Source organism: Motacilla alba, chromosome 3 (genome assembly GCF_015832195.1).
Source record: "Motacilla alba alba isolate MOTALB_02 chromosome 3, Motacilla_alba_V1.0_pri, whole genome shotgun sequence".
Taxonomy (NCBI): domain Eukaryota; kingdom Metazoa; phylum Chordata; class Aves; order Passeriformes; family Motacillidae; genus Motacilla; species Motacilla alba.
In genome coordinates, this window is record NC_052018.1 from 43,331,459 (window position 1) to 43,403,547 (window position 72,089).

At 37.6% G+C, this 72,089-nt stretch overlaps 1 protein-coding gene across 4 annotated transcripts; it reads right to left on the reverse strand.

Annotated features, from left to right (window-relative positions):
* Positions 1-3,036: 3,036 nt before the first annotated feature.
* On the reverse strand, positions 3,037-57,737 carry HACE1 (HECT domain and ankyrin repeat containing E3 ubiquitin protein ligase 1). 4 transcript variants are annotated; one of them, XM_038132020.1, is made up of 24 exons: positions 57,546-57,737; positions 53,030-53,084; positions 51,836-51,925; positions 49,901-50,005; positions 48,539-48,614; positions 48,102-48,233; positions 47,178-47,260; positions 44,853-44,949; positions 42,125-42,226; positions 40,427-40,533; positions 36,423-36,669; positions 31,148-31,485; positions 30,013-30,081; positions 29,282-29,369; positions 27,951-28,062; positions 27,772-27,869; positions 27,501-27,588; positions 26,744-26,893; positions 21,604-21,800; positions 16,907-17,038; positions 16,105-16,203; positions 15,733-15,803; positions 10,987-11,100; positions 3,045-10,538 (listed from the first exon to the last, which is right to left on the reverse strand). In XM_038132020.1, exons 1-24 carry the CDS (start codon positions 57,619-57,621, stop codon positions 10,436-10,438), a joined length of 2,829 nt encoding a protein of 942 aa, XP_037987948.1. In that variant the 5' UTR covers positions 57,622-57,737; the 3' UTR covers positions 3,045-10,435. The 4 variants fall into 4 exon arrangements, with proteins under 4 accessions (XP_037987951.1, XP_037987950.1, XP_037987948.1 ...); XM_038132021.1 differs by having other exon boundaries at positions 3,046-10,538; positions 36,519-36,669; XM_038132023.1 differs by lacking the exons at positions 53,030-53,084; positions 57,546-57,737 and adding an exon at positions 51,369-51,476 and having other exon boundaries at positions 3,037-10,538.
* Between the last annotated feature and the right edge of the window lie 14,352 nt (positions 57,738-72,089).

A 72,089-nucleotide genomic window follows, 5' to 3' on the forward strand; every position in this document is an offset into this window, starting at 1 on the left:
CCTTTTAAGGTGTTACCTTTAAGGGCCTTAAAAGTGTTACCTTTTAAGTTCAGCTGGGACACATGGTGTAAGTATTGAATATCATCAAGAGCACAGCAAGATTGGAGCAAGAAGCATTTTAAAGTGACTGCTGCCTCAAGTTAATTTTAGCTGACCTTCATTAACTGTTCAGAGTTGATTTGTATTAAACATTCCTGTTTTCACTCTGATGACAAGGGCCTTAGAGTCTCCTCCAACATCATCATGATCTTCCTCGCTGCATTTTCTAATATGTTCCAACCTTTAAAGCATCTGTCCTAATAATCAGAGCAGCTAATGAAAACTGGAAGTAGCTGTGAAAGCTAAAGGGGAATTCATGGTTAACATTTTTCAAGGCTGGCACAGGCATGTGCTTAGTCTATGTGCAGGGAGAGCAGCCTCATCCACACACAAAACAAGCAATAGGACCCAGCTGCAGGGGAGCTATGGTGGAGCACATCTCAGATTGCTGATTCTTCTGGTGCCAGGAACTAAATAAGATTTGATGCAGAGTGAAAAATATAGCTAAATTGTTTCCATAACACAGCTCTTTCTTTTTGACCTGCTTTCATTGTGACAAATGGAAGGATAACTCTCCCTGTCCACAGTAAAACAGGGAAAGATGAGAGAGGAAGGAGAGAGAGAAAAGAAGAGGCAACCGAAAGAGAAGGGCAGCTGCAGACACCAAGGCTGGAGAGAAAGGTGGAGCACATGTCAGAGCTGGCAAGCATCAGGTGAGCATTGCAGCAGCATTGCAGTTTCTGCAAACAATTAGAAATGAAAGGAGCCTGCTCATGTTGATGCATCCAAAGGGGCCTCAACAGTTTTTTATAGTCCCTTTGTTTGCCCATCAGGCTTCTCCCTCAAGACATTAATTTTATCCTCTTTTAAGTAAAGTTGCTTTGCTGACACATTTGAGTGATGCTTGCAGCCCCAGCTCTGAAACAAAGAGATGATGTATTCAGCAGCCTGTGCATACCACATTTCCGTGGAAACTTCCCCAGTTTGCCCTAGGTACCCTGTGACAAGTAGCAGAAGAAATGCCTTATCAAGACATTGATGTTTTCTCTGGAGACTGCTGATCAGAGTCTTTTCCTGCCACAACTGTGATCCAGCAATAAAGAGGAAATATGGTCTTAGGACAACATAAGCAGAAACACATGCTCCTCCAAAATTCAGAATTTTAAGAACTCCTCAAGACTACAAATGAAAATATGTAGTGCAGGGCAAATGTTAACTTTCATATTTCAAGATGGTATTATACATGGAGAAAGAGAATCTAAAGAGAGTAAAAGACTCCTTAAAGGTAAGTGTCCTCATTTGTATTTCCTGCATTCATTAAAGATTTAGATAAATCACTGCTCAGAATGCAAATTTAGCAGTTTGGGAATAAAAAGAAATCAAAAATGGGAGGAAAATTTGAGGTATATTATTCAAAGGTCAAATTCACACCTCCCATAGACAGCTGTCTATGAAAAAAAGGCTGACATACAAACACTAAATTCAGTAGAGGAAAGAGAAATTGAACTAATTAACTCCGAATTAAATACTATTCATTAGAGGCACATTGTATGAACCTCCCATTCCAGCAACTTATTCCAATTTACAAGCAAAAGACCATCTTCTTAAACAAGTCATTGATAAAAATGATGCTTTTGCTCAAAAGTTAAAAGCCTTTGGAATCTCAGCAAAGGTTTCTAAATAAAGACCTTCCTTTACCCACCAATTTACATGAGTCTGATGAACAGGATATCCTACATGTAGTTTGGCCTTTGGCAGCAGGAAGACCTGATATCATACAAAGATTGAAATCAGATAAAAATGTCAAAATAATTAAGTTCCCTTACTTAAGCAGGTTCAGACATACTGAACTAGCACAGCTTTATGGTCCAGGATCAGAGTAAATAGCTGTCCTAAGGCAGAAAAATCAATGGAAATATTTTAAATACTTGGCACTCCTTTTTTGAGAGATGGTAGGGGTTGTTGCTTGGCATAAATCACACATAACTATGTGTCACCTTCAAAATTAGAGACCTTCAAACCCTGCAGACTCTTTGCTGGTTTACAGCTTTCTATCCTGCCTTCTAGCCTGCTCAGAAGCCTTCCTGACACTGTGAAGTTGGATTTGTCTGAAAGGAAGGGTAATTGCATGAAATTGAAAGATCTAACATTCCACAGTCATAGGAAAAATAAGGTATTTTTATTAAAAGTTGCATCTCTGTAGAGGTGGAGGATAGCACTCTGGATGAAGAGACCAGCACATTTCTAGAAAAATCATCGAACTCCCCACCCTTGTTCCCTAAATTGTTGAGGTTTTTCTTTAAGTGCCACCCCCTTCAAACACAGACCTAAAGTTTTTTCATGTATGTAACTGCTCATCTTAAAAAGATACAAATGCAGTGGACTTTATTTTCTTAAACCAAAAATCATATTCATTGCAAATACATATTGAAGGTCCAGATTAGATTTATATTCTCTACATAACAGAAAAAAAATCAGACTCTAAGCATAGATTGCACTAGTGAGAGCTTGTACATATAGAAAAAAGGTAGGATCAACACAAGATGGACTTTTGGGATGGGTTCAAATTTAGGTGGTTGGTCTTGGGACAGAAGTTGCCAGGTGATGTTGAATGGATACAGAAACAGATGCAAATAAGAGGAGCATGACACTCACATCAAGGCTTCTGAAAATTAAATTCACTTTTGCTTTAAGAAGAAAGTAAGATCTGCCATAGAATAACTCCTACTGCTTAAAAGCAACTTTCCAACTTTGTCACAAACCAGAAAGCAACACTTAGATCCTTATTTATCTGAAAATTAAGGAATCAGCATTAAACCACGGGGATTTCCCACCTTATCAAAAGCACCTCTCCATTCAGACCATCAGTGTCTGGGTGTAAAAACCTCCAGCATCAAGGCTACGAAGGCTCTTGACAGGATGGTGCTTCTAGGGCAAGTTAAAGCACCTGAGTCTCACTTGGATGGAGCATCCCCAGCAGTTCACTGGTTATCAGACATGACTGCTTTCCAGACAGACCACAGGAATGAGCGTATTCCCTCACAATTCACCAAGCATACAGTCATGGTGACAGGGGAGGATGAGACACTGAAGCAGAAGCAAGCCTTGGAGAGAGTTTTCATTTTCCTTACCATTTTCAAAATTTGTGACTGGTGAACACTGAACAGCATTTTCAAGATACCGAGGTTTCCTAAGCACAAGTTTATGACAGCCATGTGCTCCAGTTTGCTCCAGCTGCCAGAAGGGCTCAGCAGGATGGGTGAGACAGAAAAGCAAGAACACTCCTAAGACCCCACTCAAGGACAGTCCCTAAGGAACAGAACTAAACCCTAGGTAAAACCACAGACACTACGTCTGGATAGTTCCACATATCCCTGCCAAACTCATCTGCTCTGCACGGCGTCACACAGACACACAGAGGATGTCCCCATCCCTCAGAAGTTTACAGTCTAACTGCAATAGCACAGCCTACGTGCAGAGGCACGAAGGGGTTCACCGAGGTTACAAAGGGGGTCAGTGCCAGCTGCAGACACCAAACATGAGCCGCAGCGGTCTCCCTGTCATCTGTCTGTCCATTGAACTCTGCTGTCTGTTAACAACAAAGATCCATGACAGAGCAAAAGCCCCTGGTGAACTCACATCAAACCAGTCAAGACTGAGTAACTGAGAAGCTTGGTACTGGAAACAAGACAGAGAGACAAGCAGAAGAAAAACCTACAGGCCAGTAGGGCAAGACACGGTCAAAGGTCTTTTCTTCTTTATTTTTTTTTCTGTAAAAGACAGTAAGAAAAACCTTTTCTTCAGTTATTTACACACACACACAGAGTACACATTGCTATGAGCTGTAATTACACACTGCTGGACTTTCAGACAGTTTAAACTGAAGTATTAATGCACTTTATAGAAAGCATAGCTTTAAAGTTTATCACAGTTGTTCACTCATACATTTCTATCATTTCAGTCCATTCCTCTGGTAGCGTCACCAGTGAAAACACAGGAGATTGTCACAAAATACACAGAAACTCTAATGAATAGGAAAGACTTGTTGTAGTGTGCTTTTATACTTTGTAATAGTTTTGGTTTTATATCCTCTTATTTTTTCCAAGTAGTTTACCCTAAAATGTACCCCCTCCCTCTACCGGTGTAGTCATTCTCCTTTGTTGAGATCATCCCCAAATCCCCACCCTGGCTCTCTGTCAATCACTCAGCATCCCATCCTCTCTATCTAGAACTTTCAGTCCAAGTCGTCAAGTGATCAGTCGGAGGCCAGGGGTCAGCCCGTCAGCCCACCCAAGTATTATCCTATATGTTATCCCAAATGTCCATTCCCTAAGTTCTCATCCCTGAAGGTTCTTTACTGGTCAGCAAATGTATCTACCTTCGGTTTCCTCCCTCCCTCCCTTTAAATGTAACCTTGGCATCTCTCCTGCAGGCTCTGAGCAAGAGGCACCACTGAGGTGTGGGGCCCCCCAGGAGCTCCAAATAAACCTTGGTTTGGCCCCTTGCAGAGAGTCGGCCTTTTTATCCTCCACCAATGTCTCCAGCATCTCTTCTGCTGCAAAGGCAACTAGCCTAGCTGCCATCAGTACCCTCGGGGCACAAGAGAGTGTACCCCCCCTGCTGTCGACGGCTTCGGGGCTCCCCCTCACACTGTGTGCAGGCCCGGGGCTGGCCGGGGTTCCTGAAAGGCTCACAGAGAGATGGAGATGAAGACTGAAAATACATTTGCCTGGTCTAAGACAGTTCTTAAATTGCCAGAATCCAGTCAATACTGAAGATGGAGATTCTAAATACGCTAAAATAAAAACATTTCCACAAAGAACCACAAGCTAAACAAAGATACACAGAGACTATTTCCAAAAAAAACACACAACATAAATAAAGCATTTCAAAATGATGTCAAGGTGCTAATGACCAAAAGCACAGACATGACTATTAACATATCCTGCCCATGGAGTTCACATTTAGAATTTTCCTAAACTGGAGACACATTTCAGCAGTTATTCATACCACTGTGCTTAATGGGGAGCATCTCACCTGCACAGAAGGGAGTCCGTTCTCACATAAACTTTGAAGTGGCACCCTTTCAGCAGAACCTTAACTCGCTTTAGCAAACACTGCCAAAAAAATCTACCTTAAGGCATTGGGGGGCGGGGATATACCAAAATGACAAGTCAGCAGTCAGCTCATTCTCAGCGAGCATCAAACATAAAGAAAATCCACCATGCTTCAGCAACCCTCCTGGCTGAGCCCAACCAGTCTTCCCAATCTCAGTGGCAGCAGACTGCATCCTTCGGACCAGGTAGGGAAGAAAAAAGGATCATATTTCTACAAGGCCCAGGCACTTTTCCCATCTGCCAGCTGAATGACATATCTGTTCTCAAAACACCCCTGTTATTCCACATTTATACTCAGGACACGACTCACCTCTTTCCTGAAGATACTCTCCACTTTCAGAAGTGAAACTCTACCATTAATTTCCTCTTTTTTCTTGCTTATGGTCCTACACCTAAGAGCATCCCTAAAATGTTCCACAAATCAGGGGTAAAGCACAGTAGTTGTCTCCAGGCCACCTCTCCAGACCTAATCTAACACAAAATTTAGATTCCCCATAGTGCAATCCCATTTTTAGCTGACATACACCGAAAAGCCATGCTGTCGTAACATCCACGGGCACCCAAATACCAATCAATAGCTGCATCACTTTGTAGAAATAAAGACAGCAATTAAAATAATTAATCTAAAATAGTGCTTATACATTGAGCTAAATACATCAGAATAAACTTACCAGCACAGAAAAGCTGTCTATTAGATACCTGTGAAATCCTTGCCCTATGCATGTTAACTAGTATCATTCTTCCAGCATTCAGTTTTCTTTCCAATCCATGTAATTTGTAGACTGAAGGTGTTTTTATATACTGGACAGCACTAGGGTTCAGTTTCCTTTTACCAGGGGTTATAAATTTGACTAGACAGCAACAATTGCTTTTTAATCTAAGCAAACTGGTATGTCAGAGGCAATCAGTATGGCGAAGCTATCCCAGGAGTATCCTAATAATCCCAATGAATCACTTGGCGTTGTATGAAACTGAATAGTTGAACTCTTGGCACAGAATGTCACAAACACTTAATGCAGCAAGTATATGCAGCTGCAAACAGTGAGCTCAGGGACACTTCCCTTCATAGTGTTTGTACTCCTGATCAACTTCTGCTTTTTTGGCATTAACCAGTTTCCAATCATATTAGCTTATTTTCTTTTTTTAATACAATTTCCCATGGGAAAAACCTGACACAAATTTAGGGATGTTATTTGCTATTCCTACCAAAGGTTATATGCTATATTCAGAGAAAAAGATCAGGAAAAAATATGGGAGGGCTCTGATATGAGAGAAAATCTATCAATATAAAGTAGTTAATAAAATAAGGAGACCAAAGTGTTTCTGATGAGAGACTTTTTAACACACAAATGATTACCACACAAATGACATTGATTTCAGAGGAAATATTTCAGTGGACTGAAGCCCTTCTTAGTGGTGTTGCAGCCTAATTGTGTTGCATTCCAAACATATTAAATGAGCATTTAAAAACAATGTTCTCCAATTAAATTATATACCATTTATGGAAAGACATGCAATAATGCCAGCAGTCTATCTTAATTCCATTTTTATTAAAGTATTCTATTAGTTTGAATTACATGCAGATTTTTAAAGCTGAAACTAGAAATACTGCTTTACACACATAATCAGAAATGTTTCAATCTACCTAACTGCACAGAACTATTTTCAAATGAAACTAGCCAGTAATTAACCTAAGACTAAGTCAGTAACCTTACACTAGGTTTCTTTATGTGGTGTGATTCCTACTGCTTCTGAACAGCAGCTAGCCCTACAGAAGTACATTAACTCTGTTAGAGTCCTTAGAGTGTAAAATGTTGTTGAATTCACAAGTGTGTCTATAAAACATGTATCACAGTCTCTTGTCTATCGTGTCTCTAGTCTACAGCAAGTCTGGATAAAAACAGATGTTCTGACTTGAAAATTACTTATCTTTACAACTCAAGAATCCCTGAGGAGGTTTAATCTAGTTGATTTAAAGCTTTGGTTCTTAGCATCAGTTTAGTAGTTCGCTGATTTTACTTCTTAACTAGACAAATGCTCTTCTACATACATGCTAAAAATTCTCAGTAATAATAGCTGCACAAACTACTGACTTGCCTGTAATTTCTGAAGCACAGGTGATCCTAAAGTTTTTTCTACTGTGCATGTGAAAGTCTCCAAGTATCTGGAAAATCCAAGCCAATCACCATCTTCTTCTCATTCCATTTTCCATCTTATTTGACTATGGAACATACAGTAGAAGTCATTAAGCTGCATTTCACAGTTTATGGTTTTAATGGTTTTGCCACATTAGATGCACGATACATTTTCAAGCATCAAAAACTAGGCTTTGCTATCTAACATTTCATAAAGATAATAAAAGCTAATGAGCACTCATGATCTATGATCTGACAAGACATCTGCTCTGTTCTTTCCAAGATAAAATACTCACCCTGCCTTGTTCTGGCACAGTGGGAGAGAACAAATATAAACCAATTAACCATTCTAAACTATAAGCTATATTAAGTTATAGTTTCTCAACAGGCTTTTCATACCCTGTTGCTAATAGGGCACAGGTGTCCTAAAAAACAGTCTTTGAATGGAGTAATTAAATCCTGCTAACTTCGCATGGTCAGCTGCAGTCAACAGCACTGTTCAGTTTCAGCAGAAAAAAACCCTGTTCAAAACAAGCAATAACAAGGTTGATGTTATACCAAGAGTCCAGCATCAACAGCTCTCTTCCCATTATCTACATATTTACATCATGCTTTCTTATTACAGGAGGATTTTAGAGGAATTTCATTCTAGTCTCTTAGGGGGGTAAGTAGTGCAAACATTACAAGAAATCCTACAACATACATCATAAGGGACGTGACTAACACAGGGCACAGAAGCAACAAGAATAATTTGCTATACCATTGTGAGGCTGTAACAGGGAGATGTGTCATAGGAAACTGTTGAGAACATTAAAATTCTGCTCTCCCTTACATTTCAAAGCCAGCTGCCAAGCATATTAGGTGAACTGTTTGAGACCAAACTCAGCTTGTTGTCACCTACAGTATAACACAGAAGTGGAAAAAAAAATTTCTTTTTTGTCTTCATTCAGCCTTGCAGTATGACTTATTTTGAACACTGCAGGAGCATGCAATGTTTTAGCTTCCTGGAAACTGTTGTATATTACTGTAAATAAAACATGTGAAAGGGGAAAAAAAAGCACAGATTGCATAGCGGTTAATGAACATTATTTACAGTAAAACCTTAGATAAAGAAAAAAAAATCCCAGTTTACATAAAGAAAACAAATACCCAATGCCTGACAAATATCTCGTACTGCTCAAAACACTGTCCTCTATCAATGTACCTTGCAGAAGCACATAATAAAATAAGCTACAGAACCAGGGAACCAAGCACAGCCCAGCTGTTCAAGAAAGCCAAGTACTTTTCCTAAACTGAAGGATCCAAAGTAACTGGGATTAAATGTTGAAACATCACACATCCTCAAACATCTAACCTATTCAAATAGCCTAAGCTTCCTCAAGCATGCCAGAGAAGAACAGTGCCTCCCCATTTCCTTTCAGGAAAGGGAATGAAATCTTGTGATTTCAATGAGGATTAATTGGGCAAGCTTTGGTCCATTTCCCTGCACTTCTTGTCATCCCATTCACTTTTATTGCTTTCACTTGGTTTTGGATTTTTTTTCCTTTTTTTTCCTTAACATTTCATTTCTTTAGTTTCTTCTACTTTCTGTTTGTTTACCTTTCTTCCCTGATTTCAGGATTTTAATTGGAGTAACTTTGGCAAGTTCTGGTCCTTTTCACTGCCCCTCATTTCATCTCGGTCCATTTGGTTGTAGTCATTCCATTTCCAAATTTTCTGGTTTTCTTTCAATTGCACTTTTTTTGGTCATATCTCCTTTCCAGAGCATTTGTTAAGACTTTGTTGTCTGATTTCAAGATTTCATTCCCTTTCCTGAAAGCAACAGCCAAGCAGCTTTCCCTGGACTGTTCTGCTGAAAGTGTCTGCTCTTTCCAGTACTTAAAACTGGTATTCTCCTCATGTGGCAGCTACAGACTCTGTCTCAGAATTTAAATCAACATTTATACAACATATGCACAAATGGCACCAAAAAGGAAATGAAGCTAGTAAGTTCATGTATAAAGCTTAGTCCAGAGGAAAATTAGTGTGGCAAGATGGTCCATGGATTTCCCTCTCACTCCCCCAGAGAGATGATGTATGCTTTAGATTAAAATAAATAAAATCTGAAAAAAAATAAATAATTCTATATAAATTTTTGACATGAGATTCTAACTATCACAGTTTTGTCAGTTAACCTCATAAGCTCAGTTTACTTCCTTGTGCATTTTTTTATGTCTATCCATACACTTTGACAATGACTTCTCAAATACTGGTTCCATGACAATTTAAATTATAGAAAGATTAATAAAATCCTGGTAGAAAAAAGAACAATCTGCCCACAGAGACACACAAATTTGTCACATTCCGATTCTGGTTAAAATATTAAAATTTAATTAATAGCTTTTGAACATACAATTATATCAAGGAAAGAGTAAAGGCATTCAAACAATGGATATAGATCTTAAACAGTATTTACAAATTCTAAACTGAAAGTTGACTATAAAGTCACAAATACTTTAAATATTTAGTAGAATATAGTGTAAATTCTAATATAAACTAGATAAACTCAATCTGTTGTTTTTTCCAGTCATAACAGTCTAATCTTTACATATTATATACATTAGAATACTAAAAAGTTATAAAATTTTCTTTCTGTTGCTATGCAAAGAAACGGAAAATACATCAGCTCTGTCTTACTGTACAATATTCCAATTGAACTTTCTGTAGTGGTCTGCAAAAATAAATGGCACTTTCACATGCAACAAGGCATAAAGTACAGCTCTTTTCATTTGCAGTATTCCATCTGAGTGCAAAGTAAACTGCAATGCAAATGTCATTTAACCACATAGTTGGAAATCAAATGTAAACTGTGGAAAGAGATTCTGACAAACTTTCTCAGATTGAAGTAATAGTGAAAAGCATGTGAACTGATTTCCATACAGATCTGTAATTTTAAAAAATGAAAATACAGCATACTGAGAAGTTTGTTATGATGGGTCAGAGCTACCTTGACAACACAATAATGGAAAGCTGATGATGCTGTTCTGAAACCCAGCCCTGCCAATGGGCTGCAGCATCTAAGATGCTTTTCTATTGACAGTTTCCAAAATTACTTCTGCCACTCAAAATTGCACATTAACAGTCAGATGGGTTTTCTAGACTTCATTATGCCATTGTGTAACCATAGCTTCCACAGTGCAATGCCACAAGAAGCCTGTCTTTCAGGATTTCTTTACTTGGATATTCAGGTAACTTGAGCATGTTGATACTGAAAAGACAAAAAAAAAAAAAAAAAGGACACCACAGTTCAGAAAAAAACTCAACAGTAAAGATTTCTGATTAAAAACCCTGAAGAGATCACATGTATGGAAGAAAACAAGCCTGCACAGACTTTTAGTACCACTGAGCATTTGAATATATTGAAGGAAATTAAGTTGCTTTCCACTTCAGTAAATTATAATACAGTAATTTAACTTTAATATTCCTTTATTAATTTCACTACCTTTAATTAGACAAATTCAAGTTGCAAACAATGAGCAAACATAATGTAACATCTTTTGGGATAAACCCACCACTTTCATGTTGGAGACTGAATACTGCAAAAAATGTTTAAATTTTTTTTGACCTTTTAATATTCTAAAGAACTGTACTTTTGACTGTGACTGACATGAAAAAGCCCTGGTTTTAAGATATTTTAATGAGAATAGTTATCATACCATGTGCTTGATGTTGGTAAAAGATTTGCAGTATATGGCACAGCAGCAATAGTAAAATTTTGCAATCCACTGCCCCCCATTATATGGGCAAAGCCACCATGAGGCACCCTGGAACTGAGAAAATGTACAGAAATTAGAGCAATGCAATAATGTTATAAGACAAAAAAATGTTATCTTTACACTGAAAAGATCTCTTACTCAGGATAATTTGACAGTTACTAATCCTCATACTAAAGTTCCCTTTTTCTTACTGATTTCAAAATTCTTGTTGTTTAAAAGCTTTTAATTACAAGAGCAAGTAACACATTAGTCCACTGACAATAGGCACCATATTGTTTGGCTGACATTTAAGATAATTCTGCCTGCAAGAAGGACTCATTTCTACAACCAGTTTTTGTTGCACAATGTTCACAGAATCACAATATTCTGAGTTGGAAAGGACCCACAAGGATTGAAATCTGACTCCTAACTCTGCAGGGACCACACCATGTGCCTGAGACTGCTGTCCAAATCCTTCTTGAACTCTGTCAGGCTGGTGCTATGACCATTTCCCTGGGGAACCTGTTCCAGTGCCCAATCAACTTCTGGGGGAAAAGACTTTCCCTGACATCCAACCTAAACCTCCCTGACACAGCTTCACATCATTCCCTTGGGTCCCGTCTCCGGTCACGAGAGAAGAGATCAGTGCCTGCTCCTCCACTGCTCCTCCTGAGGAAGCTGTAGACTGCAATGAGCTCTCCAAGGTCCCCTCTCAGTCTCCTCTTCTCCAGACTGAACAGACCAAGTGTCCTCAGCCACTCCTTATATGGATTCCCCTTCAAGGCCCTTCACCATCTTGATGACCTCTTTGGATGCCTTCTAACAGATTTATATCCTTCTTATATTGTGGCATGATCTCAGTTAAGACAAACATGTCTATTTATGTTTAAAGTTTAAGCTACATCACAAAACAGTTTATTCTCTGATTACTATCTGTGGGACAAATGACCAAAGTGTCCTTGACATGTCTGTTCATTTACTACTTCAGACCAAATACTTCAAGTAACTAATAAAACCATTACATCAGTCACACTATAGCCCAGTGACAAACTACGGCAAAACCAGAACACACTAAAAAATCACTAGCATCTTCAGGAATGCAATCTCACTTAATCATATTACTCTTTTTTTTCCTTTACCAGCATTATTCAAAGATTACTCCAGGTGTAAATGGGCAACAGCCCATTGTTCAGACTCCCTCTCTATCATTTGAAACTAACAAATAGAATTAAATTCAGATATTCAGATATTTTCGTAATATCAACTTAAGCTGACATACACTACAAGATAACATCTTGCTCGCACAGCCCTTGCATCAAAAAAAAAAAAAAAAAAAAAAAGGCCAGCAGCAAGTGCAACAGAAGAAGTAATGTTCCCACTCACAGTAAAACTACCTGGCAAAAATGCACAAGCATAATGGTTGCTGCTGCTGAATGTGAAGGAGCTGGGACACAACTCACAGTAATGCCTTTTAAACCTACCTTTTAGAACTAGTTGTAGTATCTGACACATAAATCTGTATTACCCAGCTTAACAACAGCAATGTTGATCATAGTTCAAACACTGCTACACAAAGTAACCACTATGGAGAGAAGTGCTGATTATTTGCAGCATATAATTGCTGATACAAATGGAATTGTGCTTACAGCAACAATTCAGAACAGCAGTAAAGATGGTACATCAGTACTCTTATACCATGGTTTTGGCTCACATTCCAATACAGTCCTGCCTCCCTTGCAACGACTTTTTTTTCTCCCCTCTGATAAACAGCCCACATTCAAATCAACAATAAAACAGGGAACTAACTGCTGAAAATTTCTTTCAGTCCACTATTATCTAAAGTTTTTTCAATGTAACATTATAATACTTTCCATATAACAGGTCAAAATCATAAAGCATGGTCAAGGCTTCGAACACTTAAAAGAAAGAGATAACTGCCAACTTGTGCCTCCAAGCATGAGTTTTCTCTCCAAGCAAAACACTGCCAATATAGTAAAGAAAACCTTCTAAATAAATGCAAGAAATATCACAATAGCTGTGTGCAAGAGCAATAATAGAATTTCATAGCTTTGGAAATTTCTACGTTTACATCTGAATCATGATGTTTCTACCTATTTTTCCACCGACAAGTTTTGCATAAATTTGCTCAGAATGAAAACACTGTAGAAGAGATTTTAAGGTTGTTCCTTATGTTTTCTTATTCTTATATGACAGTAGACTCATATATCTTTCATATTTAACAACTATACTGAATTTTCCTTAAAAGAGCATAAGCATATTGCTTATTGCTCCACAAAAACTACAGTCCCCAAAGAAGTTCTATACAATCTTTGCAGCTGTGGAATTCAAATAAAGTAGAATTTATCATTTAGAATCTATTAAGCTGTCAACACTTCCTTCCAACTGTTCACTAAAAACCCCATCAGAAGTTGCCAGTAGAAAATTAACAATAAATTAGCCAAATACCATTATAAATATCAAACAGATCAAGAGGAGAAAAATAAGAAGAGCTTGTAGAATTGGCAATATCTCAAGCAGCTGTTAGGTAAGAAAGAATAAATGGCATCATAAGTGAACTTTCAGATCCCCAATATGAGCCACAAAAATATTTAGGCTTTTTCTTGGGTGTGCCAAGACCTCCAAACATGTTCAAACTTTGCTCATGACAATTACTTTACTATTAAAAGATGTCTCAAAATTGGAGTTAACTACAAATGCAATGTTATCTCTACTGAAACTACCAAAGCAGGACTTCATAACAGAAAAAGAGAGAGAGATGTAAAATGGGGGAAGAAGACAAAAGGAAAAGTTTAAGAAATATTTAGAGATGTCAGAGAAACACTGAAGACATAATCATAAATCTATGTTATTAAATTCACTAAATTAATTTCATAGTCTTTGATTGGAAAGAAAGAACAGCTCCACTTCCCACACGCACAAAAAATCAAGTAAGTGAATGTGCAGAAGAGTATAAAGGGAAATGGAGGGGAAAAAAAAGACTTTTGAATGTAGCCTGCCAACCAGTACCCATAGAAACAAATTCTTCACTAAGGCCAGAAAAACATCATAGTTTGAAATCAGGTATACTTTTAATGTAAAATTTTACTTAAGGTATCAGCTGACTACTGTACTAGGCTCACAGAAAAGTCAACATCTAAATCTTCCATTTAAAAGAAAGTGGGACTGTCTGGGGACTTATGTGCAAAAATGCCAACTGCATATCACTATTAGAGGTAACTTTCAAAACGTAAATATTTATGAAAAAATACATCTATTGCATTTCAAACACTGAAGAAAAAACAAAGGGTTCCTCTGAGGTAATACAGGAAAAAAAATCCTAAACAGATTGTTTTTAAATTCTAGACCACAGTTCTTAAAGCCACACCAAAAATTTCTTTCCTACTAACAAGCAAATGGGTAAGAACAAGACAGTAGGTGATTTGTGACCAAAACGAATGATGCTGACGCACGTATTAATCAGACAGTGTAACTGTTTACTTGATAGAAAGCACCTCTTAGAATCCAGTAGATTATCCCAAATGCCATGAAAATACTGAATGCCACTTCAGTATCATTTGGAATGTTTTAAGAAGCATTTGAAACATGACTTTACATTTTAAAGATCCTTATTTCCTGTCTAGATTTAGAAATGGACCAGTCCACTAAAAATGAAAGACCAGCAGCTGGCATGCCATACATGTGCATTTACAACTTCAGGAATCATTTCTTCAGAGGACAGAAAGATCAATGTGCATACAACTAGCTTAAACCATCCATGATCCCTAAAACCAAGAAAATTCATAATAAATCAAGGGAAACTAATAGAATTTAGAGACCAGGCCATTTGATGATACATGCGTGGCTGTGAAATTCCTTAATATAAAAGGTAGTTTTGATGATCTTAATTTGTATCTTATCCTTGCTTAACCACAAAACTTATACACAAAAGGTCAACTACTCTACTACTCCTAGAATATTAAGGAAACATCAAGCCAAGAAGATACTGTGATCTCTGCCTGCTACCAGAAAAAGACTGGATTGCACAACTGAGGTGTCACATTTATGTCTATGAATCCACTTTGTGGAATGTCTGTACCCACAAGCTCAGCAACTCACCCAGCTCATAGGGGCATTTATTGATAAAACATTCCCTTACTGCACCCAAACCATAAGGGAAATACAAGTGGCTTTCCCTAGAGAACAAATCGAATTTAGGACAGAAAACCTTTAAAAAGCAGACAGTCTTCGATAAGGCTACATCTTTACTTATCTTGACACACTGCACTAATGTTAAATTCAACTCAGCTTGAGAAGAAGGATATTCTGTATATACTGACTCAAGTGGTACCTACTTATCTCATATATTACAGCCTCAGCTGATTGCTGAAAAAGTCAAGAGTCACATAAACATGCAACAGGAAAAAGAATATAAAACTCATTTAAATTCACTACGGCCTTGTCAAGAACAGCCTGGACAGCAACAAAGGCCTCTTGCAAACTGGTCAAGTATAATAAATAAGTAATCAATCATTTTGCAAGCAACAGAGACAGCAAAAGTATTAACACACTCTTTGTCTACTTCCATCAACGTATAGAACAACCAGTATGCAAAACAGTTTCTAGATGATCTTTTATGGTCTCTCAAGTCTCTGGTCTTATTTCAGAGTATCTAGACAATGTATCTGTTCTTACAGAAGAGTCTCTCACCTGCCAGTAACAAACTGTAATAGTAACACTCTCTCTTCCTGAGTTAGTTCTTCCACCACGTCCCAGAACCACTAAATGACAAAAAAAGTTAGTTTATATTTTCCATTACATACTTGTAGTACTTGAAAATACACTGATAAAACAATAAATAGAATATATGTAAGTTTACTACTTAAATTATGGATTTTTTTTGTACCAAATTCATAAATAATTGTTACTTAATGTAGAAATACAGTATAAAAAAACCTCCACAAATTTCAGCCAAAATAAGCTTGCACAAACACATACAGATAATGACAACAACCAAACCACATTTTTAAATTAATTTGTCTACATTGTTAAAAAAACAAACAAACAAATAAATAATTTTACCTGAATAACTTGGTCTCCTCTCTCGTAGCCACTGGTGTATTCTGTATTTTTTAACCAGTCATTCACATCAATTTCTGGCATACCAGACAACAAAAGCTCCTTCAGGAGAAGCACATAGATTGTGATCAGTCCTCCTGACTAACCACCTATTTCAAGAGTTTATGCTATTTTAAGAAGTAATGTTTTAAGAAGTAGAAAGCTTGCAGTGCTGTTTCACTTTATCGCAACCTCATGGAACCCACGACTAAATTTTAATACCTGAAAATTCTTGAATTCAGAAAACTTCATATGACCTCTTTAATTTACATATGCACTAGCAAGAGAGAAAAATTATAGCCAAAGAACCTAAAAGAAAAAACCTCTGAGTCTTGCCATGGCTTCAGAGAAAATCTGAGATGTGCTGGTTACAGAAGATCAAACCACCAGCAAGTATTTACTCTGTGACTCAGAAGAAGTAAAGACAATAGACAGCATCTCCTTACTCTTATAGGATTTCTGTTCTCCTCAAGGAAAATACGCAAAGACTTAAAGGCCACAACATGCTGATTCCATACTGAAATTACAATTTAGGGCATTTATTACTGCTATGTGAAGTCTGAGGAAGATGGTAATCCTGAGTAATTAGAAAAAGCAGGAATACACATAATGAGATCTTCACTGATAGACGCCCAGGAAAAAAAGCCAATGTGGAATCTACAAAATCTTTATTTTGTGGTTACTGAGCTTTACTTCTATATAATTTACACTGCTGATGAAATATGCTGAACAAAGCATTTACAAATACATAGGCATTTCAGCTTACCAGTTCATATTCATCAAAAAGTTGGATCAAAGATGGTGGAATGAACATATGGAAGCCTTGTAAAAAGGCATTTATCTGAGGCTGAATGGCTCTTGTCATTCTGAGCTCTGTCACAAGCTGGACATACTCAGCCTGCAAAACAGAAAACAATATTAAGATAAACCCCAGCAAAACCACACAGTGCTCAAGCAAACTCCCACACACAAACGCAGTCCTCAATGCAAATCTCTTCCACTGTAAGGTAGTAAGAGTCCCTTTGTATTTTTCACGTGGAAGCAACTCAAAATAAACCCCTTCTGCTCTTCTGCCTTCCTTCCTAAGACAATTCCAAAACAGAAGTGTTTGAATTGTTACATAAACCAGTCAAAAAACAGGGACTTCGACTAGGATAAAGGAAGTAAACAAAACTTAATTTGTCATGCCCATATCTAATACCACTTCCATTATGCTCAATTGAGGGCATAAACACACCAGTGTTTGTAAGCAAAAATATTCCATTTAAGCAAACTGACATTACTCAGGAAAAGTTTATTAGTCTTAATAAGAATTACATTTTCTTAAAAGAAAGTCTTGAAAAATTTCCTTAGTTTTTAAAAAAGAAAAACACCAGAAAAGAATTTCCATCATTGCCAGGGAATAGACTACAACATGCTTTAGAGATCTGGGGGCTCCTTTCCCTTTAGAAGATGCCAGCCAGAAAAGGAATCCACCAGAACTTTGCTTTTGTTAAGAACACAAAAGCCTAGGAGGCGTTAATGGAAGAAGGCTTTTAGGAGTCAAGAGCCTATTAGAAAGGAAAAGTGCCTACATTAAAATTCTATAAACATCTACCCTGACCAAATTACAGAAGTGTAATAAAGTTTCTTCACTCAAGAAAATAGTTTTCTACTTGAAAACAAAATTTATTCCTAGATTATTTAGGTACTCTGTTTAAAGAAATGTTTTGACTTCGTAATCATGACTTTTAATAAGAAAATCATGAAATGTATCTCCCAATTAAACCATCTAAACTATCAGTTTCCTTCAAGAGAACAATCTCACGAAAATACTACTTTGATTTTTAATTTTAAAATATTTCAACCTAAACTTTTACGTTCTGAACCTGCACAAAAGCAACCCAGCATTTTTTCTTTCCTCCATTTCAGAAAAAGAGAATAAAGTATGCAACATTTCAAAACAGAAGGGTGCTTTTTAAACACAGCTCCTTACATTCAGAAATGTACTGAGGGTTTTTTTAATAGTTGAAAGATACTTTTAAATGCATTATCACCATTTTATTAGACTGAGAGAACAATTAATTTGTGAAGTGCTCTGAAGAAGAACATGACCTAATAATGTCTTCAACTGCAGTACTGGTCCCAAAAATATAGTTTCTCTCTAGTAATCTCCCCAGGTTGCTTCTACTATCAGTGGAGCTGAAGACAGCTCCCTTCTCTAGGGACTGAAGGTCAGCCAAAGGAGACTAACTGCACTAGACAAAAGTCAGTCTGTGAATACAGAAGAAATCAGAAATTTTTGCAATACCAGGATTCAAAACAGCATTAACACTGGTTGTTTTCAATGATCAGAAATGCTTGTTTTACATCTCTTAAGCTGTTCTTATGTAAATTAGGCTACCCAGAAAAACAGGGCAGCAGAAAGAAAAATTCACAACCTCATTTTGAAAAATCCATTTTAAAAAATTACTTTTTTTATGCTTGACAAAAATACTACATTGAACACTTTAGTTATGAAAGAAAGAAGCTGCTATAGTTTAGGTGTAACAAGAAATGTTTAAGAAAGCCTGGAACAGCCAAGCATCCTGGCTATCAGTACGGGCACATGATGAAAGACCTGTAGCACAGAATTTACATAATACACGTCAGTAAACAACCTGGTCAATTTGTTTTGCTTTCTGTGCACTTAATTTACATTTTTTTCCCCTCTGAAGCCTTAGGCACACATTACAAAACAGAAATACCTACATCATTTCAGATCTACATATGCGTTCCTACATAGTACATAAAGTTATGATCCAGGCTTCTTTAAGGAAAGGAGATTTGATTGAAAACACATTAGATGGGCATCACAAATATAATGACAAAGTCTAGTTTGGGTGAGGGGTTGTTCTGTATTTTACTTTGAGGTAAATAAAGCAGAGATCATGCTTCCTCAATTTCACAATCCCATATACTGTGAGATGTGGATCAATGGTTATGATGATTTTCAGATTCAGAGAGCAGCTCCATTTTAAAGCTGCCTGGAAAAAAAAATACCAACTATTTTACTGCCAAACAGAATGGCCAGCTCACAGACAGGTTCTGGAAGGATTGAGAAAGGCATAGGATTGTGGAAATCTGCACCATTCTTTAATATAACACAAAGTCAAACCTTGACTACACCTGATTTTATTTTTTTCCTAAAAAGTAGAAAGCTGCAAAATGATACACAGCAAAGAGCAAAGATAAATTCAGGACAAAGCCTGACTTTTCCCTTTGAAGTCTCTCCATTACCATGACAAAAGGCATTTGAACCAAGCTATAACTGTATTTCAGCTGGGCTACATGGACACAGCAATTGCAAGACATGAATATTTGCATCATCTAATTGTCCCACAGCTATTCACCTATTACACAGTTGATATAAAAAAAGAAAATTACCCCATTGAAAGAAAATAACACTTTACAAATAGCTCTAACTAGTAGTGCATTTACTCTGTTGCAGTTTTCAATGAGAGAAAGGGACGATATGGGTGGTTTCTGTGCAGGGAAGGGCAAGTGTGTGTTTGCTTCTAATTTTGGCACAGGGGATTTTTTTGTGTATGTGTTTGTTCTTTAGGTTTTTTAAGCTATAAAGATTCATTCATAATTTAATTTTAACAGATAATCTGCTAGTGTGCATATACAGCAAATTCTTTTAGAAGTTGAATTTTCTTCTCCCAGAGGTATAATAAATACAATGAGTTTTAAACAGTGATCTATTATTCCTTGGGTAAAAGTAGAAAAAAACCCAAGATATCACTTCCAGGAGAAAAAGAGATTTTTGTTTATAAAGTAGACACATTCCTATTTAACCTGATAGAACAACTAAGCCAAAACATACTGCAAAACTATGTTACATGAAACGAACTGGAAAAAAAATCCCCCAAAACCACTAAAATACATATCTCCAATTTTCAACAACTTGGCCATTATCAACAACTTTGCCAGTTAACAAAACTGTACCATCTTACAGATGTTTTTTGACTTCACATTTTGCAACGTCAAAAAAATGCATTAATAGTTTCAAAGCTACCACCAGAGTACCTCTTTCTTACCACCTTTCATATTAAAGGTACACCAACTCTAGTCCCCTCCTGCCATGCTGACATAAGCTTGATGAGATAGAATGGAAGCATCTCCTCTACACATTTTCAATCACTCTTTTTAGGCTGTGCCCCAGGTCTAAAATTAAGAGAGCAAATAAGGCTGCTAACAGGTAGTACCCTCATGTGGGCAAACTTCTAATTTTATGCTAGTTGAAAACAGGTTTTAAATAGTTGTTTTGAAACTACAATTTATGTTAAATACATCTTTTTTATATACTGAGAAGCTAAGACTGACCAGACACAAGAATCAACATTCTTGCTTTCTCCAAGAGATAATAAAGAAATTAGGCATCCACTATCTTCACAATTAGACTTGTTTTACCATCTATATTCTTTCACAAATTACTGTATTGCAGGAATCAGTGGAGAATCAGGCTAATACCATGTATTCCTGCTATTGGAACGACACTCTGCCTTATTGAAAATGAGGATTAAGGCTACAAGAATCCAGTGCCAATTGCTCCAACACAAACTGCAATGTCCTTGCAACAAAGGCTGACACCAAGTGGCTGCTCCCAGTGCAGCAGCTGCTGCACCATTCCTGAAGCCAAATGCTTACTGAGCACAGAGAACAGGCTCGGCCAGCCCAACACAAATAATTAATAAGAACACAAAGCAGACATCAGGACCTAGAGACAATGTTATAATAAACTACAGGTCTACCCATGACACTCCTGCTGTTACTCAGAACTGTTTAGTCAGTAACTGCAGGATTCAATTAGACTTGTGTTTATCATATTTTCTAGACAATCATGAAAATCTGGCTGAGTTTTTCCGTATTTCTATTTTTGAATTAATGCTGCAGAGGAATTGGGGGCTTTTCAACCTGCTGCCATTAAAGTAAATTTTAAAAGTAGGTTATTTCCATATACATCAAATGACTTGCAAATGGCTGAACAATCTTCCTGCAGACTTTTACTCTGTCCATTATCTGCATTTTATTTAGAGAAATACAGTGGTACAGACCAGCCTAGCAGGCAGCACACTTTGCAACATTAGCAATTGTTAAACACAAAATTCTAGGTACTTTTCTACTTCCTTGGTATATATACCCAAGACTTAACTTTAGGAATATTTTTAACTTTTAAAAGAAATCCTTCATTTAAATTGATCCTATTTTCCTTCCACAGTTCTGTCAGAAAGAAAAACCTCTAATCTGAACTCTTTTAAAGATTTTTAGTACTATTTCTATAACATGCTAACTTAGAAAAAGAGGAAAGCGTACTGACAACTGCAATCTTTTTTGTATTTTCTCCAAAACAGATATACCATTCATGCTTCCAGTTATTCAGAAAGTCAGTCCAATGGCTTGTACTATACTACCATCTTCTGAATAAACCTGTATACTCACCTTGTTTTCCTGTGTAACAAGTATACTTGCACCCCCTGGCTTCAATGGCACTTCTTCCATTGCTCCAAACACATCAGTCTCAACAGAGAATGTCAGCTCTAAACCAAGATCACTGATATCATTATCTAAAATCCACTGCAAGTTCTTTGCATATTCTGGATCAATAGATGCTACATCCTGATAATTTACAGGTATGCCTAGGAAAAAAAAACAAAACAAAGAGACAAAACTGCTCAAATAAATAGGAAAAAGCAAAAAGGATTCTAACTTAATACATGGTAGAAGATTGCCCTCTAGAGAGAAACCAGAATAATGCAGTAATAGGAAAAGACACAAAGGGATGCACTGTTGCTAACTACAGCAGAACTGCACACACTGTATTTTTAAAATACTACAGAATCAAGTTTCCTCCATATGTTTTTCCTCCTAGTGAAGCAAATGACATACCACTCAGGAAAAACCAATTTGCACCATTTTAGTTCACTAATGGATTTCAGTAAAAGCATCTACTCATTCTAAACACAAAACATTAAATGTTTCCTACAAAGTCTTAAAGTTTTCTACCTAAATTTTAGCAACACAAATACCATATTTCTCTATAACAGTATCTTTTCCCTCAGAGCATTACTTAGGGGATGAGGAGGGAGATAACTTTTCTGTACCCAGAAAACTCTATTACTCTTCAGTGTTCTTCTTTTTAATCATATTTGAAATGAGATCTATTATACAGTTAAAAATCATTATTATAGGAATTTTACATTTCAAACTGAACTTGCAAGTCATTTAGAAACATTAAAAGGAGAGTTGCTAGAAGTCTGAATTTTTTTCAGGTACAGAAAGTGCCTATTTACAAACCCCTTCACAGGCATGGCACTCAAGCACATTTGAGCAAATAGGCCCAGAACAAAGTGACCCTAGTTTATGCAAGAGAGCTACCCTCTTCACAAGAAAGCAGACCTTGATTATTTTAACTCTGGCATGATGGATACTTCAACTCTACCAAGACAGGTACAATATCTGGGAAAAGGGGTAGGGGGTGAGGGTAGCAGCAGGTTTAGGGAAAGGCAAGTTATTGGGAAGTACTGTCCTTGCTTCACCATCTTCCATGCACTGTGCAGTGTCATAAGGGTGCCCATTAGTAGAAGCCTTAGCACACTATGGACTGTGGATGCAGTACCCCAGAGAAACACAAAATTCAAAGGTTAGCAGCCACTGCAAAACATCCAAGTATAAAAAATGTTATAGTATTTCCCTGGAAGAGCTGACAAGAACTGCAATGGTGTGTACACAGCTGTAAGGCATTGTTTTTCAAATAAAATCAAGCAACACGCCAGTTTAAGAGAGGGATAACTTACTAATTAAATATCACTGCCACCTCTCTCAAAATAAAAGAAACTAACAGCTGTCTAGTAGTTTCCAGAGGACTTTCACTTTTGCTAACTAGCAAGCATATGTGCATTTGACACATGAGACGTGGAAATAATGATGTCCCTGAGGGATATATGCAAAATGTGGGAAAAGAAGACCGAAAAGGAATCAGAGACTCCTTTAGAGAAGAAACTCAACAAGTGTGATGATGAGAGTACACTCATAGTCAGCATGTTGTAAGACCAAAGCACTAAGCTCAGTCATTTGGTTGACAGATATTTTACCAATGAACAGAGTCAAGCAGGCAGTTATAAAAAATCCATCAGATTTATCATGAAAAATGTGAATCCCACAAAACACTATCTATCTTTCTCTTGTATACCCTTGAGGCCCCTGTAGTTTGAAGAGAAATCTATCTTAGCATAATTGTGAGAAGCAGGTATGTTCTGTGCAACACAGAACTTCAAAGAGATACTACAGGTAAGTTCTGAGACAAGCTTATAATTATTCAAGGATTTAAGGCCTCCCGTTCAAAATTCACTGACCCAGAAATTAATTTTCACTTTTGTTTATGCCATTTCAAGGACTACTTTCTATCACAGAGTAGAATGTAAGAGTAGATAGGACAATTAAGAATGTATACGCCATCTTTGTAAGCTGAAAGTAGAAGTTAACAGAAAAGTAACTGGAAAACAGCACTAGAGAAACCATCTGCTCCTCCCCTGTTGAAGTAGAAAGCTAATAGATAAGAAGTGTGAGAAAAGTAAACCTAAGAGGTCTTACTAATTTCTGACTGTATTTCTCCCTGTGCTACCTCTGGAATAGAGTGCAGCCTTAATAAACATGCAGACCTACGGAACACTGTTTGGTTTCAAAACACACACACAAAAAAAAATCATGCACACTACATATCTAATATCTTATAAAGCACATTAGTTGTGTGTTAGCTGAGTCATTACATAAGTTAATGATCTTTCCTCACCTACCAGATGTTGTTGCAGGAAGATCTCAACTCACCACAGTGGCAAAAGGTAAAGCATCCACCTGAGTCTCAAAGAAATGTACGAACATTTGTTCATACAGGTTTCAGTTTCTAATTAAGTCACTTCCACATCATGTCTATTGACTAAAAAGAAGAGTTCTTCTCTGAAAGAGATTCATAGTGTTCCTCAGGCACAGAAGGGCTTAGCACACAACTGGTGGTTTCAGTGCCATCAACAAGATGGATATACTTTCACTACAGAAAACAAGGATCTCAGGGCAAGGTGAAAAACCAAAGGAAGTAAAACAGTCTCAGACTGCAAGAGATTTCATACTCCTTTATTTAAGACCTGACAAGAAGCTGAAGGGAATTTCTATGTCTATAACCAGATAACTTGTATTTGACATGAACAAGAGCTAGCAAAAGTAAAACAAATCTGCTCAGGAGCACCCACTGCTGCGCAACTCTAATTCCTTAAACAAGAAGATAGGAGATGTGCAAAGTTCATGGAAAAGGCCTTGGAAAGATTTAAATAAATCACAGTGATTGAGGCAGAAAAAGCAACTACTTTGAGAAGTGGAGGTGTAAGTTTTCCAGTTCTTTGTCTCTGATAAGTAATAAGAAGTGATAAAGAATTGTGAGCATTTTGACCTTAAACAAGTTTAATGTGTATAGACCTCTAGAAGGTTCCAGGATGCCTGTAAAACAGAATGTTGGAATGATAAGACCTTACTAAGACTAGTTAGACCTTATTAACAGAGACTAATGACTGCTGCTGGGTTTGCAATAGTTATTCTAGCAAAGTGGAAAAAAAAAGAAAAAGTAAGCAATAAATCATCTTGTCAATTCAGAAACCAACAACCAAGCTTATCATCACAAGCCAAAACCAGTAAGGAACCCAAAATCATTAGCAGTCATTTCCAAAAGAGGTGACAAGAACAACACTTCACTATTCTCAAGGTAACACTGAGCAGAAAAATAAAGATTTACTTTTTTGTGAATACATCACAAGGAAATTAGCCTGCGAGTGTGATTCATAGCAATGAAAGCAGTGTGGCCAGCAGGTCAAAGGCAATGATTCTGCCCCTCTACCTCACACTCATGAGACCCCATACAGAGCAGCCAGCTGTGGGGCCCTAACATAAGGACACAGACCTGTCGGAGCAAGTCCAGATGAGGCTACAATGATGATCAGATGCCTGGAGCACCTCTCCTATGAAGACTGAAGCCTGAGACAGTTGGACTTGTTTCAGTCTGGAGAAGAGAAAGCTCCAGGGAGACCTTCAAGCAGCCTTCCAGTACCAGAAGGCAGCCTACAAAAGAGCTGGAGAGGGACTTTTTACACAGGCAAGCAGTGACAGGACAAGGGGGAATGGTTTAGATCTGAAAGACAGTAAGTTTAAATTAGCTATTAGGAAGAATTTCTTTACTGTGGGGTGTAGAAACACTGGAACAGGTTGCCCAGAGAAGTTGGGGATGCCCCATTCCTGGAAGTGTTTCAAGACCAAGCTGTACAGGGTTTTGAGCAATCTGGTCTAGAGGAAGGTGTCCCTGCCTAAGGTATCAAAGATCCCTTCAAACCCAAATCACTCATGATTCTTCTACTCATTCTTGATGTGAGTGAGGTTTAGGGCCAAGGTTTACGTCAGTACCAAACTGTGCCATGCAATGATACCTCTACTTTAGAACCACTTTCCTGCATGAAGATCAGTGACTAGGGGAGCCTGAGGAACCATTGCCAACATGGTGCTACAGACTGGCTGTACTCCACTGGCTCTTGCCCAGCATAGTCACTCTTCCGCCACAGAAATCAGTACTGAGGAAGAGGAGTAAAATATGCTCCTCTGTGAAGAAGATCTTGATAAAGATGACTGAGCTTGCACCTTCAATGAACTGCAAATGTTCTCTGAACACTTGCAGAGAAGATAAACAGAAAACTTGAAGATAAGAGTCAATCTGTCCTGGACTCAGCAAACATCACAGGAAGACTGTAGGTAGACAAAACCATGATAGAAAACCATCAAGCTATCTTATACTTCCAAAGATTAGTGACTGAACACCAAGGAAATTCTGCATGCAACAGCAAATAAATTGATGCACTTGAAGGAGTAACAAGAATGCACAGGGAATTACATCTTCTTTCAAGAGAAATTTTTCACGACAATGCAGAAGAGGAGCATCTTGTTCAGCAATCAAGAGGCACAAAGGTTCTTAAAAAAGAGCAGAGAAGAGCCCTAGACCATAGATACTGCCAGCTAACAGAGGTTTTCCTACTAAAAAGTTACATCTCTATAAAAATGTCTGTCCAAACCTCTTGAATACTACAGCAAAAGCATATGAATTAACTTCTCTCATTAAGGAGACAGGATGAACCTGCCTTAGTTCTGAAACCCTGTTTTGGGAAGTAAGTAGTATTAGTTGGAGTAGGTAGACAGGTTTTCAACAGCAGGGCTTCACCTTTTTAAAAACCATTGCACAAGTGAAGAACTTCAGACATGATCAAGAATACCTAATAGATTTTTGCCAGAGTTCACAAACATTCTCAACTTTATCTGAAGTTAACTAGGGAACAATTATTTTCATTTCTCAAGAATGACACTATCCAGAAGAGTAAATGCATTTCACAACTGTGATGCAAAGAATTGCTGTGACTCTGATGTACATAAAAGACTACCAAGACACTAATTTCCAAGGCTTTTCCATTTTTAACACACACAAAAGTAAAAAAGGAAAACATTTACTACCAGCCAACTGTTATGACTAATAAGCAGGATTTTAATAAAACCATACCAAGAATATGTTTGTAGAATGACCTTGTGAAGTAGATGTTCACCAGCTGCCTGTGATTCAGAGCCAGCCCCAGGATCTGGCCTGCAAAACGGAAGTAGTTCAAATGATCTGGATTTACAGAAGAATTGCTGTTTGGCTGGAATGTTGTTCCTACAAAACAAAAATATTATCATGTTCCATTACTTTTTTTTTTTTTTAATTAGCTTTTATTTATCAAATACTCTAAACATCTGAAAACACTGCAAGAGTTTTATCTTGGGGTTTTGAAAGTCTGTTTAGGGTTTTTCATTTACACAAAAAAGATGTCAGAAAGAAATGTCTTAGAATGTAACGACATCTTATTACAATGGTACTGCTTATCCACTCTCCTAAGCACTGTTCTAAAATAATTATCATCAACAAAAATATAATTACCAACTGTTAAATTTGGTCCTCCATCTTACTATATTGCTATATACATGTTTTACTCACTCTAATGGGCTTTGCTTCTGTCAACTTGTGAACATGCTCAAAGGAAGGATGAGAATATATCTACTTCTTCTCATATGTCTCCAGCTAGATGCAGGCAAGAGACAGTCCAGTCCTAGCCTCCTTGGAGAAGACTACTTCAAAAAGGCAGACCTGAACCTCTCCTTTTAGGTTTCATGAAATAATCTATGCCTCTATATAGATTTTTTGGATTATAAAAATGCTTTGATAAAAAATGGTGCCCTAAACTTAGGGAAAAAAAGAAAAAAAAAAAAGGGCAGAGACATACCATCAGCTGACTGGGTAAATAAGGCATAATCTGGGTTAACTATTTCACTGGATAAGATATCAAACCATTCACGCACCACACCCTGTCCCTGCATGTCAAGAGAATAAAACATATTAGTACACAAAACTTTCACTCAACAGTTATGCTGAGCAACCACATATTTCTTTTCAAGTAATTTTAAAGTAGGATTTAGCTCAAAACCACACTTGTGAATGAGATTAATATTTCCATATGAAAATGCCATAAAAGAAAACCATGCACTTTTACTCACCATGCCTTCTTCTCCATGAAATCTCACAGCAATCCCCTGCTTTAATTTTGCACAGTTTGCTTTAGACACAACTTCACAGCTACTCCTAAAAATAGAATCTAAATACAAAATACCAATTAATTTTTAATTTTCATTCATTATCTTTCAAAGACACACTAATTCCATTTAGAATACAATACCTCTGTGAACCAAAAGTATGTCATTTTCATTGACAGGCCTGTGCACCATGTCTGAATCCGGCTGCCCAGCGTGCAGATGTTCATAGAACCATTCACAGCGATCTTTAAATGGCTACAAAACAAGGTGCAAACCATATTATATACGTGCATTCCCCTAAATAATTTCTCTCCCATAAGCAAACGGTTATGTATAGTTCTCAATTAATTTTCGAGATGTGCAGAGTCACCCCAGTATGCTATACAGTATTTTGGGAAGAAGAAAGGACTGGACGTGCGCTTGAGTGCTTGCAGAAAGACTGGACCACCAGCTATCCAGAAATAGCTATTTAAGTTTTTCACAGAAGAGAAAAACAGCACACAACTCCATACAGGTTAGAGGAGAGGATGAAGGAACTTAGATAAGAAATAAGTCACTGGCTTCTGTAAAACTACTGATAATCAACCACAGCTGAGCACAGAAGCACAAGTGATATGAACCAGCCCTATTTCAGTATCATTCATTGCCAACACAAAACAGCCCAAAGGAACCAGAAACCTTACAACGCAATTCCTAGGTGAGAAGGTTCCAATTTGTTTGACTCAGTGTTTGTATTGACATTTTGCAGCTCTTTTGAGACAGATATGGCACAAGTATGGCCTTTCTCATCCCCTGCAATACACAGCATGGACATGAGTTGATCTAACAAACAGGGTATCAGTTCTCGGGGTCTCCTCATTACTCATAGGTAGTGAGTTTCAAAAACACATATTTCAATGAAAGATTGAATAAACAATACACCTACACATGTCCCAAAAACAAAACTGCACTAATAAAAGCAACCTATCTTTAAAAATAAAAGCACAGTATGGTTCACATCTTAGGAAATAAAGCTGTTGGAATAGACAACAAGACAACATGATGTTTCATTAAAGGAGCTGCCACTAACTATGACCAAATCAAGTAATAGTGATGTATTTATCCTCTGGTTTGTCTCAAAATATAAGCCATTTAGAGGAAAGTAAAGCATTTTAAAGTTCAATCTATTAGATATGCACAAGTAGATTTACAAACAGAAATTTCACTCTTTAACTGAAAGCAGGACTTGTAAGACACATGCAACATTGGTTATCTCAAATGGACTCACCCATGTATTTTAGAGAATTATGAATACAGAAATCTAGCTGCCATGTGTGTTTAATATGATCTTTCCACATTACAGATTCAGAAGCACTAGAGGCCATGTTTAGTTCTTTCATCATCCCCAAATGGAAATTCTTTAAATATTATTTTTTTTAATAAACACCCTTTGCATATTCACAGAAGTTGTAACTAAGCACCTCCTAATATTTACCTGAGCTTTTATGATGTGCATAAATCTGGACATTAGTTCAGGACACTCCAGAAGAAAATGAAAGTGATCAAAAATTATTTTGGGATTTCTGAAAGAAAAATAGGTTAGAAGCCTGTTAGAGACTTAATAATAATGCTTCACCATGAAAAAAGTCTGCATAAAGAAACAATGCAATTAATCATATAGACAAGTTTCAAGAGATTCTTCTATTTTATCACTTTTTCCTAACTCTTGTTCCCAAACAACTTATACTACCTCATCTGTTAAACACGGAAGGATTAGAAGCAGCTCCCCACACAGAAGAAAGGTTATAAACCCAGCAGTCCAAGAGAAACTCTGGAAACAGCCAACTGTACAAAGATGGTTCAGACTCCTTTAAGTCATCACACATTTGAGGAGGAATGAAAGTTTTCATCTACCTTAAAAGGGAAGGCCTTATTTGGAACAAATATAAGGAAAGAATCCATTCACCAAATTATTCTGCTGCTCTGTGAAATAGAGTTTGTTCACGAATCTTACAAATAGGTCACTTAAATATGCAGAAGAATTCATTTAAGTCTGAGCTCTGAATCATTAATCTACACTGTTGAGTTCAGCAAGACCACTAAATTGCACATTGCTCATATATCACAGCAATGATCTAAAAATACAACTTAGCAAGAAGAAAAAATGAATTATTGCTGGGAAGAACAGAGGGGTGGATTACAAGGTCCATATTTGTTGAAGCTTACCGGTTAACAAAACACTTAAGGACATCATCATGTTTACAAACAAATTCTATAAAACGAGGTGATGTCATCCTGTTCAAAAATCATAAGATGTTTTTGGTTAGTGCAATCGAAACTAATTTGAATTACATAGCTTGTTGGGTTTGGTTTTTTTTAATAAATTCTACACAAATAGACACTGATGCTATTTAACTAGTCACCATGAAACTAAATATTCAACAGCATTAAGATCTCATAACAAATTAAGAGAAAAGGCAAAAATGTCAATAACGAATCATCTTCCAAAACATCCACAGAGAACTATGCCCCAAACAAATATTACTGGCAAATTTGAAAGCTTTTATTCAACTCAGTTTGGCAAAAAAAGAAAAACCCTTATGGTGATTAGGAATAACCAAGAGTTGACATGTAGTAGGACCCTTGCTTCTAGATTCCTCAGGGAGCTTGTAATACCATTATACTTGCCTAATCTTCTAGTCATGAGGGCCAAAGTCATAAATATAATCCGTAACAATCTTGGACAGACTAGAACCTCAGTTACCAGTGGTCACACTTGTTTCCTTTTTAAACCAGACCTCAATGATTTTAGGCTTACCTAAGCTGAACTGCATGTTCCACACAAATCTACATGTTTGTCAACCTGGGACAGGATTCCAAGTGAGCATTACTTTGAGACTGAACTCTCCTTGTTATATATCAAGTAGCCAAGTAAGTTTTGCCCCAGCCATCATTTTCATACACAAAGATAACTCTTTTTTTTTCTTCTGAGCTTATAGCTCTTCTTGTTGGATAATCACACTAAATTCAGGGTTAATTTCACATTAAGAACCAACAGCAAATACAGCTAAGCTTCAAAATATCAGAATCCTACTACCTACAAGTATACTCCATGATTACAAAGAGTTATTAGACATTCAATACAAAATGTGCCTCAGTGCAGCTACATTCATAGGCAGCAGCACTATGGAAAACTTGCAAAAAAATAAAGCATTCAAATAACTGAACTAGTGAAAACATTAAACAGTATAGCTTTGACTAGCACAAATACAATGTGGTCAGTGTCAACATTCTTCCAAGAACATAAGTACGATTTTAAAATGGTAATAGTTTGGGTAAAAAAAATGAATCACCTCCTTACCCCTGCGGCATCTGACAGGAGCAGCACATATAGAAGGCTTGAATGACAGCACTTAGCCTGTTTGCTGTCATGGAGATAACATCCTGACAATCAGCACAAGCTTCCTGCTTCCCAGCAACATCATATGTTTTTAACTCGACAGCATCAGTGGACAGCTCTTTTCTTCCCTCAGCTCCTGCAGTGGCAAAAGAAGGCGCAGAAGTAGCATCTTGGTGATCTGGGCCTTTTTGCTTCAATAAAATAGAAGTAATGTTGGCAGAGTCCCTTTTGTTTTTCATCAGCTCTGTGGCTATCAGAACAAGCCATTCATCCAGAGAATGCCAGAGCAGTTCCAGTGGCTGCAATAAACACATGAAAAAATAGACAAAAAGAAACATGCTGACATTAGATAATATTAATAATGTGATAATCCTCTTAAGGAAAATAAATATCATGCACATTTTAAAGCTTCAAATGATCCTTTAGAAGTCATGTTAGAGATGAGAGGCAAATACTCATTAAAAAATTCTGCACTTGTAGCCAAACAGCACAAAGAGAAAATTTCATATAGAAGGATAATCAAGCAGCAGATGGAAGAAAGAAAAACTCATTTAGAAAGAACTACAGAAGAGCTATAGAACTGAACTGTATGACAAAGTTTGCCTTCACACAGCACACTACTGCCTAACCACTGCAGCCAAGCAGGGAAACAGGAATACACAGGTTGAGTTTCTAGAGTAAGAGTGTGCCAGTTCTTTAGTAAGAACCTGGTCAAAAGAGCTTCTTCTACCAAGAAGATAGAGGAAATCCCAGACAACACCACACAGATTCAGGTTCATGTCTAGTAAGAATGTGCTCTCTGCACAATGTGAGCTCATACAGCTCATTTGAATAGTACCTCAGATGTTTCAGAGTAAGGGTCACTAACATCTAGCTTTATGAAATAGAAATAAGTATCAGCAGAATCCCATATCAAATTATAAGGCTATACATTTAATTTTACTTCAACAATACCACCTGCTAAAACCCAATATAATTGAAATCCAGTACAATTCCCTCATTACACATTTACTCTAAGCTGCAGGCCTACTATGGAGGAGAAAAAGGGATAAGACCTGATGCTTTCTCATGAACATAAAAAAAATTCACAAGGGCTAACTGTGTTGTCCCTTAATGGTGTTTAATGGCTTGTTTCACAACCCACAGTCTAGCGAGCATAGGGATATGAATCCTACAGGGAAGTTAATCAACTCAAGTACTTCATAGCATTCCAAAAGCAAGAGTGAACTTCTACATGGATTCCTTTTTCCATATGTTACTGTTGCATCAATGTTTTTCATCAGTGAAAACATTCAAATACTTAGCAAACACTGAGAGTTATGTTCTCATATTCTCAGGTTGCTTTTGAAAATAAAGAGCTGCTCACAGTATTTGTACACTGTCTGGAGCACTGTCAGTTGCACCTCATAGGTGACATGCTCTCAACATACAATAAATTACTGCTCATAAGAACTCTGTATTAAAAGATTCTGCTGAAATTCATGATTTTAAAACTTACCCCTATGCTTCCATTTTTTCTCAACAGAAGTGTAGGGGGAATAGGCGGAAGCCAGCCTGATCTCTAACACTGGTAGGCTTTGCTCAATACTTTGTATGTGACTCACTTAATGCTTGTGCTCCTAGTGACCACACATTTCTCTAGACGGTGATCTGAATACCTCCAGCACAGGTAGCATTTTCTACATAAATGTGTGCCATAAAGGATCAAGTTATCATCCTCCCAAGACACATCTGACAGACTTTTACCACAAAACATAATGTAAAGAAACTTTCTAATGGAAAATAGGATTAATTGAATACACAGAAGAATTAAAATGCAGATGTACTCTCAACCTATCACTCAGGAGAAACTAGGTAGTTATTTACTAGAATACTAAAATCTAGTTTTTTTCCCTCAAACTTGTCAATATTTAGCTTGCCAGACACCATATTCCCCCAATATCTTGTGTTTTATCTTTTATTTCCAGCAGATTTAGCACACCTTTCAGAACTTTTCCACACAATTTGTTTTTCCAAAGGTAGTTCTTCACAGCTTCTGATCACAAACTCATTTAAAAGTCCAGTCAAGCACAGCAGCTTTAACATTTAATTTTCTTTCTTTCTAGTCCAACTTCAGGATATAAAACACTTCTAAATATTGTTCATCACCTCTAGATCCATGACTGCCAGCATTTTATGTTGTCATCCATGACCAGACCTTTTCAAGTGGCATACGGACATATTCAATCAAACAGCTAGCAATGTTTTTTTTAAAACTACTAGTCAGCATTCTTCAGTTAATTCTTACCATGAACCTCATATTAAACAAAGACCTCCACTTAACCTTCAGTTGTCATATTTCACAGTGCAGAAAAGTTTCTCTAGGATTATACAGCTGAGTCTGATGGAGTATCAAGCTTTTACAGCTGCACACCTTACCTCCCAAATGCAAGAATTTACCTATGCATTGCCTTCCTCTTTACTCATCTAGAAAGCAAGACCAGTAACCAAATCCATATTCAACTGCAACACTGAAGCAAAATCTTTTGGCAGATGTCAGATAGCTTTTTAAGACACAGGGTGCAGATCACTAATCCATGAAGTGACTTTGTCACAGCAGAGAAGTAACCTCAATTCTAGAAAAGAACAGTATCTGAAACAAGGAAAAAACATTAAGCACTTCCCAACCTTGTTCAATCACAGAGAAATTTTGCAGCAAATTTCCCTAATATGCGATCACAGTGAACAGCAATTGGAAGAGCAATACATGGAAAAGTAACAAGTGTAAACCTGGTAAAAATTACTACTCAAAGTTTCTCATGGGTAAGAGCTCATTTGAGTTGGCAGCTTGTTTCAAGCTTGGGAGACAAAATTCAATGATTCTCTTGCATCTTTCAGGATCAGTACGAGAATGTGTTATTAGCTAGTGCTTCCACTTTAAAACATCTGGATATGCTGAATCCCATAGAGGGAATTCCACGAAAGCAAAGATAGCCCTGTGATTTGCTTGACCTCATCAAGCAATAACATTCCTCTGTAGGCTCAGATCAAGAATATTCAGATTTTTAATCCCTTCCCAGCTACATTACAGTGACAACTCTTAAAAATATGTTCAATCAGTACATTGATACAGAAAAATTTAATGAGGCATTACAAAAAGTCAGGTCTTTTTTATCTCCTCCGAAAAGGTGAAAAAGACCATCAAAGTCACATTTTCAAAGGAAGGCCAAAAAAACAAAAGGAAAGGTAGGACTAAGAGAAAACTGGAAGTCATCCAATTCACTCAGCACTGTATCTAATCTCCCATTATCTGTCTACTGTAAATTCTGGGAAGAACAGACTAAACCAACCACAACTGTAGATAAACCTAGAACTGCCAGACCTGTGTGCCCATTCCCAAACAACAATAAGTTCTCATCAGCACTTTTATATTTCTGAGTTTGAAATTTAAATCAATCTTTAAAATACTACAGACATAACAGTGGCCCGACAATAGGGTTGCCCCACTCATAAAACTTTCAAATAAATTACAATAATTGCAATAATAATTTTTAAAACATCCTGAAATTTTTGTTTTGTTAGGTAATGCAACAGTAGTATACATTTTGCTTATTTATTTAAAACATACACGTTGTTTTTACACAAGTGTCAAAGAGTTACTGATATTTTCTGGGACAACTGTGGCAGTTGTTAAATGTAAGTCCACTGCACAAGACTTAATTGCACAGTAATTTAAGAAAATTCTTTCATCATACAAAGTCATTTGGGCATGCAGATAAGTGATTTTACTGATATACCACTTCCTCTGCAAATTGCAGCTTAATGGTTTTTTTTTTATTTCATACTGACTTCTGAAATTACGTAGAGTTGAAAAGCAGAAAACCTTCCTTTTTTCCTTTTTGGGCTTGGTAGCAGAATACCTCACTGGAGACAGTTCTTGCATGAAGTCTGTTTAACATCTGCTTGTTATTTAATCTGGTATACTTGGAGCAATTGTCATTAAAACTGTTAGAAAGTGCTGCCTTTAATAAAATAATTCTTGTGATTTGGGTAGTTTGTTTTTTAAAAACAGAATTCTGGTTAAACCCACATTATTGCCCTATTTTGATCAGTTCTAAAGGACAATTATTACACTGCACACTGTACAATGCATTACATTTTGTACAGACTCAAAATGTACAGACTCATTACATTTTGTTCAGACTCCAGCACTAGTTTTATATTCATTACATAAATCAATTTATTCTTAAAACTATTGTGCTACCAGAAGAACATTTGTGCTTGCATGTTTTTTTAACAGTCTAATGCTTTTCTTCTTTCCAAGAGAAGAAATTTAAACAAAAACTCAGATACTTCACTAAATAAACCAGAATTAAGAGTATCATTTTCCACAATCTTATCAATATAGGTCTGTCTTAAAACCCCTTAGAAGTAACCTGATGAACATATATCATCAAATAATTGCAGTAATTTCAAAATACTGATTTGACAACACAGCGGAAGAAATGTAAAAGAAAGAAAAATCCTCAATTACTGGCACCTAAATTTCTTGGTATGAGCTGTGATGTGTAAGAGTATGGAGCAAGATGGGAGAAGAAAAATTACCCTGCAGTTCTTTTTTATTAGGTGCTCAGAAAAATATGGCTGTTGTATATCCAATGAAGACTGAGTGGCACACAGGAAACTGGGGCATCTTTACAAAAAGGCAATCTTTGACTTTCTACAGAGAGATTTCTTAACAAACAAACATAAAAATAACACCTAAAGCATGTGTTTGAAAGCAGCTATAAATCAGCAACTTTGCAAGGGTAGTAGTGAGCTGATATGTTTCAAAGCACGTAATAATAAAATCCAAGAACAACTTGGGAAAAGATTTCATGATCACAGTGAGAACAAACAGATCAAGAATTCAATTGTTTCCATTTGTCTTGTGAAGCTGGATAAAGCTTAATGATCAGCAGTCCATCAGTGTATCTCCAACCACCATTTTGAAATTACATTAATATAATCTATTATGTTAATATCACCATATTTTGATATCACTATACTCTTAACAGAAATAAAAACAAAATTTATCAAGGTTACCTGGGTAGCTAAAACTTCAACACCTAATAAACAATCTATTAAATAAGAAATAAACAGAAATCATAACAAGAGATGTGCATCAGTGGCTAAATGAATTAATTCAGTAGGAAAAAAATACAGGAGAAGCAGAGAGGTAGGTTTAACTTAAAAAGGGAACATCAACCAAACTTACTTCCTGTTCATGAGATGTCTGATTAATGAATGCATGCTTTGTGAAATTCATCTCTTTAACGTCTATCTTCCTAACAACATCATATACTTTTCTGACCTTGAACACCTGACTTCTTGGAGTTTTATTTCCATTGTAGCCCATGTCATTTCCATTACTGGGAGAGGATGGGCCAATGCGAAAGACATGGCAAAATATCCTCACGATCCTTAAGAGACTCTTCATTTGAGCTTCATAATTACTTGACAAGCTGGGGGAAAAAAATGGAATGTTTAAGTTTCTTTTCCTAGATTAAACAATTTAGATAATAAGGAGTAAGCAATGTAGGGTCTGATACATATGTTGAAAAAAACCCCTAAGCTTCAAATCCTAGAAAATTTTAACTTTCATTTCCTGCACCAGCCCCAGAAGTCAAATATAAGCATTATGATTTTACTAACATGTAGAGGTAACTTTAACTAGAAGTAAGAACAGCAAATTCCAGATCTTTCAAAACACTTCATTTTTTTTTAATACACTTCTTATGAACCCCTGGGAGGAAATCCAACTTCCTAAGGATGTCAGTGCAAGAAGCAAATTGGGATATCCAGATGAAAATGTTTCTCAACCCAGAAAAGAGAGCATCCAACAGTAAAAGCCTACTGACTGATCAGATAGGCTGCCACAGCCCATCCTCACCAGCTATTATTCTAGATGCCCATTAACTACCTCAAGCAGACAAGGGATCAGGATAGTAAGGATGCCACTTTTCTACTCAAGAAAAATGTAATCTAAAAGATACTAAACAAAACCACCACCATGTTATTTATTCATCCAACAAATATACTAAAAGTTTTATGTCTCCTTAATTGAACTGACAAACACTGAACTCTGTACCAAAATATGAGATATTCATTACTTTATGCACAAGCAGAACATTCTCCATCAAACTCAACTAGGTTTTCTTTCTTAAACCCCAAGCAGTAATTCTTCTGTGTTGAATGCGTAACAAACTACAAGAAATCAATTATTTTTCTATCAAAACCTACTAACTTATAAATATTATAGAAGTGAGCACATACTCAATTCTATCCTTCAAGTACTTGCAACTTAAAAGAATGCTTCCCAGCCAGATCAGTAAACACCAGAAAATTGACATCTTATAGGGTGCTGTAAACATCTCTTGCAATTAATAATCTGTTAAAACTCAAACCTGAAATACACTTAGTTGTAACAGCTAGCATAGCTTTATGATGGTCTCATTCACTCAATGTCATCAGCAAAACACCTATTTGTTTTCAGCACTACATTTTAATGACTGTGAGTTAACTTTTAAAAGCAATGTACTAAGAATTTTACCAAACTACCATAAAAAGTACTACTTTCTTGTGACAATTTATACTTTAACCAGGTAAGTAAGTTTTCAGTAAATCAATATAAGAAAGGAACAGAGAGAACAATGTTACAGTAGGAATGTTAGGTTTTTAACTAAGTAAAGAAAATCCCCTGACTGGCAGTCTACAATTGTGTTACCAGAAACTCTCGTCACAGCTAAAAACTAGCATTTGTAAAATCTTTTGCTTATATACCAAAAGAATCTGTAAATACAAGAAGCTAACTCAAGAAGTTAACTTAACTATTGAAAAGAGAAAAAAAAAAAAAAAACTTGTAACATTTCAACTGAGGTTTATCATGTCTTAGCAGCAGTGTTTTCCTGGTGACCTTTCCTGGTCCCCAGGATAAGGATCCACACATATAGAAAAAACCTTAGAGGGCCTTTAATAGGTTACTGAAACTTCTACTGGCATGTTTGTAAACATTCATCTAGGCCTAGCCTGCACCAATAAGACCAAATCATGTCACATGTCAATTATTTTCTTGGAAAAGGGGAAACCTGGTGAAGATAATGCTAAGTGAAACAGGGTCCTTGCTTATACTCAAGGCACAAGTCTTCAGGCAGAAGCTTAGAGGCACTCCTGGATACTTACTAGAAGCATTACAAGAAACAATTTTAGACACTTTTGAACTAAACAATAGACAAACCCAAAAGCAACAGGTTGTGGGTTAGTGCCCAGGAAATGAACAGAGATTTTATTAGTTCAGCCATGCAAGAATATCATTACTGGAGGTTTTCATGTACAAAGTACATTTTACACACTTTTGCTGGAAAAAGGAGAGGAAAGAGGCTCAAGCTCAAAGTATTTACCAAGTACTATCTTAATCCTCATGGTGTTTATAAGAAAGCACCTGAGAAGTATTTCTTGAAGTAGAAATTCACTGCTTCTGCCAGGAAACTAGGCTGGAGAGAAGAGAGACACAGTTTTTGCAAAACTGCATCTGTGAAACTGTCTTGGAATTGTTTTCTTTTGCTATCACATTTCTGTATTACAAAGTAACAAAGAGAAGCTGGCCAGTAAGAGTCTACAGCACACTCCAAGTAGTGGCATCTCTAGAAATGAGTCCTCATCCAATGCAATGCAACCCTTTGATCTTGTCTTCAGCCTCCACCAGCCCACCCATACACAGCAATACAGGAGCACACAGAGGCTCAAACTCAGAGACAGTACAGGCACAGAGCTACTGTTTCTACAGCCACATTGAGGGATATTGCTCAAATCAGAAGAGCAGTAACAGTAACAAATCAAATCTAAACAACAATCAGTTTAATTTACCTCCGAAGACACTGAAACAGAAGCAAATACTACCTCACATGATGTAATCCAGCTACCACAATTTCCAATAACATCCCTTCACAGAGCAAGTTTGAAACCCTTTCCTGCACTATGGTTTTATACCTTACCACAATTTACTTGTGGGAGATCTATCACCTCCAAGGAAGCCTGGAGTTACAAGTCGTTACAAGTTAAGTTGATATACACCGCAGCAGCAGAAATTCTTCAGAAAGTTCTTTTTGCAGCAACAAAATTTCATTAATGTCTACACACTTTAACCCCAAAGTTTAAAGGGATTCAGACCTTTACATTAATTCATCAAAGTGAACAGCCACCAGCATAAGATTTATTAATGGTGTAATGAATTTCCTACCATCATCCAGGAGTTCTCACCTGCTATCTACAAGCTCCATTTAAATGTAACATGACTAATGGGGAAGAAAAATAAAGTATATAGGAGTAAGAATATGCTATTTATTTTACATCTCACTGATGGGCTCCTCGGACCCCAGCCCAAGTTAAAAAAAGCTTCCCAAGTCATAATCCTCTACAACCTGTGCTGACAGGTTTCTCTGATTACAGCACACTTTCAAAGCTCTCTCTGACACAATGCCATCTAAAACATGTTAATAAGGAACTTCACTCATGCTTTCAGACCCTTGACTCTTTCAGTAAAGATCTTCTAGTAAAGCATAAAGGTTACACCAAAATCTGACAGCTGTAGAAAACTGTAAGATGTTCAAACAAACTGCAGACAAAGTGTTTCGCGCAAACTCAAAATAGATGCCACAAAAACTAAGAAAGAATACCAGGTAAATATGCTTGCCTATATCATGCATCTCCCCAGGTTACTGCTGCTTGTGCTGCTGAGACAGTACACTGGTAGATGAAATTTTTTATCTCGTATACATTACTAGCCACATAAGGCAACCAGAGCCAGCAAAAATGAGACAGGTGTCTGAAGTAACAAAACTCTCCTCAAGCATACAAAGAAGCATGTAGAAAAGTAAAAATGTGGAAGGGAAGAAAAAGTGAGAAGGGTGAAGACAAAATAAAAAAGAATTATTTGACAGTTCTCTGAAAAGCTTCCCTTCCTAGGGCTGACATAGCCAAACTAACCAAACAAAAAATACACTTCCCTGCAACTCAAGCTTCTAGATACCAGCAGCTATACAAGGACACCAACTTTTTCTCTTGAAGTCTTTGTGAAGACAGTGCTCTAAACAGACATCATATAAATCAGATTTGAGATCCATCTACTCCAGCATGTGCTGAGCCACAGATAGTTTGAACTATAAACACTATTAAGTGGCACTAACTGCGGGGTAGTTTATCAACCTGTGACCTCACACTTACCTGAGCAATTTGTGACCATTTGTTGTAGCAACTTCAGCAAGACTTGTCAAGATTTTAAGATACTGGCTTTCACTCTGCTGAGACAAGTGTTCCAGAACTTGCCGTAACTGAAGGATTCAAACAAAGCAATTGCATTGTGTCAAGCAGCATCATATCAACAATAATTTACCAATTATGTAGAACAACACCACCCAAACATTAATATCTAGCAATAAAAATGCACATCTATACTATACAACCTCTAATCTAACCTCAGTTAACATTTCATTATCGTTTACAAAGATTGCAAAGGTACACATTCTAGTGTCAATGCATATACTACAGGGTATTTATATTAAAGAAAGTTATAAACACTGAATGCCTAACCCTGTATCATTAACTCATAAGAACAAGTTATGACATTTAAAATACAAGTCCTGACTTGTGACACATACCCAGTTTCCTTTTGTCATCACTTCCAGATAGTATGAACTGGTCATTACCCAAGACTAAGCAGAACAGCTCAGACTTGGCCACAGAAAATAATTTTCAATATATGATTACATGTTGGCAATGAAGCAGAACTATAACACGTATTAGTTAATACATTTTGTATACACTGTCAATAAGATCTTGGTTTTGTACACAGCTCCACTAGTACTCCGACAGATGAAAAATTTTTCTCACTTTTTTCTTCACTTCTACAATAAACAAAAGGTCTTTTTGTTACATTGTTTTCGTTCTTTCACTTTTAATACAGATCATCTATAGCATCTCCCCTTACATCTAACATACACTTTGAGAATTCTCACCTGCATCGTTTCACTCTGTAAAACTCACCCCTGTCTCAGAAATTTAAACACTGACTGGGAAATCCTCAAGTGTTATAGTGGAAGTAATGGAGTTACAGAGAAAATGAAAACATCAAAAATCTAGCAAGCTAAAATAAGTAAATTGGCAGCCAACACCTTACTAAATTTTTTTATACAGTCTGTAAGGTTGTTTGCAGTCATTTTACAAGAGCTAATGTATTAAAATCCACAGTGAGCTAGACTTACCAGGGGGAAAAGGCATCCCATGCTTCATTTCCCTTACACAATTAAGAAACAAAACTTTTTTCCTTGATTTTTCTTTGCTTTAGATTGTACTACCCCACAATAACCAAAGAAATAAGGTGTAAGAGAACCATTAAAAAAGAAACAGAGTAATTTCACCTACAGAAATAATAATCAAATGAAATTGTGTCTGCAATCTTTTACACTCTAATTGTACAAGACAGCTTCATACAGATGAGTGCTCATACCACAAACTTTTAAGTTAATTCCAGATGATTCAGCCTCAAGAATCATGCTAGAATGGATGTCTGCAGATAATGACTACATGAAGGAAAATAGGCCCTGTTAGACAAAGCAACTATATATAGGATGCTCCAGGCAGGCTCTACCAGTACCTTTGTATTGAAGCTTGCAATGCTGCTCTTTAAACTGCCTAGATCACTTTGCCAAATGTACAAAGTTAGAACACTAAATGAAAACAGATCCTACATTTAATTCCAAATTCTTGTATTTAAAATTATGTGAAAACTGCACATTTTCCACAAGGGAAGAAAGATACCTAGTGGTCAACTACCGTGATACTGATTGCTACTCATATTAAGCACTAAGCTCTCCACTACACACAGACAGATCCCTGGCTATAACACACAGAATCCTGTATTACCATGTTTTCCCGCAGATCTTCATTCTGTGTCATTTGAATGATTGTCTGGAAAAGCCGAGGATGGTACTGTATTAAGACTTCACAAGTCTCTCCATAACCACCCTAAGAAAACATTTTAATTAAAAGAAATATTAGAATTGAGAGTTACACTATTACAGGCAATAACATCTATTAAGGATAACATTTTTTTTAATGCCAAAGAAAGTCTATTCTAAAATAATTTGAAATTCAAAAATGTAGCAAAGTTAGGTATCCCAAAATGTTCAGGAGAAGACAGAATCAATTTTTTTCAGTATACTGGCTCACATATATCCACTCCCTTTTTTCTTTTTTTTTGAAACATTTTCCTACTTACCAAAATAAAGGTACAGTTGAACAGCACTTAGCCAACAATCACCAGAGATTAAAAACAGTGCAATATTTCACTTCTCTTCCTCCTGCTGATATCTACTTAATTACACCCAGCATCTAAACCTTCAAACATTTTCTAAAGGTTCATAGGACACATATCTGACTTGTTACAGGAAGAAATAGGATAAACTCATGAAAAGGTTATTTAACTTGAAAATCAATACACAAGTATGATTCCTCAGAATGTGTCTTAGACTAACTTCACACCCTTCTGAGAAAAAATGTTTTCCGGAAAGAAAATAACTTGATTTTGTGGCTTATTTGTATCAAATCTTATTTAACACAGCTGCATTTTTAAGCAGACACCTAACACCCAAACATGCATGAACTTCTACTCTGGGAAGATGACAATATAATGTATTAACTGCTGCAACTGCAGGGACTCCTCCGTGAATGACAGTTGACATTACCTCAGTGAAAACCACACATTAAAAATATTAATTTAATTGTTTCTGGTACCAAGAAATTAAGTATTAAAAATAAACCCACCCAGAATCTGTAAAAATTAATGAAAGTCAAATCTTCAAGATCATGGTAATGTTTGCAAGAAGAGTATGAATCTATAATTTCAGTCTTCTGAAAACATGTATTGACTTTGAAAAACAAACCTTTAAGCACAGAATAAAACCCACAACGTAAAAATAAAGAAAACTTTTCATTTTCTTCATTCTTACTTGGCATCATGAACTCGTATACTGCATGATCTGGAACAGTACATCACTACAAAACAAACACCAGGTGTCACTACTCACACCTAAACAAAGTTAACAAAAGTTTAATGTGTAAAAAGGTGCCCTAGGGATTGCAAAACTGGAGACTGAAGCAGAAACTCAAAATATTAATCCTAAAAAAGAATAACTCTACCATTAAGCACACACTGGTATAGAATGACAGAATCATTCAGGTTGGAAAATACCTTTAAGATCAAGACCAAACATCAGCCTAGCACCACCTCTACATATGCTACTAAACCACATCCTCAAGTGCCATAGCCACCATTTTTTAAAACACTTTCAGGGGTGGAGACTCCACCACTTCCCTGGGCAGTCTTTTCAAAAGCTTTACAGCCCCTTCCATGAAAAAATTATTCCTAATATCTAATCTAAACCTCTCCTGCCATATACTGTCTTACAGGTCTGTGGCTGCAGAATACCTTGAAACTGATCAGACTCCATGCTGCTTTATGTAACAATAAATCATTCTGCCCTAACAAAGAAAAGAAAATCTGACTGAGTTTCACAACTGAGTGAGCAGTGAGATAGTACAGTGATCTGGCACTTCTCAGTGACCAGAGCTGAGGATTTACTTGGTTTCTTATATGCAAAAAGAAATACTGTAAGTAACCTAACTGGATCAAGGTCTTCCACAGATAGTCTATGAAATAAAGCTTTCAGAGTTAAACATTCCAAAAATATCCCACAGGTACTGGAGACAGCACTCTTGCACATACACACAACTATTTCAAGTGCATGTCTTAGGCATAAGAGGACACCTCAGAAATTAAGTAACTTGAGGTTGAAATAATCAGAAAATCCAGAAAAAAACCCAGAATTTTTCAACTTTATAATGACAAAATAATGACATGTATAAAGGTAGTGTGATGTCCAGTCACTCCAGTGATTTAGTTTCTTCAGCTTTCAGTTCAGTTTTCTAGTCTGATTACTAGCAAAGGTTCAAAGGCTTCAATTCAATCATGTTATTTACACACTGACCTTCAACTGATCTGACAGAAAAAAGTGTTCACAAATCAAAAAAAGTCACTCTAGCAAGCAGTACAAGCAGTACTTGGTATCAAACAAGGCAGACAGTTTTGCAGTTGAAAATGCTGTGTTAGTTGAAAACATGTAAGAATTTTGTTCCTCATCCAGATATAGAAATATCTTTGAAAAGTAAGAGCCATCACCATGTAAGTTTTGTTTGTTTTTAATAGCAACATCTCCTCAAGAGAAAAGAAAATCTATTATTTGAGATTTAAAAAAAAAAAATCACTCCTTTCTGCATACCTTTACCTCTTACTTGTTAACAGCTAAGCACCTAAATTGTGTACTACTATTACACCAAGGATTCCAAAACTTTCTAGTCAAATGGAGTTCTGGAAACTCTTTCTCATGATTCTTGCATCTGACTTACGCAAAGCGTAGAAATTATGAACATGCCTGTAGGATTAATTTAATTATTATAAAATAACGTTTTGCACTTGTTTTGCCAAAGGACTACCATCTTTCAGAGGCCTTAAGAATAAGAAAAGGTAATAATGATCAGGTGACACTGTCGTAAGTCCCTGAAATTCACAGAACAAGTGTTGCTAACTTAATACCTGTACACAGAGATCCAGTGGAGTAACACCGTTCTTGTCTGGTAAATATTTGGCTCCTCTCATCAAAAGAATTTGCGCAGTGTCTCTCTGACCATGGCTATTCAAAAGAGAAGACAGACAGTTAATACAGCATTTATGATCTGAGTCATAAATCTGTCTTTATTGAATCCAACAAACAAAATCAACATAAGCTAGAAGAAAACAGTTACTGCAAAAGAGCAGTGCGAAATTCAGGCTATTTATGAAGTCAGAGTCACTCTCATCTTTCAGAAATGATTCATCTTAGCCTCGCCTCAAATATTTATGAGCTGCATTTCCTGCAAAAAGAGCTCTTTCTCAATTTACATCCTAATTTACTTCACAAAGGAAGTTATCTTTGCCAAGTTCTTTGCTCATTTCTACCATATTTGAGAAAAAAACAATCTAATTGTGCTTTAACCATCAATAAAATATTAGCAAGATATTTTTATTGATAATTCCTTTTTTTTGTACAAGAGATAAATACATCACTCAAATGGCTCTACTTTCTATATATATGTGTCTTGCATAGGCTCCAGAAGTGATGAGTTTTACTATTGCACTCAAAGTCTATTCACTAATCTGCTTATAGGCTGTATAGGACCCTCAAATCTCTCAAGTTAAAAATTTCCCAACACGCTAGCATTGCCTAGAAAACAGAAAAAACAACTATTTATACCTTTTAACACTTTCCCAAATTCTTTCTTCTGAAAAAAAAATTAGAAATTGAGTACCAGTGATCAGAGGTTTACTTCATTAAAAACACACTAAACAACTACTTGAATATTGCCTTCAGCAGCATTAAGTGCATATACTGCAAAACACAACAGAGAAGCATCTAAAGGGTGAAAGACTGATAAAAAAGACATAGCAATTAAGGTATACAAGTTTTTTCAGTGAACTTTTATTCCTCAAGCTAGTTTCCAATACACCCTTTACACCAATGGATATGAGTATTTGGCATCCTGGAACACACAAGAGGCTGCCTGCATCCTCAGCCTGATAAGTGCAGCCTATCAGTTCAGGAAGGGCACAGGTAAAGAGACAACTAACAGCTGAGGGACAAGAGGTAGCTTCAGTGATCTCTCAGTAACTCACAAATGAGTTCTCCTCAGTCCTGTCCTTCCAGCCCAGGAAGCCAACAGGTTAATCTGATGTACCAGACTTTGTCCCAACGCAAACAAACACTAAAGGTCAGAAAGGAGCTAAGACTAATGGCCTACTTGTAGCATCTTCACCATATTTCTCTAGACTAAGTGCACAACCCAACACATTGACAAAACAGGTGTTTCAGACTCAGGCTTTGAATACTGATACCCCTCCTGCAGCTACCACCTGCCACTGCTACCACATCCTGCCCTCCCTATCATCAGGAACCTACAACCTTTCTTTCTAGGTGTGCTGTAGTACACATTCTGTTCATTCTACTCTGCCAAATGCTCCAGTTGGTAATTTCTAAAGAATATAACTCCTGTACTTGCCACATTCCTTTCTTGTGAAAAACCTCCACGCCAAGACAAGCTGCTTACTTCTTTTAAAGTGTGTGCAAATACCAGTCCCTAAATCAAGGACCAAGGCTAGCGCCTATTTATTCTCCACTTCCCTTCTTCTTAAATGCCACAAGTCAACATACACAAGTCAACACTCCAGAGACCACAACTCCTAGAATGTAACTCTTAGCAGACCAGCAGGTCAGTCCATTTCTCCTTTTGCTAATAATAACAGTTAATCTTATGTGAACTATTTAACCTTTAATCAAAGCACAGGGATTGCAAAAATTGTAAATGCTCTAAGGAATTGCAGAAATGCCCTAATTAAAACAAAAGATCATTTATCATATGTGATTAATTTTGAAATATAACTATGAAGAAAACATAATTGATCAAAGCAAAAATGTAATTTTAATTCAATATTGTAACTTTGACACATATGTACATTTCATGTATACTGGAATACCATACTGTACATTAAGGAATAGCCAAACCTGCCTTATAAAAGACTCTGGTTTTAGGGTACTCAAAATAATCTAAATTGTCAGAATTTATTTTTTTCAGGAAAGGTTTCAGCAGTCATCAATTTGTGACTCATGCTAGAACAGGTATGTGTTCTAGCATTAGAGGTACATAAGCCTGCAGCACTAACCTAAGTATTTAGATAAGACACTAAACTACACTCAAAAGTGAGACAAGATTAAACACCAGTCAGCTTTTATATTTCCTATATTTTGTAATTTCTAATCAGTTACTGCAAAAGGGAAAAAAAATATTTCACTTTCAGGCTGGTATGCGAAAGTTAAGAGTATATAACCTGCAAGCAAAATAAAGTGGAGTTGCCCCAGAAACGTTCGGCCTGTTTATGTCTGCACCGCTGTCCAGCAAGCACTGCACCGTCTGCAAGAGAACAAAACACCACCTTTAGAAAAAGAGCAGTGGAAAACCCTATTAGCTTGCAAATATTTAGTGCATGTCTAAAATAGGAAAACACTGAGCAGACTCTCAAACAACTTTTGTTCTATTTCAGTCACATAAATTTGCTACATTTCTAGGTAACAGTTTTTCAGAATTTGGCCTTCCAAAATCCAGCACAGACAAGGACAACAAAGGATCTGGGTAGAATTACAATTTACTCTTTTTAGCAGCAAATAGTTCGGGTGGCAATCTGGGCTCTATAGGGCTCCAATGCAGTTCAACTAAAGTATCCAAACTTATACTCTGAATATAAACAGTCAGCCCTAACGCAAGACCAGGCATAAAAATCATTCACACAGATCAATAACAGAAGAGTTTATTTGAACTTGTTTACTTCTAGAGTTAAATTGTAACTGACCCAACTCTGTTTTCATTTTTCACTCACAGTAAATTAATATTTCAGACTTCAAAATCATGAATTAGACATATTCTGAAAAATAAGGCAAAACATTTTCAAACATTTAACATTACATAAAAACTTGATATTAATAATCCAATAATATCACTACAGAATAGCTGAACAGTATACAGTAAGTCACCTAAACTCCCACAGGCACTGAAATCAATCAGCTCCACAAGAATAAATAAGTTGTTCTCATGGAAGTGCATGCAGTCGATACTAAGACACACAACAGCATTCTTCACACTTGTAGCCATTATCATGTCCATTACTACTCTGAAGTTTATAAAAAAAACACCACAACTTTGAGGCATTACCAAGTTCCTCCCAAATCAATTGTGTTCATACAGTTTAGAAACTTACTGTCTTGTGTCCATTTTGGCAAGCTACATGAAGGGCTGTCTGTCCCATGGCATCTTCAACATCTACATTACTGACGTGCTGAACAAGATCATGAAGCAATTCTGTTCGTCCATTGACAGCCAACCAATGAATCTAAGTACAAAATGATGATACACATATTTCCTTTAGTAATGATATATATATATCCCATAAAAATTATTTCAAACCTGGCTGTATTATTGTCAACACTTTCACAAAGAGAAGCTTTGCATAATATTAGGAGAAGCTTTGAACAATACAATCATATGCTTAGGTACTTTGATCACATCTTTTGATTCTTGATGGCACTGGACACACAGCAGTTTGGTTTTATGTGTAAGACAGCAAAAGCTTTAAAACCGAGAATCTCCAAATTCTTCATTCATTTTATGAACATCATAATAATTAATAGCACTTACTGCAGTCAAGCCTTCATTATTACAAATGTTGACATCTGCACTGTATTCCAGCAGCTTGCTCATACATTTTTTCTGGCTGTAAGCAAAAGAATACATTAAAATTCAGTCAGGAAAAATCACTTACAAAGACTAAATATCTTCTTAGAGCTCCACTAACTCTAATTTATCATTGTTCTAAGCATAACAGGTGGTTCCAATTTATAAGGAGTACAATACTGAGCATGAAAAAGAGAGAAGTGATCTTCACAGACACTGCAAGGGTAGCAAACAACACAGGGCTAAAATCATAGCTGTTTTTATGGAAAGTGCAGAAGCACTTAACCATTATTCTAACAGTTTCAGCTCTGCATGATCTACCCTTTCAAGACAAAAAGCCAGAGTTCAGCTAATAGAAGTCCATGAAGTTCACCACTGCCTGTACATGTCAGTGGACATGTTTAGAGCACACCACGAAATCATTACTTAATGAGACAGTCATTGTAAAACTATGCAAATCATTGTTAAGTACAAGCACTTTCTTAATAAAAGTAGAGATACTTTTTCCTAATTCATGTTTTGTTCAGTTTTGTTCAGCTCTAAGTGCTTTGCCTTTACAAATTTATTTTGCTTTTCCTTTTTATTTGGTACCTTTCACACCTTTCTTATACCTCATTTCCACACAACTGTCTCCTGAGTGTATTTCTGAATTTATCATACACCACTTGCCTGCTTCTTTCCTCTCCTACAAACAGACCTCACACATACCCAGAAGCCTCTAAACACTGCCACCTCCTCACCTGAAGTACCAGCTGTGATACAATTCAGTTATTGTATCACACACATATCCCAAAAAGAAAAAAGACAACATTGCCTTCACAGCTGCATGTTTTCACATACAACAATTCCAGAAGAAGGATCTTAGAGAGGTACTTGCTCGCTGGTTTGGAGTTCTTTCTCTGCCTCTCTCCTAACACTGTGCCAACTTTGTATTCCTTTTCTTGCAGGAAAAATTTTCTTAAAGACACTATCTCAGAAAAATCAGAAGTCTCTGACACCCTCCAAGCCCTCCAAAACCTTTTCTTACTCAGCTAGCTGGAAGGTGAATATATCCCTCGTTCAATTACTGTTGTAAGAATCATTATGCCCCTGATTAACAGAAAACACTAAAACGACTGGAGTTGGTATTTCAGACATGATTCACTATTTATAAAATATTATTCTGTGAATACTCAAAGTAAGGATTTTAACCCCCATGTTCTCGATTTTCAAAAGTGAAAACCAAAGGAAGGCGTTTTTTGAACTACGCAAAAATATTACAGAACATGTCAGCTCAAGTGCACTATGCAAAAATTTTTGAAGAGTTTAAGGATTTTAAAAACTTACCCATTCCTTGCTGCTAAATGGAGAGGAGTACATCCTGAGATGTCCTGATAGTTTGGATTTGCTCCTTTTTTTAATAATAGAACAAGGCATTCAACTGATCCACAGCTAAGAAGAAAATAAGAAAGGGAAAAAATGTAACAAGGATATTTACAAATCGGTATTGGCATAAAGACAACAGCAATATTATGTACAGATCACACTATTAGAACATCTTTATATAAGACTGTTTTACACTCTCACAGTTCAGGTAACACAAAGCTAAAGGAAAGTCACTTAATGCAGTGAGAAGTGACCAAATATAACTGGTAGCAATGAACAGATGCCAGCCTTCTCTTTGATTTTAATGACTTTAAAACACAACAGTGAGTCTTCAGGACTGTTAATTCTTTAAACTATAAACAAAACTATAAAAGTTTTGCTCTCTATTTCCTCTCACCTCCCTCATCCCTAATCTATTAACAGGACTGAATTTTCCATTAAAGATTTTGGGGTTTGTTATGTTTCTGTGTCTGGAAGTTCTGTTTAGAAGTTTGAATATCAGGAAAATTCTAAAACTTGTACAAATATTTATTTGCTAATAAAAATATTTCTTTGCTCTCAATTTTGAACGTGTAATAAAGAGCTGAACTCTTTCACTTTACATAATATAGCAGCTCTTCAGGATAACCAAAGTCACTGAGAGAACAGAAACTCTGCATTACATATTTATCTTGCTCCTGAACTGTTTAAGAGGAAGAGCTGATTGAAAAATAAACAGAGTACTTTTGTATCTGTTGTGACCAGCTAATCCGTTTTTACAGATCTTCCCAGCGTCAGAACTGCTACACAACAACCCAAAGAAACTGAAGATTAACTGTACAATATATTGCAAAACCAGCAGCTTGATGACCCCTTTGTGACCCAATAACTAAGTCAAAATAAAAGACAATCCAGAAAGTAAGTGTAACATAATTTCTCATATCTTTAGAATCAGGAAGTACAGTGTATTTTCAAACATAGTTCCCAAGTCTATGCTAGAAATTTGCTTGCATATTTGTAAGTACTTTCTTAAGTAAATTTTATTTAAGCACTTTGTAATTCTGAGATGAAATAGTTGGGAAACAGCTATTTCTAATAGTCTAAGAAGCTGGAATTTCCAACCTCATTGTGACCAAATACTGCTATCTATATGCAATACTACTACTATTTCTTTTTTTTTTTTTTCACTTTTTAAACTGTTTAAATGTTAAGAACTTTCAAGACGTTTAAAAGGGGAGATAAATACAGAGCATCCATTCAACAGTTTAAAGTTTAGTTTCCTGAAAGGTCATGCCAAAAACTATCTGGTTAATTTCATTTATATGATGGTAACCTGTTTCTTGGCAGAGTTACTTAAAAAACAGTCATCTCCATTGAAAAGCTATACAAACAATAAATAATGTAGATCAAAATTTGCACTGAAGCCCTCTATCCAGGATACAAAACTTACTAGAAGTGAGCTCCTGAGTTATATTCCCTTCAGTTACGGTCACATGAAGTGCTTTGGAACAGCTGCTTCCCAACGAACATCAAAACGCTTCTCATTGTTTTAGAATACCTCAAAAACAATCAGCACCTGCAAATGAGAGTTCTCTACCTCTACAAAGGCAAGAGTAACCCAGCTATAAAGGACGCACATCATGCTGCATTTTTTTAAAAGACTTGAGATTTCACAGAAAGGTAAAAAAGTATCTAGCCAGACTTCCTTACTGGAATTTGGAAAGCCATTTGATACCATGTGTAAAATCTGTCCTCTTTATGAGGCAGGCACATTACTAGGAAGAACAAACAAGATACAAAAAGTGTGAAAACAAAATGTTAACTGACACTACAGAGTTTTCCAGCTTACATTGGTGCCTTAGATTTGTGGCAATATTTTCATTGTTAACTTCTGGACTGGACTCAAGTAAGTCTTACTTTGCTGCAATATGAAGCAAACTTCTCTTCACACGTCCAAAGGCATAATTCACATCAAATTTTGAATTTGACAGCAGCTCTGAGACAGACCTTCAAATAGAAAAATATTTTTTTAATTTTAAAAATAGCTCACAGTGTCCAAGCAAAGTTTATACTCTAAGTTGTACATAAGTACTCTATTTCTTACTTAATCACTATTTCTTTCCCCTCCAACTAATTACTAAGAGATCACATAGTTTTAAGCATTTGCTGATTAACAATACCTTTCCATTTCTTACTGTACATAAAAAATGAACTGTGACGCTGGGAAACAGTTTCAAATATAAACTAGTAAGAATTACACCAAAAAACCAAATCACTTCTTTACAAATATGAAAAACAAGCATTTCAACAACTTTGGTTTAAACAAAATATAAATTCCCATTTTTTTCCTTATCACAGTCAGCCTAACCACATATCCAACAGTTTTTCTAAACCTAGGCAAAGTTCAGAGGGAAGACTGGTATGTGTAATCATAATGATGAAGTAGAAGGATACAAGATCAGGATAAAAAATTTAAATAGTACCTTTCAACTTCCAGTAATGGACTGATCACATAATTTAAAACCCTTGCATGCAATCTCAAAATACTCCTGAGCACAACAAATGTTTATCCTGGCTGCAAAAGCAGCTTTCTGTCTCAGTAGGAGTTACTGCCTGCTTCCCTACAAAATTCATGTGAAGGAAGCACCACTTAGCTGGCATTACACAGCCTCCAGGTTCCAAGCACTTTGAGGACAACTCAGTAAGAGAAACAGCTGCTCATCTGAGCAATTCCAGAAGTCTCAATCTCATTGTCCAACTCTTATTCCATGTCTTTCTGAGATGTCTAATGAGACTAAGAGCTTCTATGTCATCCATAAATACACACTCAGAACTAAGACACAGTTACAAAACAACACTTTTGCTCTTATCCTAGAACAAATTTTCCTATGTGCTTCAACAGAACAAATCCCAGTTCCAGTCTACAGCATAAATCAAAACAGGTAAAAGTATGCTGGGATGCACAGTCAGTGACTAACTTCAAATTAGAACACAACTCAGAAATTCAGCAGCAGGACTTCTGAGAGTGCTTTAGCAGCTATGACTTCAGCAAACAGGCTGGGTTTTTCAGACCAAAAAAAAAAAAAAAGGTACATTTAAAGAAGCTCTCACCTGTGCTGGTCAGCCATAACCATCGGCATCAGTGTATAGACAGCAGTTTCATTATCTGGGAAGAAATTTGATTACTCTGTTACTATAAAGGTATATTTTATGTAAAATAAATGTATCTAGCAACACTTACTTACATTTTCAAGTGTCCACTTGAAATAGATATTTTTTTTTGCACAGATTCTACACACACAAAGTTTCATTATAAAGAAAAAGCCAACACACTTAGATAAAAGAGAGAATTGACAGAATTGCAATACAGGAAATTTCAATGTGGCTTTTTTTATTTTACAAAGTCAAAAATACAGAATTTTCAGTGGAATGTAAATTTCTTTGAATCAACAATTCTGTTAATTAAATCCACGTTTTTAAGAGATGCGCGTTAAAAAAAACTCAAACAAAACAAAAACACTCAACTATTTAATTTTTAAAAGAAGGAGGTTTCCTGTCTTCCAAGGTGACTTCCATAGTCCTGAGACTATGATTTTGTAGTAGTGACTTTTTTAAATTACTTCATATCCATTCCATTTTGACTCTAGTACCTGGGTGCAATAAGTTTCATTTTACTTTTTAATCTCTAATCAGTTTCATATTTCACACTCGAAGGCAATGAAAAAAGGCCAGAACACAAAGATCCATACCAGCGGTGGGAACACACCGACATTCAGCCACACAGACTCTGTCATCACTACTGCTGCAAATGCCAGCACACTGCATGCGTGTGATGAGCCTGTTTGGTCACTAACAGACTTCCTGAAGTAAAATCCTCTTTTTAGAAGATTAATTTGACAAAACTTAAAATCTTTTAACATATAATAATTATGAATGGTTTTAATGCACATTAATTTTTTATTATGGACAATTACTGTAATTTTTCGCTTCAACAAGCTACCCATTTTTGAGAGCACAATCTCCACAGATTGTTCCTGTAGATACTGACATATGACAGGAGAGGCTAGCTTTCTGAGAACCCAGGTATATAGTTTCGGGATATGGAAATACAAGACTGTTCTCAAAAAATTTTTATTTTCAAGTTTTTCCCCATCACCTTCATTGATCCAAAGTTACAGAGCAACCAGAACAGGAAGAATTAAAACAGTCCCAAACAACCAGAGTATCCCAAGTCTTTTATATATCATGCCTCTACATATTCACTACTTCCACTAGAAAGGCAAGGTGACATTTACTGAATTTTAAATAAAGATTCTTCAGAATTATGAAGTGGAATCCAAGAAGTTATCATGCTGCAGCTATGCTATTTGTTGTTATTATTGTTCTACAGTGCTCCAAGGTTACTGCTGCTATCAGCTATTTGAAGTTGTGTGTCCCTAGCTAACAAACGAAAGAAGCAACGCTTCTTTCCAACAATCTATTATTATTACCTTTGAACACTGGACAGAGATAAATCAAATTCAAATCACATTTCATCACCTATAAAAACTTTAAAACAAATTTTTAAAAAATCAACATTGTTTACAGCAAACACATGGTGCAAGAGACGCAAGCCTCTCAAAACACCAAATCATGATTAAACATTGCAGAGAGTCACCAATCATCACCAAGCTCAAGTTTGAGCTCTCTACAAATTGTCTCTTATGGCAGAGTTCTGTGAGCATCAGAAAACTCCATCTCCAACACACAACCCTAGAATTTGACTGCTGGGGGAAGAATAAGCTGGGAGGGGGGGGGGACACAGAAAGAAAGAATCCTGAAACAAAATTAAATACATGCATGCTTAATAAATATCAACTGTGAAAAACATTTGAGCACTTTTTCAAAATCTATCCATGATTAGCTCCCAGTATACATAAACTAAAGCAAAAAAATAATCTCGAGCTCTGTTTCAAAGAGCTCTGGACAGGAAGATAAAGCATTCCAAATAAAACCAAACTTAAGAATATCAACTAAATTTAAACAGTACATCCTTATATATTTCCACAATCAGGCCCTATACAAGACACCAAAAAAAGGTGAAAAAAACTTTTAAATATATCAGCACACTTAGCTGAAATGCTTAATATTGATTCTAACTATATTTAACTATATTGCAAGTGCAGTGATCTAGAAAAAGTCAATAGTTAAAGACAACAGTAGCTGGGACGTAACTGGCATTTGTGGCACAGTTACAAAACCAAGCCTTTTGCTATTCTTTTAACAGAAATGACACTGTGGAGCACATGCAGATTTTCCCAGAGTTTTTCTGTAAGAAGTAATTAAGACTAAAGAGCTCTTATGCTTATTTTTGGTGATTATTTTCTCTAGTAATAAAAAAAAGCTCCAACTGACACAAACTACGTGACAGCACGTAGAGAAAAAGCATTACACACCTCATGGACTCACCAAACTTACCTGCTTGCTTTTCAAATCTTGATTATAGAAAGACAAAAAAAAAGGCACACCAAACATAGTGTCACAGCTTTGGGCTGCAAGACCTGGTTTTCAGGTGCTGAGCCTTATTAGTATAATCCAGAAATTTGTGTCAAGCTCTCAAGTGTCCAGAAAACAACTGATGAAGGATACTTTGGGAGAGTGATAAAAAAAAAATAAAGTTCTACTTGCAAGCTCAGGGTATTCACGGGCACTGGACTCAGGTGTTAAGACTTGCTTTAAGAAAAAAAAACACTTGAAATTCATCATCTAGAATCCTGCCATGGCAAGATACACTGACTACTTTATTTCCTCAGAGATACTGTCGTGAAGTTGGCAGAGATCACAACCTTAAAGAAGTGTCAGCACTGTGCACATAATACCCCAGCAGCTATGGCATGTGCAATGGAAGTTTAATACTTCCATTTATTGGGATTTATTGCCTTCTTCAGCATAAGTAAATTCAAACATACAGCTCCACTTCCTGTGAGAGAACCATGACTCTCACTTTAAGGATGGAGGGGTAAACCAACTATGTATCTTTCAAATTAAATGTCAAATTAAAGTTATTCAAGTACAGTGAGGACAAAGAGAGGGGAGTCATAATTCAAGAGGCCAGACACAGCACACAACAAGCCACCAAACTACCTATTATCCTAGACCAGTGTGGAATATTCCAAGTTGATCCTGTCAGTACATGTTTGGAGCAATATACTACAAGCCAAACCTGCTTCTCAAGAAGAGTTTGGGCAGACCTGCATGAACCTAAGGAACACCAAGGTCAAGAAAGAAGATACCTAAGGAGCTAAGACAGACCCAAAGTTGGATGGCCCATTGTACAGAGCCCTTCTTGCAATGCAGTTTGAGACTTCAGTGTGTTAAGCCCATTTATCTCCTTACATCAGTCCCACTGATTTGTTTCACACAATTCCTAAGGAATGCATAGAACTCATATTCCTTCTGCACTACAGGATGACAGAAGTACTTGTTCCAAAGGTCTCAAGGCTTGCACTTCTACTGCCATTCCACAGACATAACTACCTATGAAGTATAAGATAAAAATGCCCAAGATGTGAAGAAAAGAGATGCAATTCAGAATCATTTTGCCTGCATTAGTACTGGAGTAAAGTTGAAGCAGCTCCAACTGACACAGGTTGTGCAAAGTGTTATTCATATGAGCACCTTCAATTAGTTAAACCGGTGCTACTCCATTATTTCTGTAAGTCTAAGCTTAAGTTAATAGTATTACATCAATTTTCACTGCTGCCATTCAAAGGCTTACAAGCAGCAAAATCTGCCTGGAACTTGCCTGTCAAGTGAAATTTATGAGCAACTGCACTGCAAGACACGGGAACTGTGACAGGCGACAGTAAGTGAAGGGTGTAGTAGCACAGTTCAGCAGGACACCAGGAAGTCCAAACACGGAATGCGCAGAGAAAACAGAATATTACTCCCTCTCCTCCACCACTGGAGATGAAAGCTGGCAGACAGGCAGCCAAAGACTCATCCATAAAAGTAAACACTGAAGAAAGCACAGTGACAGCACATGACTCACAAGAACAGGAATTCCGCATATCCAAGAGTTTTACAGTTTGTCCTCCCAAAAACTGGACCTGGCTGGAACACCAAGCCACTTGCCGTAAGAGCCTGAAGCTCTGTTTTCAAATCCATCCTGATATGGGGGACCTGCACCCATGTGAAGTGGTTTAGAGCCAAAAAAAATTAGGCTGTGACGGGTGACAGTGACTTACAATACCTTTTCAAACAAAATTCAGTACCACTAAAAGAAAAAAAAAAAAAAAGAAAAAAAAAACCCACTAAGACTTTTCATCACTACTCTGTTATCGACGAGGCACCTGACGAAGGATTTAGAAGCGAATACAGCCGGCGTCCGGCAGCCCGGCCACCCACTCGCCGGGCTGAGGGCGGCAGCAGCCGGCAGGGATCCCCCGCGCCCCGCCACGGAGGCGGCCAGGCAGCGGGGGAAGGAAAGGGACGCCGCTGTTGCTGTCAGCACGACAAACAAACGGAGCCTGTCAGGGGCGGAGAGAGGAAGCCCATTCCCACCCTCCGCAGCCGCCTCAACTCATCCCCGCCGGCCCGGGCGCGGAGGCCGCCTGGACCGACCGCTATGTCAGGGCCCCGCTCCTACCGTCCGGCAGCTCCACGGTGCGGGCGCGGCGCAGGGACCTGGTCAGCCGGTTGAGCTGCTCCATGGCTCTCTCCATCCTCGGGGCGGCCAGCCCGGAGCCGCGGACACCCCCGCTGCCACCGCCGGCCCTCTCTCAACCCATCGCGGCGCTGGCGGCGCCGAGGCCGCCCAGGCCGCCGCCACCCCGGGACGCTGCGCGCATGCGCGGGGCGGAGCTGGGGGCGGTGGCGAACTCCCTCAGTTTGCTTTTTCCCCCGAGGAAGGAAAGAGGTGTGGGTGGCGAATTTTGAAGTCTCGTGGAAAATGGGTCTTTAAACGTCTGCTTGTTATAAATAAAAATAAAAATGTGATGCCTTTTGAAGCCGCCCCTGCCAGGTAATCCTGCCCTTGCGGGCTCATTTCCCCGGAACCACGGCAGGGAATGGGGCTGTAAATGCTCCTAAGCGGGACAGAATCACAGAACCGATCAGGTTGGAAAAAACCTCTGAAATCATCGAGTCCAACCTAGGACTGAATACCACCATGTCACTAGACCGTGGCACCAAGTGCCACATCCAGTCTTTTTTTAAACACCTCCAGGAATGGTGATTCCATCACCTCCTTGGGCAGCCCATTCCAATGCTGCATCATGATTTTGTGAAGAACTTCTTCCTAATGTCCAGCCTAAACCTCCCCTGGTGTAGCTTAACACTATGTCCTATCATCCTGTCGCTGGTTGCCTGGGAGAAGAGACCAACCACACCTGGCTACACCCTTCTTTTAGCTGGTAAGGTTGTCCCTGAGCCTCCTTTTCTCCAGGGCAGAAAATTCCAGCTCCCTCGGCTGCTCCTCGCAGGACTTGTGCTCCAGACCCTTCACAGCTGCATTGCCCTTCTACTGCCAGCACAGAAACTATAGACACTTGGAACTATGCTAGGAAACAACTACCAGCGTGAGCCTGTCAATTCGTTTCTTCCTCTAGGACAACAATACATGTTGTCAAGCGTGAAGGAGCATTCAGTGTTGGGTATTTTGGCTTTAATGATGCTTCTGGTGTTGATGCAATCTTGGCAAACCAGGGGAATATGACAGTGCTGTAAAGTGAGAATGAAAAAATTATGTAAAAATTTAATGTAAAGAAAATATACTCTACTCCAAACAAGATTTTATTCATGATCAACTTCCAAATGCAAGAGGGTATATGGGACTCCATAGGGAACTATTGTGATCTGGTTCTGTGTAATGCTTTCATTGTTTCATTCTGTAAAATGCTCCAATGACTCTGACTTGGAGAAATGAAGAAAAGCTATCTAAGATTTGAAAAAGGTTCAGAAAGAACAACAAGGACAATCAAGAATCATGGGATAGTTTAAATTGGAATAGACTTTTAAAGGTCACCCGTTCCAGCCTTTCTGCAATGAATAGGGACATCTTCAACTAGATCAGGTTGATCAAAGAACTGTCCAACCTGACCTTACACGTTTGCAGGTCTGTGGCATCCACCTCTCTGGGCAACCTATTCCAGCCTTTCACTACTCTCATTGTAAAAATCATTTTTCTTATATCTAATCTAAATCAACCCTCCTTCAGTCTAAAACCATGACCCTTTGTTCTATTGCAAAAGGCCCTGTGAATTGGATTCCACTTAAGTGAGAACTGACATAGACTCTGCTGTCTGGAAAAGAAACACTGTACAGGACAAGTAGAAGTGGAAAAATAAAGAATTTCATGAAGATATGACCTTGGAAAAAAAAATAATTTAATTTATTACCAACCAAATCAGAGTAAGTTAATGAGAAACAAAAACTAAATTTTAAAAAACACCTTCCCCCCCCCACAACTCCCTTCTTCCTCAACTTCATGCCTAAATTTTCCACCTTCTCCCCACCAGGAGCATAGCAGGGCAGGAAATGAGGACTGTGGTAAGTTCATCACACACTCTCTATGCTGTTCCTTCTTCCCCAAAGGGAGGACATCTCACACTCTTCCTCTGTTCCAGTGTGGAGTCATTCCCAGAGAAGTCAGTCCTCCACAAACTTCTCCAACATATATCCCTTCCACAGGCTGCAGTTCTTCATTAACTGATCCACTTCCATGGAGTGCAGGCCTTCAGGAACAGGCTGCTCCAGTGTCAGTCCCCACAGGGTCACAACTCCTGTCAGCAAATCTGCTGCAGCTCCTCTCTACACAGGGCCTTAGAGAACTATTTCCTTTTATTCCATGTTTCATGGGGCTGAGGTTAGAGTTTATTCCAATTTCTAAATGTTCTCACTAGTGTAGAGGATTAATTAAGTGACCACTTGAGGTCCATTTCCTTTTCTGTGAGAATGATTCAGACACACCTAATATTAGAACTACAATATGTATGAACAATGGTTCATAGAAATCAAAGAAGAGGAAAGTGAGGAAACTGGAGAATGTATGCTTTTTTTCTAAATTAATACCTTTTGAAACCCTCTGTAAGTACAATAATATTCCTTCAGTGCAACACTGCCACAAGACATATTTGGTGGCATCTTTTAAAAGCACCAAAATAATGGGCTGAAAAAAAAACTTTAGGAGTATGCAATCAGTCACAAAATGTTATAATTATGTATGTATTTAGCTTCTAATTCAGTGCTAAATACAAAATATATTTAGGATACATCCTCAAAAGTTAAAGGATTGACACAACAGTATGAAATCCTCAGCAAATTTTTGTTTTAAATATAGAGTGTGTTACTGTGATCTGCAATCAGCAGGGAGGAAATGCTGTTAGTGGACAGTGAAGAGATAATACAAGTTCTTACTCTTACTTACTGCCTTGTTTGATCTCATTGTGGTTTAAATTCTTCTTAGTTCTTCTTGGGACAGAAAGTAGATAAAATCTTGGTGGTTATTATCTTCCATACTGTCACAAACTGCTCAGGAAAGAAGGGAATGAGCATACATACTAACTGACTCATTTCCATAGCAATAATCTACACAGTCTCCCAACCCTAAACACAAGGTCTTCCTTGACCTAATAACAGGTTCTTCTGCTCTCTGTCTCCTGGAGTCTTTGTGGTTTAGCCACAGCCAGCAACTCAGGCCCTCCCAGCCACGCATTTACTCCCTCCTGGAGGGATGGGGAAGAGAATCAGAAGGGTAAAAGTGAGAAAACTCATGGGTTGAGACAAAGACAGTTTAAAAGGTAAAACAAAATCTGCACACAAAGCAGAACAAGGAATTTGTTCACCATTTCCCATGGGCAGGCAGGTGTTCAGCCATGACAAGGAAAGCAGGGCTCCACCACGTGTAGTGGTGACTGGTAAGACAAACACCATCACTCCGAACATCCCTGTGATCTCTCCCTCCATATTTGACCTTATTTCAGGTTTTCTTGCACAAACTCATTCTACTTGCCAAGACATTCCCAAACAGATAGGACATATGGATGGGCATTTGCAGCTTTGTAGCCTTATTCTTTCAACTACAGCATGAAGAGGTCTACAATGTTCAATAACTGCTTTAACTGGTGACAATGTAAAGCTTCAAGGAAGGAAAATCTGGTGGAGGCCAGAAAGCAATCCAGGTAGGGGTGACATAATCTCAGTGGTCAATGGCAATGGTCACAACATTCAGTATCCCTTTCAGAGAATGATCTAATTCCAGATCCACCAGTTGGTTTGAGGGCTGCATATATGGCTAAGGTTTCTCTTTTTTTTTTAGACTACTTTGTAGTAGACTTCATCATTCCAAAAAAGTCTCAGCTTGACTCTCTGAGCATTTAGTATGTTCCAGGAAATTTCTACTTGAACAGTTTGCTTTTCCAGCGGTATTGCAGCTGTCCATGCCTGTGTTGACTGCTGTGGAGAACTAGGCACCTCTGCATGCTAATTAATTCTGTCTAGTTTAGAAATGAGTATTTCACTAGAATTGGACACGTTCTGAGGTGTTTGTAAGACACCTATAGTAAGACTAAGTCTTAAATTGAGAACTTTAAAGTGAGTAAAATTATCTGAAAAGAGTAAAATAAGCTTAAATTAGCTTAACTTGTTTGTACTATGACAGGTATAGCAACAATTCCAAATTTTATTTATTTTCTTGATGTCAAGGAAAAAATTGACATCTCAAGGAACGATTAAAATTCGCAAGTTACCAACTAAGCTTTAAATCATTTGCTCATTGAATGCAGTTAGCAGAATTCCCTTCACTACTGAAATAAGGGGACCTCAATATATCTGTCCCTTGCTCTTACATATCTGAAGATGTCATGTTCAGCTGCCTACAAGCAATTGGTCAAACCTGCCTTTCACAGTGAATGAAATCAAACCAATTATCATACTCTTTTCACAAAAAGATAATACCATCCTTTACAGTCAAAACTCTGGTTTAGAGTTCATGCTCATGGCATTTTTTTTTTCCTACTAGAAAACTATTCTTCAGAGATAAGAATTATTTTGTTTTCAGGATTGGGAGGAATACAGATTGTTGTCAGAATGGAATTCATGGAAAACTAAAAACATTCAGCTCTTGCATTCTGTTTTTTCCTCTGTGCATTCTTCACAAAGACATACAAAATTAGAAGAACTTTGTGCTAGTTAGCCTACAGCATAGAAGTGAGGAATTTATATTGATTTTTCTGTGTTTAAATGCCAGGAGAAATTTTTGGCATAAAGATGTAATAAACTTTGGATCTCAGGTTTTTCTGTCTTTAGATTGCTAGTTATTCACAAAGAGCCTTCTCTGGACAGTGCTGAGCTCAAGCATCCAGTCCTAAACTGTACCTTTTGTCATCACAGAACACCAAAATACAGGATCAAATTCAATATCTGGGAAAGTGCATTTAATCTAATTTTTTCTTTTTTGGATTCAGTTCAACAGGCCCTATTAATTTACAAGAAAACTATGAGACAGGACTACTTTGAAAAAATACTGAATCTCTGCAGAAAGGAAAAAATCAGTAAATACTTAGAAATAGATAAAAGAGCATAATTTTTTTGTTTTACCTGCAAAGAACTCTAGGATCATTGAGTCCAACCATTAACCCAGCACTGCTATGTCCAGCACTAAACCGTGTCCCTAAGTACCAGTACTACACAACTTTTAAACACCTCCAGAGATGGTGACTCAACCACTTCCCTGGGCAGTGCGTTCCAGTGATGGACAGCTCTTTTGGTGAAGAAATTTCTCCTAATATCCCATTTAAACCTCTGATTCAGCTTGAATCTGTTTGGTCTTATCCTATCTCTTGTTACTTGGGAGATGAGACCAGCCACTGCCTGACCTACTCCTTTCAGGTAATTGCAGAGAGCAATAAGGTGCCCCAATCCTCCTTTTCTCCAGGCTAAACAACCCTAAGCTATTCTTTATAAGACTGTACTCCAGACCCTTAACCCACTTTGTTGCCACTCTCTGGACTCGTTCCAGCACCTCAATGTCCTTCTTGTAGTGAGAGGGCTGAAACTGAACACGGGATTTAAGGTGCAGCCTCACAATTTTGAGTACAAGGGTATGGTCATTGCTGGCCACACTGTTTCTGATACAAACCAAGATAGCATGGTAGTCCATGTTTCATCAAGGAATCAGCTAAAAATGTGAAAAGAGTATGATACTTTTAAGGGATACCCAAGATAGACAGGCATGATCCAATGTTCTTCCTGCTGCAATTCTATTTGCCTTGATTCTATTCCCTAGCAGTGAATAGTGCAATCTGAGCTCTTCCTGGAAGCAGCTCTGCCAGCAGAAATTTTCTTCTCCACTGCATTGCAGGGTTGGGAGTCAGCACATCTTTGGAGTGTGGCTTGGAGCCATTTTTCCCAGCAGCCATGTGCTCCTTGTGGGCTGAGTCAGCTTCTTCTGGACATGCCAGCAGACTAAGGTTGAAAACTGCCCTCATATTCTGTGCTGGGACTTGCCTGTAATGAAGATGAAGCTATATAACTGAGGACCTTTGCGGAATTGTAGTGGAGATCAACTTAATTCACAGAGATCTTGAGCTACCTTTCTCTTCCCAATGTTACCGTCAAAGAACATAAGATATTCACAGGCAATGTGTGTATGGTGCTTTCCCTCTGCTCTTGAGTGGGCTTGTCTTCATAGAATCAAAGTGTGGTTTGGATTAGATGAGACCAGAAAGGTCATCTAGCTCCAGCATCCCGCCATGGTCAGGGACACCTTCCACTAGACCAAGGTTCTTAGAGCCCCATCCAGCCTGCTCTAGAGCACCTCCAGGGATGGGACATCCACAACTTCTCTGGGCAGCTTGTTCCAGTGCCTCACCACTCTCACACTAAAGAATTTTTTCCTGTATTTATTCTAAACCTGCACTCTTTCAGCTTAAATCCATTCCCCCCTTGTCCTATCACTACATGCCCTTGTGATAAGTCTCTCTCCAGCCTTCTTGCAAGCCGCCTTTATGTGCTGCAAGGCCACAGAAGAACTCCCTTGAGCCTTCTCTTCTCCAGGACAAACAGCCCCAGCTCTCTCAGTCTTTTTTTCATAGGAGAGGTGTTCCAGCCCTATGATCCATTCAGTGATCCCATAAATGATCCATTCTCATTGCTGGATGCATACTCTTTGGGATTGAGGAAATTAGATCAAGGGCACTGCAATCAGAGAGCTGTGCATAATCCCAATGAAAACAGTAACAGAGGATCTATACCCATCTCTGAGAATTTCAGTGCTACCACAGCTGCATGTCTGTCCTATACACTAATTCATGCAGCTGTGTTTTACTGTATCTGGCCATGTAAAATGCTACCACAGTGAAACTTCAAGCAACATTTTTCATCGTTGGATAGATAAGCTTTATACATGTATACATGAATCCTTGTTTTTTCCAGAGATTTTTTGGATTCCAAAATCTACATTTCACCTTGTTATCATTAGTATTGAGTGTAAGAAAGTGTAGCTTTATATTGCTTCCCTTTTATGTGTTATTTGTACTGGAAATCAATTTTTAACTTGCATATCTATCTTAAAAACAATCAATGCAACCCAAATTTTTGTCAATAGGGTTAAAAGTCGATAACAATAATATGGATTATCTCTACAATTATTTCTACTGTTAAAAGAAATGTGAACTTGGCTGATTTCAGATTTGATTTCTGATCCTCATTTTTTGTCCTATAGATGCCAAAACAATACTAATAGGGGCTGCTTTAATTATTAATAATAAAATAATAATTTATTAATATCCTAACAATAATTAACTATAATAATAATGAAAAAACCTCCCAAAATAAAATCCATTATTTTTATGCCTCATCTTATTTTTGAGTAATATGATCCTATGTAAAAAGATGCTGGCTTTATAATCACTTAATGGGATTTCTCGAAGTAATTTTAATATAGTATTTTAATGGATAAACTTAGTGCCCTAGATAACATTGAAAACCATGTTCTAGAAAAGTATGAACTGTATATACTTTTACTGGTTTGGTTTTTTTTCATTATGGGATGAAGAAATTTCATCAAGGAGGGAAAATTGCTCAGAGAGGGCCCTGAAAGCACCTCAGCTGCTTTGATTCTGATAACTGAGAGGTCAGCAGTTATGGCTCAGGACATCACAAAAATCCCCCATCACTTTTTCTGGTTTTATTTTATACACCTTGTTGAACTATCTTGCCTTTTATTTCCTTGCTGCTTTGCTGCACGAGCTATACTAAGTCCTGGTTTCTCTTCCTGGGATTATGGTACTACTGAAAAAAAAGGTATATTTTTTTTAATAAGGTTTATGATGTTATTGTCTATTTTTATGATCCACATGATTTACACAGACTGTCAAAATTTCTAAACTAAAGGACCATCAATTACAGATTGTGCAGCATCCATTTCTATCCTCTGTGGAGTGGTTAATGCTACTTGACGCCTACCTACATTTCCTTAAAGCTGGGCTGCTGAAATTTCTCAAAAATAATATGTCCAGGCTTGAAGATATGTTTTTAAACTTTGTCTGATTCACCCAGGCTCCTGGTCTGAAGCAGCTCCTACCAATTCTATTTCTGCTATATTTGTGCTGCATCTCCCTTGCATTAATTTTTCAAAAGGAAGCTTTAATGTGCCTCAAAACAAATCCAGACTGCTCAAGGATTAGAGTGAAAATACTTTGAACTATTTTCATAATTTCATAGCCCTGAAGTTAACATTGTCTTTACTGGAGCTTGAAAAGCTTACAACTACATCTCACATTTAGAAAAATGTCATCACGCTTCTTTTAGAAAAACCCATCTTCTGCACAAAGCATTTTTAAGAAATAAAGAATACCAAAAAGCAAGTAAGATATAAACATAAGGCTTTTTTCCTGCTGATCATTATGCTTCTCTCAGTATTAGTCTAGGTGGAATCAGGGAAGAGCCAAGTATTTAAACACCTGCTTGGCCGCGAAGAAATCAATAACCATTCTGTCCTTGTCTCTGTAACACTGGTGATGTTGTTCTGGCAAGATTATTTCTGGCTGTCATGTTTTCCCTACCATTTCTCTGGTTAGTTGTGTTTGTTTATTCTGTGCAGCAGGAGCTCTCTACAGATGTTAGGAAAGTTTTTTCTCCAGATAATGATGGCCATTTCTTATATTCTTTCATGTTGCTAGAACATGCATGTTTACAATTCTTCAACAATAAACATGACTTAAGGTCTGTAACTCATCACCACTACCCTCAAGCAGAAAACAGAAATAAACCTGCAAGGTCAAAAATGCTGAAATACTATGTTACATCCTGAACAACAACGTAAAAATGTTGAATGAGTAGTGGAACCATTCTTTTCTTTTGCTCCATTTGCTGCAATTTTTGAATTTGTGCTATACTGAGGTTTTAATGATCTCTCCCTGTTTCAGGTCCTTATTAACTCTGTAAAAATTGAATTCAGGCTGACACTATTGGCTGTCATTCTAGAACTGATTCTGTTTTGAAGGACAAGCAAAATCTATTAATGTGGTCCTAATCAACTCATTTTCATCTTGGGAGTGTATTAAAACTGGGCTATTTTTAGTTGTTTGGAGACAAAGAAGCATTCTGTCAGCCAGAAAAGTTCAAAGGAAGGCAATCTCCTTTCTTTTCTCAAGCAAATAAATAAATGAATTAGTTACATACACAGGGTTGATCTATCCTCACTTGATAATGTAACTGAAGATATTTGTTCTGCCGTTTCTCTGTTACTTGCTGCTGATGCTACACAGGTGGACTCCCCTTGATAGACCAGACCACATGTAAAGCATTCCTGCAGATATTGTTGATGCCTATGAACAAGCTAATCAAATACCAATAAAAGATTGCAGAGCTTCAGATAAACATCCCAGTTATGTTCTAGCTTGATATCAACACATTGCCAGCTGCAAACATCTGTTTAAGAAAGAAATTTCTATTTTAAAATTTAGAAGAATGTGAATATTGAGTCTCTTAACACAATCCCTGAGATTAAAAAAAATAATGTGACAATTTCTATAGTCTTTGGACTGGCAAAAATAGTATTCTCTGTAAGGGATCCTATTTTGCAGAAATGGGAGGTGCGTTTTTACCGTTGCACCACACTAAAATACATGATGAAACCTTGGGGAGCACACCTGAGTCCCAGTAACTGTCTTGATTCAATACATGCAAAAGGCAGGTCTCACTTTACGCATTCTGTTGGACATGGTAACTTTCAACTCACCAAAGACAGAACATCATTAAAGAGACTTTCAAACCAAAGGAGACTCCATTGTTACTCTAGCCAACACCTTGAAGTTTGCTTAGTGTTCTAGAATAGGATTGCTAACACTTTTTTAAATATTCGAGATGATAAATAGTATCATGTAAACAGAGACAAGATTAAAGAGACTGTGATTGCAATGGTAAGAATGCTTTTGTGCATTAACAATTCAACACCATAAAGCTCTGCGGGGGAAATAAAAAAGATAATTAAATTTTGATACAGCATTAATTCTTTTCTCAGCTCCCTGGTGGTGTTACTGAATAATTTTCAGAATCGTGTGACTAATACATCCTCAGTAACACAGAGAGGATGTACGGTAGCTGTTTAAGCCGAAGGGATAAATTCCGTCTTTCCCAAGAAGTTCGGGCAGAAGGCATCATACTAAAAGCAGCCACAAGATGTCAGTCTTTATGAATTACAGTAGATTATTCTGATTGGCTCCTTTCTCGTAAGTAACTCGGAGGGGGAAACTATTGATCATGTTGAAATATTTGTGGAGGAAGTGATATAGGAATAATATTGATAGTCCTAAACATATTTATGAAAATGAACGATCAGATCCAAATATAGCCCCTGTGCATATTTGTTTCTTCTAGAAGATTTAAGCCTTTTGCTGGGGACTCACAGGAAGGACATAGTAGGGATTTGTTCCTCCCCACTTGCCCTTTTCCACATATTTTATCCAAGCATCTTTCATCAGACAATACAGACTTTTGGCTTTTTTCTGTAAAGCAATTTTTGTGTTCCTAATAGTCTTGACCATGTTCTAATCCTATGGCTCTGAATGTTTGTAAGATAATAAGAAAGTCCCATTTCCATTTCCAGGCCAGGTTTGGAGACATCCAAGTGACAGGTATTGATCATTATTCCTGGAATACTTTGCAATCCATTCCCTCATGGTTCACCATTTGAGCCCTGACAAAGGAGCTGTGCTCTACATTGGGTTTTTTTTGAGGGAGACTCTATTTACCTCTTGCTACTCACACCAGCACTGTTCTTGTATTTGCTGCCTGTTTGCTCACCAGGTTTACCATTAGCTACTGCCAGCAGTCACAACCTCCTGTTGTTGTTTCTGCTGGTTGTTCACACTGTGTTGCTTTGCTCTGCTCTGTTCTGCAGCAAAACTGTTGTCTGCTTCTGTGCCTCTGCTCAACCCTTTATTTCTGCAGTCTGTACAATGTTCCAGTTGTGCTCGAAAAGTTGAAGTGATATCCAGGTGCTGTAAAGAGACCTTATGAAAAAAAAAGGCAATTTTCCAGCAGGATCTTTCCCAGATTCTGAAAAATACAGACAAAACACCAAAATATGCTTTGACCCAAATTTGCTTTCGCTTCCTTTACTGTGAGATCCAATGACAAGCTGCAGCATTTGCTTCCTCACCAATCACAGACAGGTTGCCCATTAAATTAACCCCCTCACAAATCATCTTGTAGCTGAAATATCCCAAGGCACCACAACACTTACCAGGAAATTAAACTTAGAATCTTTGGTTCCTTCACTGGCTCACTGCAGACAGGCCATCTTATGGGATCCTCACAAAGGCTGTCAGCCTCCCCTGCACCTCACACCTCCAGCCTTACAAACCACTTAACTGAAGTTCACTGACTCTTGGCATTCAGCTATTAACTGAAAGCAATTTTACTAAAGTTACTTTATTAAAATTTAATTCACCTTCTGTATCTTTGGTTTCATAATGCACTGTTTGATGTCCCTTGGGGCATTTTCTTCTGCTTTCTGATGAGAGCAGGCATCCTAATATGCAGATTAAAGGTGCTGTGGGGTTTGGCTCTGGTTTTCTCAGTGGTGAGAAGATGACAGAGAGCAGAGACACCACTCTGCAACTGCCTAATAGTAATCCCAAAGCAGGGACATACCAAATGCCCTCATACAGGGCAGGAAGGGAGATGATGCACTCATGTGGAGCCTCCTGTCTGAACCTGTGTCCCATGGCTGAAAGTCTCCTGCCATCTGGGACAAGCATGGCTGCAAACATAGGTTATTTGTGTGCCTGGTTGAAAGATTATTCATGTTCTGCTGAGATCTGTTCAGTGCTTTGTAAAATAAATGGGCTGTAGTAGAATGTTTCAAAATTTAGGAGGGAAAATGTTTTGGGATGTTAAAGCTTTTTCCTTATACATAATTTATTATAACAGTATCCTTTACTTACAAGAATCCTTTGCAGTATTAAAAGTAAAAAGGTAAAGGATGAAAATGTGTTTTTTTCTTGTTTCTCTCAACTTCTGTCTTGTAATTTGCCTGGAATCTTGTCTAGGTTTTGGTACATAATCAGTTCATTCCTGTGTACTTTCTGTTCTGGAAAGCAGCTAGACATATTGGCCACTAACACAGTCACGAGGGATGCAGAATCATAGACTCAGAAGTTAACTTACATTGATTTAGTGCTCGTCAATTATTTTATAATGAGTATCACTGGAGCAATGCAAAATGTCAGCAAGACAATGAAATTTCAGAATTTATCGGAAAATATATCTAACATAAATATTTTCTGCTGAAAGTCCAATGCTTCCAACGGGAAAAAAAATCAATTTTCAGATTAGTCAGATAACAATATTTCTATTTTTCAATACCTATAAATACACTCTATTAGAATTCATCATTTAAAGACCTTGTTCATGTCACAAGACTAAGTAGTCTAGCACCCCAGCTCTTACACTAGAAGCTCATGAAGCACTTGGTTTCATGGGTATCTTTACATTAGTCAGTACAACCCAAGCTCAAGTTTCATTGAAGACAGCTAATAGAGTTACTGTATTCCATTAAAAGAGAGTTTTCTTTCCTTGCCTGATGCTTAATTGGCTTCTTAAATGTTATTCTCTTGCTTACTCTTCTCAGTATGTGCTTTTCTAGTTTTATCATTTTATTGTGCTGGTTCCAGCTGGGGCAGAGTTAATTTTCTTCACTGTGGCTCTTATGGGCCTGTGTTTTGGATATGTGCTGAACACAGGGTTGATAATACAGAAACGTTCCTGTTATTGCTGAGCTGGGCTTGCAGACAGACAAGACATTTTCTGCTTTCCATACTGCCATGCTGGAAAGGAAGTTGGGGTGCATGGGAGACTGGGAGGTGACACAGCCAGGACAGGTGACCAAAGTGACCAAAGGGATATTCCAGACCATATTGACATCATGCTTAGTATATAAAGTGGAAGGAAGAAGGAGGAAGGAGGAAATTTGAAGAGATGGCATTTGTCTTCCGAAGTCACTGTTAGGTAAGATGGGGCCCTGCTCCTCTGGAAATGGCTAAACATACCTGCCCATGGGAAGCAGTGAATCAGTTCCTTGGGTTTTTTTGCTTGTATGCTTGGCTTTTGCTTTCCCTATTAAATTGTCTTTATCTCAAGCCACGAGTCCTCTGGCTTTTACCCTTCAGATTCTCTGCCTGATCTCTCTGGTGGGGGAGTGAGTGAGAGGCTGCATAGGGCTTGATTGCTGCCCGGGGTTAAACCATGTCTGTCCTATTTTGGCACCCAATGTGGGATTCAAAGACTTTGAGATAATGGTAGATTTGATTGGCATGTGGCAGACTGAATTTACATCTGATAGTGCTGTTTAGCTAGTAATGGGCAGGCTCCTTTGCTTCCATGGGGCTTGCCTTCCTGACTGTATTGTGCTGGTTATTGGCTGCTTTTCACTTTCACTGCTGCTGCACTGCTTATCACCTCACTCTGTTGTGCCTGGGAACATTTTGATAACAGCCATGGCGATGCGCCTGGGCTGGCAGGTGGCCAGGCATTGCTGCTGTGTTCTTGCTGCTCTACTGGACAGGCTGCAATTCCAGTGTCAGCTTGAGTTGAAGGGACTGTGATGGGTGAGTGAGTCCGCAAGAGAGCAGAGATACACATGTAGTCCGTGGAGGACCCCATGCTGGAGCAGGTGGATGCCTGAAGGAGGATGTGACATGACCCTGTGAGAAGCCCATGCTGGAGCAGGTTTGCTGGTAGGACTTGTGACCCCACAGGGGACCAGGGGCGGAGATTGTAATGGATGTGCCTTTAAACTGTTGTAAGCTATGATTTGAGTCGCATGTTTCTGAAACAGGAACCACCCAACCTAATGAAGGAGAAACCTTCCAAGAGGCAGCTGCAGTGGAGCAGTGACCTGACCTGAGCTGGCTTTGGGGTGCAGTAACTCCCCACATTCACCACCTCTTCTGTCCTGAGTAACCATAAAAGATGGAGCCCAAAATCATGGACTGCATAAATTCAACAGACATTTTGTGGACATTGTGTGGATATTTTGCAGGGGTGGTCCATAGACTAAGGGAACAATATCTGGGTGTTATATCAAAGAATTGGAAGGGGGGTGGGGGTTAATGAGGTTGTATTGAATAGTGTGGGACCTGAGCATGATGTAAATTGTATGGAATATGCTGGTTTCAGCACAGGTAGAGGTAATTTTCTTCATAGTTGCTGGTATGGGGCTGTGTTTGGGATTTATGCTGAACACCGGGCTGATAATACAGAGATATTTTTGTTATTGCTGAGCAGGGTCTGAACAGAACCAAGGCCTTTTCTGCTTTTCATGCTGCCATGAAAAGCAGAAAAGGAAGGGGAAGCTGGAAAGGAAGTTGGGGGGTTCTTTGAATATTGGGAAAAGACACAGCCAGGACAGGTGACCCAAAGTGACCAAAGAGATATTCCATACCCTATTACATCATCTGAGTATATAAAGTGGAAGGAAGAAAAGGGAAGTGGGGGATGACTTTTGGAGTGGTGGCATTTTTATCTTCCTAAGTCACTATTACACATGATGGGGCCCTGCTCTTCTGGGAATGGCTAAACATCTGCATGCCCATGAGTAGTAATGAATTAGTTCCTTGTTTTTCTTTGCTTGTGTGCTGGGCTTTTGCTTTCCTTATTAAACTGTCTTCATCTCAACCCCTGAGTT

Coding starts and splice junctions, on each gene's coding strand:
- HACE1 (XM_038132020.1), bottom strand. CDS start 57,621: ATGGAGAGAGCCATGGAGCAGCTCAACCGGCTGACCAGGTCCCTGCGC. Junction 26,894..27,500: donor ATTTACCCAGTCAGCTGATG/GTATGTCTCTGC, acceptor TTTGTTTTGTAG/GAACAACATTCCAGCCAAAC. Junction 17,039..21,603: donor TTGTTACACAGGAAAACAAG/GTGAGTATACAG, acceptor TCTGTTTTGCAG/GCTGAGTATGTCCAGCTTGT.